This window comes from Lithobates pipiens, unplaced genomic scaffold (genome assembly GCF_037356315.1).
Source record: "Lithobates pipiens isolate NorthernLeopardFrog02 unplaced genomic scaffold, aLitPip1_a1.2 Scaffold_13, whole genome shotgun sequence".
Lineage (NCBI taxonomy): Eukaryota > Metazoa > Chordata > Amphibia > Anura > Ranidae > Lithobates > Lithobates pipiens.
In genome coordinates, this window is record NW_027507718.1 from 200,510,793 (window position 1) to 200,582,881 (window position 72,089).

General features: G+C 44.3%; 1 long non-coding RNA gene across 1 annotated transcript; it reads left to right on the forward strand.

Moving 5' to 3' along the window:
* Positions 1–6,525: 6,525 nt before the first annotated feature.
* LOC143974584 (uncharacterized) lies at positions 6,526–59,020 on the forward strand. Its single transcript, XR_013272246.1, has 4 exons — positions 6,526–6,605; positions 37,688–37,842; positions 39,953–40,059; positions 58,604–59,020. It is a non-coding gene; the product is annotated as an uncharacterized LOC143974584 (long non-coding RNA).
* Positions 59,021–72,089: the final 13,069 nt, after the last annotated feature.

The following is a 72,089-nucleotide window of genomic DNA, read 5'->3' on the forward strand; positions in this document are numbered from 1 at the left end:
GTGGTGGCGGTGCCCTAAACCAAAAATATTGTTGGATGCTAGCATCATCAAGATTGAGGAGGAATATGATAGTCAGCATAGGAGGTCTTCAAGGAATCCCAGATCCATAGCAAATTCAATCAGTTACATCACCATCAGGTGCTTGATAGCTGCTGATCCAAGACTGATTCATTTTTATGAATGTGAGCCTATCAACGGAGTCTGTGGACAGGCGCACTCTTTGATCCATTACAAAACCCTCCAGCAGCACTGAATGTGTGTTCAGAAAGCAGGCTGGATGCAGGGCAGGCCAGTAGCTCAATTGCATATTGAGCAAGTTCTTGCCAGTGGTCCATCCTCAAGACCCAGTAACCCAGTGGATGCTCTGTTGGAAAGGTCTCCAAGTCTGCTCTTGCCCCTAGATATTCCAGCACCATATAATGCAGACGCTGGTGATGGTTGCTTGAACAGATCAGACCTTGGCACTGAGGACTGAAAAATTGTTTAAAGGCATTGGTCAGCCGGCCACCTTCTCCACCACTCTTCCTCTGACTGAACGAAGCTTCAGCAACACGTTGTCCAGCACCAGGATACGGTAACCTCCCAGGGTCTGGAAATGTGTTATGCCGCGTACACACGAGCGGAATAACGCCCATGTTAATGTGCACAGAGTAAAAATTTTGAGAAATGTGTGGCTTCTTCTTTCAATGGTCAATACCAGTTTTGTAAGTAATGTTGTGTTTACAGCGACAATGGGGCTTATTTACTAAAGGAAAATCCACTTGGCACTACAAGTGCACTAGGAGAACCTAGGAGACAGCTAAAAAGAAAAACAAGCAATAAAGAAATTTTAAGATGTTAAAAGATAATTTTTTTTTGTTAATAAAAATTAGACATTGTCTGGCATTGCAATGGCCCCCCTACTCGTAAAATCATTAACATATTTCTCCCGAACTTCATAGGCCCATAAGAGGATTGGAAATAAGTGCGGCCTCAGGCCCAACTGAGGCAAGATGATTGTGTGAATTTTTATGCAAAAAGTTGTGCAATATGCAGCAGCATAAGATTATGTGGTTAAAAACCCTCCTCTCCAGGGTGAGGCTCCATTGGGGGAATGGCCTCATCAGGTGCTCGCCCAGACTGAAGGCTTCATCTGCAATAAAAACGAAGGGGAGTCCTTTCACGTTATCTGCATCAGGTGGCAATGCCAGGTCACCAGTCTGGAGATGCTGGTAAAACTCCATCTGGGTGAAGACTCCACCATCCGACCATTCTTCCCCACATCCACATAGAGGAACTCATAGTGTGCCGACACGACTGCCATTGACACTACTCTATTAAACCCCTTATAGTTATAATAGTAATAATAGTATAAAGAACCCGAATGGGGTGGTAGCACAATGTGGAAATGCTTCCCATCTATAGCTCCTCCACAGTTGGGAAAGTCTCAACGGTCAGCAAATTGACAGGCCATAGTCTGCCATTCCTGTGGCATTGAAGGAAACTGTGGAGTCAAACAAGAAGAAAAATATAAGTACTTTTGCACATAACATTGCAAACAGATTACACAAAAAACATTTTTGCACAACATCAGTACAACATTTATTTTAAGGAGTATTTAAAGACAAAAAAAATATAAGGCCCACTTATAAGATTCCTCACCCCCTCTGATGGCCCATTGATAAAATTGTATGGGGGGGGGGGGGGGTTTGAGGTGACTTTGGGAGCCAAAAAAAAGCCTCCAGCACTCTGCCTGAATTTAAGGACACATATAAGATTTGTCACATTTTAGGGGGTGTTTCAGGGAAAGCAGTACAATGGAGCTGACAATATACACTGTTAAGGGTATAGGCTATAGGTGAATATGGGCCCAGGATAGCATGCTGGGGAGGTCAGCAAAGGCAAATATGCATGTAGGCCGAAAAAGGAGCAACAAAAGCTTCCAGCATGCATGAGGATAAAGGGGGCATTCACAGCATATTCCAATCATGGTAATTAGGGAATGATGAAATAAATCTAATACATTAGCAAACCTTAAAGAGGAAGTAAACCCTGATGGGTTTACTTCCTCTTTGATTCCCTGCAAAGGTAAAGCATAATGGACTACTATGCATCGCATAGTAGTCCATTATGTGTCACTTACCTGACACAGGAGCCAGCGAAGTCACCGCTGTCCCCTTGTGTACGGAGCCTCCATCTTCTTGGTGGATCTTGCTGCTCCGGCGCTGTCATTTGACGGAGCCGCGATAACATCACTCCCTCGCGTGCGCACGGGAGCCACCACTCGTGGCATACCGCTGTGCCTGTATTTTGGCAAATATCTCCTAAACCATGTAGGTTTAGGAGATATTTCTTGGACCTACAGGTAAGCCTTAATCTAGGCTTACCTGTAGGTCAAAGTGGTTTGTAAGGGTTTACAACCACTTTAAATACATAGAATGTGATGTTAAAGGAGAAAACTTGCCTTAATTTAGTCCTTCTGCAGGATCTGAATGATGGCAGAACAGGTCTCTGGAATAATGATCCCCAGAGCCTGCAGGGAGATGCTTGTAGAGAACTTGAGGTCCTGGTCCTGGCTGCCTGGCTGCCCCTGGGATCGCTGTGAGGGCAGCGGTGCCTGAAAAAATAGGGCTGCGGGGACATGCAACTGCGTAGGCGCCAGTGCTGTTCCGCAGCTAGACATGCTCGGGAAAGCCCGTACACGCTCAGCAAATTTTGACAAAAGCGGGCATGTGTGCAGTGACACGATGGCACTGAGCAGAGCCATTTTTAAAAGTAAAGCAGTTACAGTGCTCAGTGAGGTCTCGTCTGGTGGTGTGTGCCTCTTCCTACGTCCCCCACAGCCTCTGACCTCGTGTCTGCCCCCCCACAGCCTCTGACCTCCTGTCTGCCCCCCCCACAGCCTCTGACCTCCTGTCTCCCCACCCCAGCAGCCTCTGACCTCCTGTCTCCCCACCCCCGCAGCCTCTGACCTCCTGTCTCCCCACCCCCGCAGCCTCTGACCTCCTGTCTCCCCACCCCCGCAGCCTCTGACCTCCTGTCTCCCCATCCCCGCAGCCTCTGACCTCCTGTCCCCTCACCCCACAGCCTCTGAGCTCCTTTTCATCCCCCCCACAGCCTCTGACCTCCCCTGTCGTCCCCTCCGCAGCCTCTGACCTCTCCTGTCATCCCCTCTGCAGCCTCTGACCTCTCCTGTCGTCCCCTCCGCAGCCTCTGACCTCCCCTGTTGTACCCTCCGCAGCCTCTGACCTCCCCTGTTGTCCCCTCCGCAGTCTCTGACCTCCCCTGTCATCCCCTCCGCAGCCTCTGACCTCCCCTGTCGTCCCCTCCGCAGCCTCTGACCTCCTGTCCCCTCACCCCACAGCCTCTGAGCTCCTTTTCATCCCCCCCACAGCCTCTGACCTCCCCTGTTGTCCCCTCCGCAGCCTCTGACCTCTCCTATCATCCCCTCTGCAGCCTCTGACCTCTCCTGTCGTCCTCTCCGCAGCCTCTGACCTCCCCTGTTGTACCCTCCGCAGCCTCTGACCTCCCCTGTTGTCCCCTCCGCAGTCTCTGACCTCCCCTGTCATCCCCTCCGCAGCCTCTGACCTCCCCTGTCGTCCCCTCCGCAGCCTCTGACCTCCCCTGTCGTCCCCTCCGCAGCCTCTGACCTCCCCTGTTGTCCCCTCCGCAGCCTCTGACCTCCCCTGACGTCCCCTCCTCAGCCTCTGACCTCCCCTGTTCTATCTGCAGTGTCTGACCTCCCTTGTACCATCTGCAGCCTCTGACCTCCCTTGTACCATCCGCAGCCTCTGACCTCCCCTATACCATCTGCAGCCTCTGACCTCTCCTGTACCATCCGCAGCCTCTGACCATCTCTTGTCTTATATCACATCTGCAGTCTGGAGAAGAGTCAAGATTGGGAGTGCCGCAGGGATGGGGGTCATGGGAGAAATCAGATATGTGTGGACTGTGGAGAGGAAACTATGGGATAAAATCAGAGCAACCGAGCTGGAGCCGACTGACTGAGCCCTGCAAAGTATACTTAAGTGGAGGTCAGTGAAAGCGCCACCAGGCCAGTGTGGGGGGGGGGGGGGGTCAATACAATATTGTAAGGGGGCACTGATATAAAAGTTTCCACCTTATATCAGTAAACCCCTTTACCTTAGTGTTTTCTTTCTGCGGGAGGTGGTCTCTGGTCACCAGAGTCTTCCCCACATTCCCAGAGTTCCCCTTTACATCATAATCTGCAGGATTCCACCTTACAGCGCAAGGGGGAACTCTGATGTAAAGGGCCATGCTGCAGACCCTAATGTAAGTTTGAACTCTGATGTAAAGGGGAATGCAGTGGACTCATATAAGTGGGGTCTCTGGTCACCAGTGTCCCCCTTTTATAAAAGAGTTCCCGCTAAGATCATGATCTGCAATGTTCCCCTTTATGTCAAAGTTCCCCCTTGCACTGTAAGGAGGAATCCTTCTGATATATGAGGGAACTCTGTGCTGGGTTATATTAATCTGACCTTCATGAAAATGAAGAAATATGGTTTTTGACTTTTATTTAACTTAAACGCATTGTTAATAGCTTTAGCTACATGTTTATAGCTTAAAGAGGAAGTAAACCCTCATGGGTTTACTTCCTCTTTGATTCCCTGCAAAGGTAAAGCATAATGGCATGGCATGCGCCGTAGACAGCGGTGGCTGTCTTCAGGTAAATATCTCCTAAATCGTATAGGTTTAGGAGATATTTCTTGGACCTACAGGTAAGCCTTAATCTAGGCTTACCTGTAGGTCAAAGTGGTTTGTAAGGGTTTACAACCACTTTAAATATTGATATTTGCACTGAAAACTGCCATTTTAGGCACTTTTTTTTAACTTTTGACTTTTTTTTTGTGTCAGTAAAAAATGTCATGATTTTTGCCATGATTTTTGCCAGTGAAAAATTGTGGCTGTTTGTATATTCCATGTCTCTCTTATCTATATATAATACACTCTTCAAATGTGCTTTAAAATGCATGGTTTTCCCTTTTGTGTACAAGAAAATGATAATGTTATGTGGTTGGGCTGGTATAAAAACGCTATGAGGCTGGTATGAAATTATTTCCAGGGCTGGTTTTTATTCCCAGTTTTACTCCCAGTCGCCAAGTACCGCAAAGTGATGACTAGCCTCTGCTCTGGAGTGATGGCTTGCCTCATGCAGATATCCTGCCTGCTGATATATAAGGGGTGAGCAAAGCTGACAGATGGTGAAAAACGGGGTCCATCACCCTGAGATAATTCCTAAAATCATCAGGATTGTTCTCCTAGATCTCAAGAGGCAAAGGCATGTGCGAGAATTTGTCATGCTGGAGTAACCAATTCTTGGTCCATGAACTCCTCCTCACCCTGTTCATGGACTGGGTTTGGGTCAAAGTATGAACCCCAACACCAAGCCCCCACACAGCACGAACTCTACGAGTACTTACCCGCACCATGGTTTCAAGACGGTCGGCTGGTCAGAACGAACTTAACAGAATGCACTGAAGAGCAGCAAGGCCTGTGAAGAACGATACAAACTTATGCTGCATGGCCTCCGTGATTCTGCAAAGCCTGGGAAAGGACCCTAGGATTCGTGGTATCAAGGAGAGGGATCATTACTGGCTGGCAACCCTTCTTGATACACGTTACAAGGGTAAAGTTGCAGAACTCATCCTGCCTTCGCAGAGGAAGCAGAGGATGAAACATCTTCAGGAGGCCTTGACCGGATTTCCCATCGGAATAAACTCTGAAGGTTTTTCTGACAGAGTTCCGCTGAAACTGTCTTGCATACACACGATCACACCAAAATCGTGAAGAAAATCTCGTCAAGAACGCGGTGATATACAGCATGTACGGTGGGACTAGAAAAAGGAAGTTTAATACCCAGTGCGCTACCCTTTGGGCTCCTTCTGCTTATCTCCTGTTTGTAGAAGTTTGGTGTGAGACAATTTGCGCTTTATTTAGATACTGTGTACACTGCCTGCACTGTATTAAAAACTGTACAATAGCTGCACTGTAGTGTATACTGTGTACACCACCAGAAATGTAGTAGAAACTGTACACACTGTATTACTGTGTACACCGCCTGCACTTTATTAGAAAATGTACACATTGTATTAGATAATGTGTACACCCCCAGAAGTATATTAGAAACTGTGCACACTGTATTAGATACTGTGTACACTGCCTGAAGTGTATACACTGTATTAGATACTGTTTCTCTACCAGAAAAGTATTAGAAACTGTACACACTGTATTAGATACTGTGTACACCACCAGAAAAGTAGTAGAAACTGTGCACACTGTATTAGATACTGTGTACTGTTATGTCTCCAGGATACCTTTCTCTCTCCTAAGGTTCAGAAAAGGGAATTCACCTTGTCATTTAATTTGTATATTGTGTTGTTGCATTATTAAGCTATAAATTATGTTTGTTCTAGGTTAGCTGTTACGCTTGTGCCACCTACTGGCCAAACATTAATATAGTTTATGAGGGAAATTATCCAGCCACTTAGGAAGTGATGTAAAATCATAATTTCCTCTTTAGTCAGGAAGTGATACAGCCACAGGGATGAACATATTCAATCATATGGCAGGAGACTAGATGCTATCTCTCCCCATCCATGGCGGAGGTAAGCAATATTAATTTCCCTCCTCCACAGGCTATCAGGGAAAGGAGTAATGCCGCGTACACACGACCAGACTTATGTCCTACAGACTTCCGAAGGAGTTCTGCCGGAGTTCTGCCGGAGTTCCGACAGAGTTCTGATGGACTTTTCGAATGAGCGGACTTGGCCACACACAATCACACCAAACTCCGACGGATTTGAACGTGATGACGTACGACTGGACTCGAATAAGGAAGTTGATAGCCAGTAGCCAATAGCTGCCCTAGCGTCGGTTTTAGTCCGTCGGAATAGCATACACACGAGCAAATTTTTCGGTAGGAACTGGGTCCGGCGGAGTTCCGTTGGAAAAATTTGAAGCATGTTCCATTTTCTAAAGTCTGTCAGACTTTTGCGAATCAAAAGTCCGTTGCAGCCCACACACGATCGAAAAGTCTGGCGGAATCATTCCGTCAGACTTTGGATGTTGAAAAGTCCGCTCGTGTGTACGGGGCTTTAGCCATTTTAGTTATTATTTTATATGATGTTTACTATTGTATGGTAATGTTTTATTATTCTTGTTGTTTTCAGTTTTACCGCATATCACATGTGCCATTCACGTGTATATTAAAATCTGCAACCTGCCAATAAAAAACATAGACAAGAAACAGCAGTCAATTATTGTGTGCGCAGAAAAAGGTTATCTGCCAGGATAGCTACCCATAGACTCCGGAGTACAGGGGGCAAGGCCTGGACATGTACACTGCCTGCACTGTATTAGAAACTGTACACACCATATTAGATTCTGTTTACTAAGAATGAGCCGAACACCCCCTGGTTCTGTTCGCACCAGAACATGTGAACAGGCAAAAAATTTGGATGAAAACCGTCATGGGACACGAACATGAAAAATCAAAAGTGCTAATTTTAAAGGCATATATGCCTTAGGGGACATATATCAATGCAAAAAAAAGTTTTTAAAACTGCAGTTTTTTTCGGGAGCAGTGATTTTAAAAATTCCTTACCTGTACATCCTATAAATGAGATAGAGGGAAGGAACCCCACTCTGGTGGTCTCAGTGGTATGTTGCCTGGCGTTTCACAAGCCTTAAAGCTTATTTGTATGCAGCAGCCTGCAGTTTCATTTCTGTGCACTTTCCTTCTCTTAATGGGTCGTCTGAGCCCTGTAGCCCCACAACACTTAGTTGTCTCCAGCAATGGCGTTCAGGTGCTTCCGTGCATGTGTGGATGGCAGTGTCATGGCCCAATACCTGTTGTTCCAATCTCCAAGATGGCGCCAGTTTACTCACCACGCAAGTGACGTTATCCCCTCCGCAACGGCGGCAGATTTAAAAAAGCTCCACATTCACTTATTCTGTCAGCAGTACATACATCTGCACCCGATCCTGCACTATTCCCTGCTAGTAGCCATCATCTACCTGCACCAGATTATATCTCTCTCCACTAGGTAAGCAGAACTCTGTGGTGATTCTCTTGGGTACTTTTGTCAGGAAGATCCTCCTCACGGACGTCCGAGCGGCGAAAGTCGCAGAAGATCTCTTGCCCAGTTCCAGGAGCGTTACCGCGATCGGCGGTGCGCGTGCGCGCGGGAGCGCGCACGCGGGTGCGCGCGCGGCCGTTTGACGCAAATTGGCGCCAATAGCGCTATTTAAACTGGATCCATGCCTCACTGCCTTGCTGCCTGATCAACAGCGTTCCTGTGCGTCCTGGTGATCCGTATTTGAATCTGAACCTGAACCTGTACCTGTATCTGTACCTGTACCCTGATCCGTATCGAACCCGGCTTGTTCCCGACTCTGCTGTTTGCTGCCTGCCCCCCGACTTTGGCTTGTACCCGACTACTCTTCTGGATTCCGTTTCTGTACCTGATCTGCCCGCCTGTGCCTGACCTGGACTGTTACACCATCCGTCAACTGTAAGTTGCTTGCTGTTGTACTACAGGACACCTCCCAGTCCTCCGCAATATCTGGCTGTCCTCCTTCAACAGTCTTCTGCCACTACCACCTGCTATCCAGTCAGGCACTTGTGCCCCTCTGTGCTCCTGAGCCCCTGTCACCACTACCAGGGTCTCTCGAGTCAGAGGTCTACGAGAGGCCACTCCCTGCACTCCGGGCTCTGCTTAAAGGTACGTGACAGTATCAGGCAGCCATGTCTGAGCCCACGCAGGGAGATTCGGCCATGGATGATTTATGCCGTCATCTTGCTGGACTTACCCAGGCTGTTAAATCTCTACAAGAAGGCTATTCTCGATTGGAAGAGCGTGTCCAGGTCTTATCTACCACAGGCCCTACCGTGTCGGGAACTTCTTCTGCGCCATCAGTGGTTATGTTACCCCCTGAACCCAAGGTCCCAACTCCGGAGAGGTTTTCGGGAAATCGCAGCAAGTATAGAGCTTTTCGCAATGCCTGTGAATTGTTTTTTGCACTTCATCCCAGAACTTTCTCTCTAGAATCCACTAAGGTGGGTTTTGTTATCTCCCTTCTACTGGGTGAGCCCCAGGCTTGGGCCCACCGCCTTTTGGAGCAAAAGGAAGCCTGCCTTAATAATCTGAATACATTTTTTCAAGCCATGGGTTTGCTCTATGAGGATCCTCAACAGGCGGCCACAGCGGAAGCAGCTTTATATTCTCTTCAGCAAGGCCGCAGAGCGGCAGAGGACTATGCGTCTGAATTTCGGCGCTGGAGTTCCGATACTACCTGGAACGATGCCGCTCTGCGATACCAGTTTCGCATGGGACTCTCTGAACCTCTAAAGGATGAATTGGCCCGGGTGGGTGTTCCAGCAACTCTTGAAGCCCTTATCAACCTCTCCATCCAGATAGACAGACGCTTGAGAGAACGGAGAACAGAACGCACTGCCGGGCCATCCCGACCAGTCTGGATGTTACCCCGTGTACCTAATCCCCCTGCACATCCTGCTGCTGACACGCCTGAACCCATGCAACTGGGCTTACTTAGACCAACGCTCACCACCGAGGAACGACAACGCCGGCAGCTCAACAATCTGTGTCTTTACTGTGGAGAACCCGGACATTACGTGAGATCCTGTCCTGCCAAATTCCGTAAGCATTCTTCTGTATCTTCTCCTGTTTTACCTGCTGTGCCTAGTAATGCTACTCACCTGGCTGTTCCCGTCTCTCTTCAGCTACCCGGAGGGAACATTCAAGTCCCCGCAATAGTTGATTCTGGAGCGTGCAGTGGATTTATGGACTTATCGTTTGCCCAAAAGTTCCAAGTGCCCTTACGGCCCAGGGCGAAAGGGTTGTCTGTACACCTTGCTGATGGGTCAGCTATCAAATCAGGACCAGTGACACAAGAGACATGTCCTTTGACTGCTACTATTTCCGGTAACCATCAGGAACAACTCTGCCTGGACATTATTGAATCTCCCCTTTTCCCTATCATACTGGGTATGCCCTGGCTTCGGGCACACAACCCGCAAATAGACTGGTCCACCGGAAACATTTTCTTTTTCTCCCCCTATTGTCGTCAACACTGCTTTCAAGAATCAACTAAGGTTTCACCCCATTTAATGTGTATGGAGACCGATGTTGAGACTCGCCAGCACGTTCCTGAGACCTACCATGACTTCCTGGACGTGTTCAGCAAGAAAGGGGCAGAAACACTTCCCCCTCATAGACCCTACGATTGCCCAATTGAGATCCTTCCCGGAGCCGAAATCCCTTTCGGGAGAATATTTCCCTTAACAGAAGTGGAATTGGAGACTCTCAGGACTTACATTGATGACAATCTGAAAAAGGGGTTCATACGTCCTTCTACGTCCCCAGCTGGGGCAGGAATCTTTTTTGTAGAAAAGAAGGACCATTCTCTCCGCCCTTGTGTTGACTACCGGGACTTAAATAAAGTTACAGTCAAGAACCGGTACCCACTGCCTTTGGTACCCGAATTATTCCAGCGCCTTGGATCAGCTAGTATCTTCACAAAATTGGATCTTCGCGGAGCCTATAATTTGGTCCGTATCCGAAGCGGGGACGAATGGAAGACTGCCTTCCGCACCCGCTTCGGACATTTTAAATATCTCGTAATGCCCTTTGGGCTATGTAACGCTCCTGCGACTTTCCAGCATTTTGTGAATGATATCTTTAGAAATTTTCTCGACCTGTTTGTTTTAGTATATCTGGACGACATCTTAATTTTCTCCCCCTCTCTACCAGCTCACAGGGAGCACGTTAAGAAGGTTCTCACTCGGCTTCGCCAACACGGCTTGTACGCAAAACCTGAGAAGTGCGAGTTTGAACGTCGCAGCATTCAGTTTTTGGGGCTGATTATTTCGGTGAATGGAATCAAGATGGATCCGCAAAAAGTTTCGGCCATCCTGGACTGGCCAGCCCCTACTGATAAAAGAGGAATTCAACGCTTTGTGGGGTTTGCGAATTTTTATCGAAAATTCATCAAGGGATTTTCTACAATCATCGCTCCAATCACCAGATTAACGAGACAAGGTATCAAGTTCCAGTGGACTCCGGAGGCACAGGCCGCATTTTCTTCCCTTAAAGAACAGTTTGTGTCAGCATCTGTCCTGAAGCATCCTAATTCTGCGCTACCCTACATCCTTGAGGTGGATGCATCCGAAGTTGCAGTGGGAGCAGTCCTTTCTCAGAGACAGGGCCCAAAGGCTTTATTGCACCCAGTGACGTTTTTCTCACGTAAATTGTCTGAAGCGGAAAAGAATTATGATGTCGGGGACAGGGAGTTACTCGCTATCAAAGCCGCACTTGAGGAATGGCGCTATCTCCTGGAGGGAGCAGCCCATCCCATTCTGGTATACACCGACCACAAGAACTTAGAGTATTTAAAGACTGCTAAGAGGCTGAAGCCGCGTCAGGCCAGATGGGCACTGTTCTTTACAAGATTTTCCTTCCACATAACCTATAGGCCCGGATCAAAGAACACCAAACCCGACGCGCTATCCCGGATGTTCAGCGAACCTGAAGTTCCTCAACCCACAGACACCATCCTTGCGCCCGGAAATTTCCTTATGCTCCAGGAAGATCTTCTATCCCAACTTAAGCAGGCTTCATCTTCAGCTCCACATCCCTCAAACACCACTTTACTCTCTAGCAATAACTTGTTATGGCATGAAAACAAGATCTACGTGCCCCAACAACTACGGGTTGCTGTTCTCAAGTCTTGCCACGACCACAAATTGGCCGGTCATTTTGGGGTACACAAGACCGCCGAACTTCTCCAACGCACCTTCTGGTGGCCTCAGCTGCTAAGAGACTGTAAACTTTATGTTGAATCTTGCATTACCTGTACCCAGAACAAGAGTAGCAAGACCAAAGCCTGGGGATTGCTGAAACCACTCCCCATCCCGGAAAGGCCTTGGAAAATGATTTCCATAGACTTTATTGTAGAATTACCACCGTCAGAAGGCTTCACCACTATCCTTGTGGTGGTCGACAGATTGTCCAAAATGGCTCACTTTCTGCCCATGAAGGGTACACCCTCTACCCCTGAGACCGCAAGGATCTTCATTAAGGAGATTGTAAGACTCCACGGTATACCTGCGAACATTGTTTCCGACCGAGGGGTACAATTTACATCAAAATTTTGGAGAGCTTTATGTAAGTCCTTGAAAATTGGTCTTTCATTCTCGTCTGCCTATCATCCCCAGACCAACGGCCAGACCGAACGAACGAACCAGACCCTTGAGCAATATTTGCGGTGTTATTCTTCTTTTTCGCAAAACGATTGGGTATCCCTTTTACCACTTGCCGAGTTTTCCTACAATAACTCTGTTCATTCTGCAACTAATCAATCTCCCTTCTTTGCGAACTATGGTTTTCACCCTCAGTTCCTGTCAGCCAATATCCCAGAATGCACGGTTCCAGCAGTTCAAGAAACTTTGGACTTTTTCTGCACCAATAACAAATTGCTTCAAGAAACGATGGCAAGAACTCAAGAACGCAACAAAGCAGTTTTTGACAGAAAGAGGAGAGGGGAGCTCGACCTAAAACCCGGAGATTTGGTTTGGTTATCTACTCTGAATCTAAAATTAACATGCCCATCTAGAAAACTGGGCCCAAAATTTGTGGGTCCTTTCCCAATTTCCAGGAAAATTAACAATGTGGCTTATGAGCTGAAATTACCAGAATCGATGCGTATTCACCCGGTGTTTCATGTGTCCCTTTTAAGACCTTCAATCCAGGATCCCTTCACCGATCGGAACGTGGGCCCTCCTGAACCTGTGCTTATTAATGGTGAAGAGGAGTTTGAAGTAGAAGCAATTTTGGATTGCAGAAAGAGACGCAACCAGGTACAGTATCTGGTGAAGTGGAAGGGGTATGGTCCAGAAGAGAACTCCTGGGAACCAGAGACTGGCATCCACGCCAAGAGGTTGGTTCTGGCATTTAAAAGATCTCACCCAGGTAAGATGTCCCAGTTGGGCATCCGGAGGCTGCCCATTGGGGGGGGGCAATGTCAGGAAGATCCTCCTCACGGACGTCCGAGCGGCGAAAGTCGCAGAAGATCTCTTGCCCAGTTCCAGGAGCGTTACCGCGATCGGCGGTGCGCGCGGGTGCGCGCGCGGGTGCGCGCGCGGCCGTTTGACGCAAATTGGCGCCAATAGCGCTATTTAAACTGGATCCATGCCTCACTGCCTTGCTGCCTGATCAACAGCGTTCCTGTGCGTCCTGGTGATCCGTATTTGAATCTGAACCTGAACCTGTACCTGTATCTGTACCTGTACCCTGATCCGTATCGAACCCGGCTTGTTCCCGACTCTGCTGTTTGCTGCCTGCCCCCCGACTTTGGCTTGTACCCGACTACTCTTCTGGATTCCGTTTCTGTACCTGATCTGCCCGCCTGTGCCTGACCTGGACTGTTACACCATCCGTCAACTGTAAGTTGCTTGCTGTTGTACTACAGGACACCTCCCAGTCCTCCGCAATATCTGGCTGTCCTCCTTCAACAGTCTTCTGCCACTACCACCTGCTATCCAGTCAGGCACTTGTGCCCCTCTGTGCTCCTGAGCCCCTGTCACCACTACCAGGGTCTCTCGAGTCAGAGGTCTACGAGAGGCCACTCCCTGCACTCCGGGCTCTGCTTAAAGGTACGTGACAACTTTCCTGCTACTTCTATCTGCATGTAACCACTTCATCCATCTGTTTTCAGGTGGAATTTTCTATCATTATTCATGGGGACAGCTGCCCTAGCAGACCATCCACAGCCTAATAGGTAAGGGGGTGGCGGATTAGTAAGTAGTGAAGAAAAGAGAGCCTGTCACTAATGCTGAGTCCACTGGACAATTCGACCGTGTGTGGGCTCCGGCCGACTTTTTCTTCCCAAAAGTCTGGGGGACTTTTCAAAGAAGACTTGATTCAAAATTGTCCGCCGGACTCGGTCTGTGTGCTAGTCTGCCGGACTTTCCAAATGAACGGACTTGCCCACACACGGACTAAAATCCATTCATTTTGAACGTGACTTCAGGTATGATGGGACTAGAGAATAAAGTCAATCTCGCCGCCTCCATCGCGAGATTGACACCTTAGCCCCGCCGGCTGGTATGGATTTTAAAGGGAAGCCCCTATGCCGAAAAAACGGCCAGGGGTCCCCCCAAAGTCCATACCAGACCCTTATCCATGCACACAGGCCGGCTAGGAAAGGGGGTGGGGACGAGCGAGCCCCCCCTCCTGAACCGTACCAGGCTGCATGCCCTCAACATGGGGGGTGGGTGCTTTGGGGAAGGGGGCCCCCACCCCAAAGTACCTTGTCCTCATGTTGATGAGGACAAGGGCCTCTACTCGACAACCCTGGTCGTTGGTTGTCGGGGTCTGTGGGCGGGGGGCTTATTGGAAACCGGGAGCCCCCTTTTAATAAGTGGGCCCCCAGATCCCGGCCCCCCACCCTATGTGAATGAGTATGGGATACATCGTATCCCTACCCATTCACCTGGGGGGAAAAGTGTTAATAAAAAAACACACAACACAGGTTTTTAAAGTAGTTTATTAGGCAGCTCCGGGGGTTTTCTTCTGCCTTCGGGGGTCTTCTTACCGGGCTCCACCGCTATCTTCTGCTCTTTTGCCGCTCTTTTGCTAGCGGAGGAGCCGACTTCGGGGTCTTCTTCCGACTTCAGGGGTCTTCGTTCGACTCTCCGGTTCTTCTCCCGGGCTCCTCCACTATCTTCTTTCAGCTCTTTTTCTAGCGTTGGCATGGTCTTCTCGAAAAGAAGAAGACCGGGCTCCTCCGCGAGCAGAAGATAGCAGAGGAGCCCGGCGAGAAGACCCCCGGATCTGCCTAATAAACTACTTTAAAAGCCTGTGTTGTGTGTTTTTTTTATTGACACTTTTTTCCCCCAGGTGAATGGGTAGCGGTACAATGTACTCCATACTCATTCACACAGGGTGGGGGGCAGTGATCTGGAGGCTCCCTTATTAAAGGGAGCTCCCAGATTCCGATAAGCCCCCCGCCCACAGACCCCAACAACCAACAGCCAGGGTTGTCGGGAAGAGGCCCTTGTCCTCATCAACATGGGGACAAGGTGCTTTGGGGTGGGGGGCCATAGGGCCCCCTTCCCCAAAATTATCCACCCCCCATGTTGAGGGCATGCAGCCTGGTATGGTTCGGGGCGGGGGGCGCTCGCTCGTCCCCACCCCCTTTCCTGACAGGCCGGGCTGCGTGCTCGGATAAGGGTCTGGTATGGAGTTTGGGGGGACCCCCACACCATTTTTCGGCGTAGGGGTTACCCTTAAAACCCATACCAGGCGATGGGGCTCGCAAGGTATCATTCTCACCTATGAAAGCGGCGACATTGACTTCTTTCTCTAGTCCCATCGTACCTGAAGTCACATTCAAAATGAACGGACTTTAGTCCATGTGTGGGCAAGTCTGTTCATTTGGAAAGTCCAGAAAAATCAGTTCGTGTGTGTTCGGAAAGTCCAGCGGTCCTCCGCTGCTCCGATTGTCCGCCAGACTAAGTCTGCCGGATAGTCTGATCGTGTGTACGTGGCATTTCTGAAAAAGACCAGTCTTAATAACAGGCTAGCTTTACTCACTTAAGGAGCCTAATGTAAGCCCGTTAGTATCTCCTCCAGTGGTAGACGCATCACTCTTGCGTTTGGCCAGGCACGTAACACTACTCATTGAGAATGCAGTAACATTCAGGGATGTGTTAGACCGAAAGACTGAGCTTGATTTAAAGAGAGCTTACCTGGCCGCAGGCGGCACCTGTAGACTAGCTGTGGCACTAACAGCAGTAGGGAGAGCCATCTCCAGCTTTCCACCATTGAGAAGCTAATTATAGAAAGGGCAGAGCAAGACAAAGTAATTACAGCCCTTCAGGAGCTTAGTCTCGCTGGAGATTTTTTTGCGGAAGCTTCAGTGGATACAATCAGATCCTCTACAAGAGCAATGTTAGCTTCAGTAATAGCCAGAAGAGCATTATGGCTGAAGCCCTGGGCAAAAGACCAACTGGTGTAAAATTTACATACGATGGAACTAACCTTCAAAACTGGACACAGCCATATCAAAAGTTACCGGTGGGAAATCAGGGCTTATCCCATCAGACAACAATCTTGGGACTCGTCTTCACCATTAATATCACAAGTCCTTGAATTCCTCCAGCCAGGCCTGGAAAAAGGCCTTGGATCAAGTACTCTAAGCCCTTGTACACACGGTCGGACATTCTGGCAACCAAATCCGTTGGATTTTGTCCGAAACTGTTGCATACACACGGTCGGACCCAGTTGTCGGAAAATCCGATCGTTCAGAATGTGATGACGTTATTTCGTTACGACGGGACTACGTTCACGCTAGTAGCCAATAGCTTTGGTGTAGGAATTTGATCTGAGCATGTGTGGCACTTTGTCCGATCAAAATTCTCTACACATGATCGGAGTATGTCCGATCAGACCAGTTTGGCGGAAAATATTTCCAACAAGTTGGAAAATTGGGTCCGACAGATATTCCGACGGAAAGAGTCCGATGCATAAAACACACAGTCGGATTATCCGACAAAACGATCCGATAGGACACATTCCGTCGGAATCTCCGATCGTGTGTACAAGGGCTAAAAGTCAAGTGTCAGCATTATTAGCTATGACAGAAGTTAAGTGGGTTCAAAACCCTCTAGTTATCCAATTCCAAAAGGCCTGCCTAAAGTTAAGACCCCCCAGGAAGCCTACCTTTCCAGCATGGGACCTTTCAATAGTGTTGGAAGCCTTGTCCAAAAAACCTTTCTTCCAATCAAAGACATCTCCCTATGGGACCTAACACTCCAAGTCACATTCCTTATTGCCATAACGTCAGCAAAAAGAGATCGGAGATACAAGCTTTACTGGCAAAAGAGCCCTTCTTTTACTTCTCCCCAGACAGGGTAGTCCTAAGACCTTCAGACCATTTCATCCCAAAGGTATCCTCCTCCTTCATTTTAACCAAGAGATACAATCAAATACCACAATTTTCCTACACTTCGCGCCGCCTAGCTAGATGTAAAAAAATTAACAAGCGCTCACATCTAAAACTGTATGTGTGCGTTTTCTGGAGGATGTGGAATTATGTTCCTATTTCACAGCTGTTTTAATTAGGTTCTATACGCTGATACAACCTTATCACTATTGTATAAAGAAAACTCTGAAAAAATGGTTCAACTCCTACAAAAGGTGAGTTAATCCATCAAGAAAGAGTTAAAAACAGCGCGTATTATTTCTAAATACAGACAGTAACAATAATAAGCATTCACATAGTTTAAAAATCTCCTCAAAATATTCAAACCAAAAAAATGCTAAATGATTTCCAAGCTCAATGTTTTATATTGTGTCCATTTAAACCAATGTCCAGCTGAAAATTAGTGCTTGGTAACGGAGATATCGATCTCACAATTATTCAACATAGTTCATTGGAAATTATATATAGTCTTATATTGCACTATTGCCCGACATGCACCTCCACACGTGCATACATGTAAAACACTGCCCGAGATTGTTGCCAGTGAAGAGATAGTCCCCCTTAGGTATTACTCTTACCAGACGTTGGCTGGTTTCTCGCAGTTAATAAAGAAATCCTCATAGGCGAAAGATGCAGGCGTCTTCCTTTCTTCCTTCATATACTCCTCCACTCAATCTCCGTCGAAGGTATAATTAGAAAGAAAAGTGCATATAGCGTAATTCCGTAAAACCAATGAATGCTTTATTAGATTTAAAAACCCACAAACATTGCACTCACAAACGTAAAGAGATTCCAAGCATAAATTCAATATGCAGATTGGCAGCTAGGGTCAGGTAGAGATAGCTAGGCTAAACGATGGTCCTACCGCCCTCAGCGACAGATCACTCAGCTGATATTCCTCGGCTTAGCGCTTCTCCCCTTCTTACTCCTGTCACTCCTGCTGTGTTCAACCTCATATGGTTCCACCCTGACGCGTTTCGTCTTACTGACATCATCTGAGGGTCCTCAGATGATGTCAGTAAGACGAAACGCGTCAGGGTGGAACCATATGAGGTTGAACACAGCAGGAGTGACAGGAGTAAGAAGGGGAGAAGCGCTAAGCCGAGGAATATCAGCTGAGTGATCTGTCGCTGAGGGCGGTAGGACCATCGTTTAGCCTAGCTATCTCTACCTGACCCTAGCTGCCAATCTGCATATTGAATTTATGCTTGGAATCTCTTTACGTTTGTGAGTGCAATGTTTGTGGGTTTTTAAATCTAATAAAGCATTCATTGGTTTTACGGAATTACGCTATATGCACTTTTCTTTCTAATTATACCTTCGACGGAGATTGAGTGGAGGAGTATATGAAGGAAGAAAGGAAGACGCCTGCATCTTTCGCCTATGAGGATTTCTTTATTAACTGCGAGAAACCAGCCAACGTCTGGTAAGAGTAATACCTAAGGGGGACTATCTCTTCACTGGCAACAATCTCGGGCAGTGTTTTACATGTATGCACGTGTGGAGGTGCATGTCGGGCAATAGTGCAATATAAGACTACCGTATATACTCGAGTATAAGCCGAGATTTTCAGCCTCTTTTTTGAGGCTGAAAGTGCCCCCCTCGGCTTATACTCGAGTCATCGCTGTCTGCCTGCTCGATCAGCGTATCGAGCAGACAGACAGCGGCCATTCTAACATTCAAACGCCGCGCCTCCGCCTCCGCCTTCGCCTGTGATAGGCGGAACACTGAATTTCCCAGCAGCCTGTGTTCCGCCTATCACGGGCATCGTCTCATCCTCGTACTACGGACGAGGATGAGACGATGCCCGTGATAGGCGGAACACAGGCTGCTGGGAAATTGAGTGTTCCGCCTATCACGGACATCCGATAGGCGGAACAGCAGTCAGTGGGAAATTGAGTGTTCCGCCTATCACCGACGGAGGCGCGGCTTTTGAATCCTAGAATGGCCGCCGACGAAGAGCTGAAGGACGGAGGCTCGGCTCGGGACGGGACGGGCCGGGCCGGGACGGGACGGGACGGGCCGGGACGGGACGCAGGCTGGACGGGACGCAGGCTGGACGGGACGCAGGCTGGACGGACACAGGCTGGACGGACACAGGCAGGCTGGACACAGGTAGGCTGCACGGACACACACACACACACACACACACACACACACACAGATGCATGGACACACACACACACACACACACACACACACACACGGATGCATGGACACACACACACACACACACGGATGCATGGACACACACACAGGGATGGATGGACCCACAGGGATGGACGGACACACAGGGATGGACAGGCATGTCTCACCCTCGGCTTATACACGAGTCAATAATTTTTTCCAGTTTTTTGGGGGTAAATTGGGGGCCTCGGCTTATATTCGGGTCGGCCTATACTCGAGTATATACGGTATATATAATTTCCAATGAACTATGTTGAATAATTGTGAGATCGATATCTCCGTTACCAAGCACTAATTTTCAGCTGGACATTGGTTTAAATGGACACAATATAAAACATTGAGCTTGGAAATCATTTAGCATTTTTTTGGTTTGAATATTTTGAGGAGATTTTTAAACTATGTGAATGCTTATTATTGTTACTGTCTGTATTTAGAAATAATACGCGCTGTTTTTAACTCTTTCTTGATGGATTAACTCACCTTTTGTAGGAGTTGAACCATTTTTTCAGAGTTTTCTTTATACATTAACCAAGAGATAAGCTTCCCAGCTCATCTCACAGAACAAGGTGACCCACATCCGTGGATGTGAGAGGCAACATCTCAGCATACCTCATGGCAATGCGCCCACTCAGGAAAACTGATAATCTTTAAGTCATTTCAAATGGCTTTAAAAGGGGAAAGCGGCATCCTCTCGCACCATTGCATCGTGGCTTGTGAAGGTCATCAAGAAAACCTATTTGTTTGCAACAGATGCAATTACCTGAGGGCTTGAGGGCTCACTTCACCAGGGCAGTGGCGATTTCTTGGGCAGCTTGCTGCAAGGTATCCTCGGAAACTATATGCAAAGCAGTTACCTGGTTGTCTAGGAACACATTTATGACACATTACAAGCTGGATTCCACACAGCTGACGACTGTGGATTTCGTGAGATTAATCATTTGAGCCAACACATCTAATCCTTGTTAAATAAATGTATTTTGCTCATACCCTCATGGTTTGCGAGTTATTCCCCAAAGTGTATGCTACCATGATGAGACAGGAAAATGGAAAATTGTATACTCACCTTTCCGCAATTTTCCTTTCCTGTCGCATCTTCATGGCAGCATACAGATGCCCACACGAATACTGCGGGAGGGTCCCTCTCTAAAATGTATAGCTATTCAGTTCTATCAGGTTATGGGGGGTGGAGTCGCAACCCAAAGTGTATGCTGCCATGAAGATGTGACAGGACAGGAAATATACGGAAAGGTGAGTATACAATTTTCTGTTCTCTAAAGGAAAAATGTCATTTAAAACTGATTGCGGCTGTAATAAATTGTCGGGTCTCGGCAATATAGATAAAACTCATTGAAGAAAATGGCATGGACCCCCCCAGTCCATTACCAGGCCCTTTGGGTCTGGTATGATTATTAAGGGAAACCCCGAACCAAAAGTTTTTATAAAAAATGCTTGGGGATCCCCCCAAAATCCATACCAGGCCCTTCAGGTCTGGTATGGAAATAAAGGGGAACACTGTCCCAAATAAAAAAAAAATGGCATGGGGCCCCCCTCAAAATCCATACTAGACCCTTCAGGTCTGGTATGGATTTTAAGGGGAACCCTGCATTAAAATTTAAAAAAAGTGTAGTGGCCCCCAAAATCCATACCAGGCCCTTGTCCAAGCATGAAATCTGGCAGGCTGCAGGAAAATATATATATAATATATATTGATACACCGCTTGAAGTGTATTATACTGTACACCACAGAATGCACTGATTGGTCAAAGGCACCCTGCCTTTGACCAATTATGGCTCTCTCAGCAGAGCGTGCTGGGATTGGCCAAAGCATGCAGGTCAGGTGCATGCATTGGCCAGTCATTATACAACAATGCACTGTGATTATGGGGCATTCCGCAGGGCTCAAATGCCCCAAAATGTTCTCTGTTCTGCATTATGGTGTGTTGAACTATTTCATTTTATATTACAATGTAATAATAAAAATAATTAGTTTCAATCATCCAGTCAACCATGGTGTCATGATGATTGAAGCACTGAAAAATCGGGCACGCCCAGGCCTAGGTCAGCACTTTGCAGGGGGGCAGCATGGAAAGAGTCCCTGCCAGCTTACGCTACACTGTAAGCCCTTGTACACACGGTCGGACATTCCGACAACCAAATCCGTCGGATAAATTCCGATGGATTTGGTCTGGAAGTGGTCCAGAAGTGGTGTTGCATACACACGGTTGGACTAAGTTATCGGAATTTCCGGTTGCCAAGAATACAGTGACGTAAGCCGCGTAAGACGGGACTAGAAAAGGGAAGTTCAGCACCACGTCCGGCACCCTTTGGGCTCCTACTGCTGATCTTGTGTTTATCACGTGTTAGTAGAAGTTTGGTTAGAGACAATTCACGCTTTTCAGATTTGTGCTTCAGATTATTACTGCTCTTCAGTTTGTGCTTGTCGGTGCGTATCTGCTTATATCAGTGCGTGTAGTCAGTTAGCATTTGTTGGTCATTGTGGACTATATCTTGGTATATAGTACGCTTTGATTTTCAGTGCTTATTGTCTGCTCGTTTCTGGTTTTCAGTTTGTTCTTTCAGGTCTTGCTGTTTATCGGTGCCTTTTGTTGTCCGTTCTGACCAGCCGACCATTTTCAAGCCATGTTTCGTGTATGTACTCGTCGTAGAGTTTGTGCTGTGTTGGAGCTTGGTGTTGGGCATTTAGCTTTGACACAAGCCCGGTCCATGAACAGGGCGAGTGTAATTGGTTGCTCCAGCGTGACCAGTTCTCGCACATGCCTTTGCTTTGTGAGATCTGGGAGAATAATCCTGATGATTTCAGGAATTATCTCTGGATGACGGACCCCGTTTTTCACAGTCTGCTGGCTTTACTGTCCCCTTATATCAGCAGGCAGGAGGTGGCCATGGAAAGTGGCAGCCAGGAGGAGGCAGGGGTAAGCGGCAGCCAAGAGGTGGGCAGGCATAGGAGCCTGACTGAATCCCAAGTCCCACCCCTCCGCCTTCCACACAAAAGGGCCAGAAAGGGAGGGAATGTGGAGGAGTCGGTTCTGAAGCTCATCGGGAGGCTTCAGCGGCCCTCAAAGCCATCCCCACATATCAAGAGGCCTTTGCTGCCTTGGCTGCCTGCAAACTCCAGCAAATGGAGGAGGGGCAACAACTCAGGTGTGAGAAGCTCATCATCCACACCCTCAACAAGGGGTTGTTGGGCCAAATCACACAAGCAACACACTTGTGTGATTTGGACCATGCTCCTCCTTCTCCTCCTCCTTCTGCCACACCTCCAGCACCACAGCCACAGCCTGGAAGGAAGCGTGGAAGGAAGACCAAATAGTGATGACCTGGGTTCAGTCTGGTCTGACAAAAGATGCAGCCTTTTGTAGGACCACAGCCTGGGGACATAGATGTCATCTGCTGCTGTTCCGGGTTTCTTGGACTTCAGGACCAGACTGCTCTCCCTCAGATATGTACTCCTCTGCCCACCAATTTTTGCGTTTAATTGGTTGATGTGTGCCCTGGGGGCCAAAGGCTTCGCTAATCTCCCCAGTTTCTCCAACGCTGCCTCCCTCTTTTATTTTGTTACTGACACCTAAATAAAGGTTTTTTTTTGGTTCAAGAAATACTTGCGTATGTGTTTTACTTCAAAAAGGCCAATTTATTTGTGAGTAGGCAGGTACATTTCAAAAATACAAAGTCAAATTAATAACAAGGGGTACCAACACCAAACAACCTCCTCTAGATTAAAAAAATAAATAAATAAAATAAAAAGATAATAATGGTGTTTGTGGTAAGTTGACACACAAATCACACCAAAAAAATTGGAAAAAAAAGGAGATGTTGATTTAAAAAAAACAACCACCAAGTTTAAAACCAAAAAAAATTAAATTATTGGGGAGATGTGACAAATTAAAATATTGTATTCATGAAATGAGGAAAAAGAATAAAGAAATAAGTTTGGGAGAAGTGTGTGTGAATATGAGCAGCAAAACAACTTCATTCTTGTAGCATTGTAAAGAAAAAGAGAATGCGCTGCATTAAAGAATTTTTAACATTGCAGCGTGATGAATGTGCTATATCGATTACGAGCGGTAGTTTTACCTGACTGAGCGCTTCCGTCTCAGAATTTATCCTGAGCATGCGTGGCACCTTGTCAGTCAGACTAGGCTACACACGATCGGAACTGACGCGCATCGGATCATGTTGTCGGAAAATTTTATAGCCAAGCCCACACACTGTCGGATTATCCGACAACACGGTCCGATTGGACATTCTCCATCGGAATATCTGACCGTGTGTACAAGGGCTTAGTCTTATGGGGTGGACTGGGCTGAGAGGCAAATTAGTCTAGAGCCCACATAAAGCGGCCATACTGCTTCCGGTATGTGGGCAGCCGGCCTTCCCCAACTGTGTGTGTGTGTGTGTGTGTGTGGGGGGGGGGGAGCGCTTATAATTTTGACTGTCCTCATCCTGGACCACAAACCTTCCTCACTGTGCCATGTTTTCTGCTGCACCATTGGCATTTGTGCTTAACCACTTAAGCCCCGGACCATTTTGCAGGCTAAAGACCAGAGCACTTTTTGCGATTTGGCACTGTGTCACTTTAACTGACAATTGCGTGGCCGTGCAACGTGGATCTCAAACAAAATTGACGTCTTTTTTTGAAAAAAATTTCAATTTTGAAAAAAAACACATTATTTTTAACTTTTTGCTATAATAAATATCCCCCAAAAATATATAAAAAAAAAATTTTCCCTCAGTTTAGGGCGATACGTATTCTTCAAAAAAAAAAACGCAATAAGCGTTTATTGATTGGTTTGCACAAAAGTTAAAGTGCCTACAAAATAGGGGATAGTTTTATGGCATTTTTATTATTTATTTTTTATTAGTAATGGCGACGATCAGTGACTTTTATCGTGACTGCGACATTATGGCAGACACGTTGGACAATTTAGACACATTTTTGGGACCATTGGCATTAATACAGCAATCAGTGCAATTAAAATTGCATTGATTACTGTAAAAATGTCACTGGCAGTGAAGGGGTTAACACTAGAGGGCAGGGGAAGGGTTAACGTGCACCCTATTTTGTGTTCTAACTGGGACTGTGCAGGGAAACTAACAGATCGTTGTCCATACTCTGTATGGACAAACGATCTGACAGTTGCCTGCTCAGAGAACCGGAAACTGTTTACACACACAGCTGCCGGTTCTCTGTGTGCCCCGAGCGATCACGGGAGCCTGGCGGCGATCGAGACCCCTGGGCACTTGCATCGGCTCGGGGAGCGACATAACATAAGGGGGATTTGTGCAGCTGAGCCATACTGCCACAGTGAAACTGTGGCGGCTGGTCGGCATGCGGTTAAAGTAGAACTATAGTTGACACAATTTTTATTTTATTTTTATTTTTGATAGAATAAGGGAGGGTGATAGCCCCTGTCAGTTTATTTTTTTACCATCCCTGTCCCATTGCAGAGATTTCCCTTCACTTCCTGCCCCATAGCCAAACAGGAAGTGAGAGGAAATCTATGCAAATTAAGGGAATCCATTTCCCCCACCCAGGCCTTCAGAGCTAGTGTCCCCACTCAAAAATGTCAGGGCGGGTCTTAAACAGTAAGGGGTGTGGCCTTGACAGGAAGGGGTGGGTCATAATTAAATTAGAGGATGCATGAGTTTAGTCAAGCCTAGGGCAGTACAAAACCTAAATACACTACTGCACGGAGCACTCAACAACCCCTTCCAGGAAACCGATTCCCATTACCAAAAAGGTTGGGGACCACTGATATGCAACTGGCCTTTAATCATGGAGTAAAAAGTCTCCTAAAACTCCTTATTTTTACTTTTTTAGTTTTGGCACTAGTCTGGTGGCACTTCCCCGAACTTCTGTTTAGGGAGTGCACATAAATCATGTTACTATTACAGCTGTCTATTCTACCACCTCACTGATAGCAACTCCCAACCTCTTTTCCAGCCTGGCTTTCACCTGCAGCATGCCACAGAAGCTTCCTTCTTAAAGTGGTTGTAAACCCTCCTCTACTACATTAGCTCATCTTAATCTATATAGCACAGGCAGCTAATCGCTGCCTGTGAAAATGCGCTCACAGTTTTAGTTTCAAACTATGAATCAAACTTCTATGTAGGGATGAGCTTCGTGTTCGAGTCGAACGTACGTTCGACTCGAACATTGGCTGTTCGTCCGTTCGGCGAATTCCGAACGTTTTGGCCGTTCGCGTCAAAATTCGAGTGACGCGCGCGCGGACCACAATGCACTGCGTTGGCGCAGTGCATTGCTGCCCGATGATTGGCCAAGCATGCACTGTGACCCCGCATGCTTGGCCAATCGCAGCGCCGGCAGCGAGGAGAGCCATGATTGGCCACAGGCATCCTGCCTGTGGCCAATCATAGCTCAGGCTGTGTAGTGCACGCCCCACACTATATAAGGCCGCCTTTAAGGCGGCCTCCTGTAGTGTGTTACTTTGCATCTGAAGCAGTGGGTGTTCTGTGTACCTTCAACACAGTACACATCAATCGTTTTTGGCTGATTTCCTATCTTGCTGCTGTGTAGTGGTTGTTGTCTGTGCCCTGACTGCAGTATACACCACTATATTCACCTCACCTATATAGCTAGTGATCTAGCTTTAACCACTTAACAACTGCCCATTGCCGATTAACGGCTTCAGGGCGGTTGTTTAACTCAGAGAGGCCGTTAATTAACGGCCTCCCAGAATTCTGCTCTCGCGTGCCCCGAGGTGTGCGCACTCGAGAGCATCCGTGACCGCCGGGTCCATAGGACCCGGCGCATCACGGTAAACGGCCGCTCATAGCGGCCGTTTACCACGTGATTGCTCCGTCAAATGACGGAGTGATCACTTGGAAACAAACCGGCGTCATGTTATGACGCCTGTTCCTCCCTCCCCTTTCTGTACCGATCGGTACAGCGGAGGGGAAAGAGATCGGTGTCAGCAGCGATGTGGGCTGCATCTGCAGTGCCCACATCGCTGCTCACCGAATTTAACCCCTCAATTCCCTGCCAATACTCTGCAATACCAGTGCATACTCTGCAGTACCCTGCCATTACTCTGCAGTACCCCGCCATTACTCTGCAGTACCCCGCCATTACTCTGCAGTGCAGTACCCCGCCATTACTCTGCAGTGCAGTACCCCGCCATTACTCTGCAGTGCAGTACCCTGCCATTACTCTGCAGTGCAGTACCCTGCCATTACTCTGCAGTACCCCGCCATTACTCTGCAGTACCCCGCCATTACTCTGCAGTACCCCGCCATTACTCTGCAGTACCCCGCCATTACTCTGCAGTGCAGTACCCCGCCATTACTCTGCAGTACCCCGCCATTACTCTGCAGTGCAGTACCCCGCCATTACTCTGCAGTACCCCGCCATTACTCTGCAGTACCCCGCCATTACTCTGCAGTGCAGTACCCCGCCATTACTCTGCAGTGCAGTACCCTGCCATTACTCTGCAGTACCCCCCATTACTCTGCAGTAACCCCCATTACTCTGCAGTACCCCCCAATACTCTGCAGTACCCGCCATTACTCTGCAGTACCCGCCATTACTCTGCAGTACCCTGCTATTACTCTGTAGTACCCCGGCAATACCCCGCCAATACTCTGTAATACCCTGCCATAAATTGCCATACCCAGCCATACTCAGAGATACCCAGCCATACTCGGTGATACCCTGAAATACCCAGCCATAGACGCCCCCCACCCCTCACCGCCCTCCGGTGCTTCTACCAACTCGCCAGTACGATCAAAGCCAGAATCTTTTTTTTATTTTTTATTTCAGGCTTCCCAGCCTAGAGGTGAGATGTGGGGTCATATTGACCCCCCAGATTTCACTGTAAAGAGGACCTGTCACCCCATATTCCTATTACAAGGGATGTTTACATTTCTTGTAATAGGAATAAAAGTGATCAAAAATATATTTTTGGGAAAAAAAATGTCAAACTAAAATAAATAAAGTAAAATGAACAATAAAAAAATAAAATAAAAATTAAAGCGCCCATGTCCCCATGTGCTCGCATGTGCCACACATGTGAGGTATCGCCGAGAATGTTAGAGCGAGAGCAATAATTCTAGTCCTAGACCTCCTCTGCAACTCAAAACATGTAACCAGTAAAAAAATATTTAAAGCGTTGCCTATGGGGATTTTTTAAGTAGCGTCGTTTGGCGCCATTCCACGGGCATGTGCAATTTTGAAGAGTGACATGTTTGATATCTATTTACTCAGCATAACTTCATCTTTCACTTTATGCAAACATTGGGCTAACAAGTGGTTAATAATAGAGCTTGCAGTCAGTAGTGTTAGGAGATAGTGCGTGCTGTCTGCGTGCTCTGTACCCAGTACATACCGCTATAATATAGGGCAGGCCCCTACTTTCAAACATCCAACTTACAAACATCTCCTACTTGCAAACGCAAGGAGACAGCAGCAAGTGAGATGAAAAAAGATGGACGACAAAACAAATTATACAGGGGTGATAACCCTTCCCTATGTTTTCCAAAAAGCTTAAAGATAGTTTTTTTGACTGGAGCTACACTTTAAAAATGTACCAGTTGAAAATGACAAACAGATTCAACTTAACACAACAAACCTACACAGTCCCTGTCTTGTTTGCACCGCCTGTATACTGCTGTTCTGAGTATATAGGGCCTGGGGGCCACACGCATTTCCTTTTTTTAATATGGGTACGGGGTTCCCCTTAATATGCGTACAAGACCCAAATAGGCTGGTAATGGGCAGGGAGGGCTACCCATGCCATGTTTCTCAATGATTTTCAACCATATTGCAGGAACCAGATATAACATTAAAACCGCAAGCAGTTTTAAATGGTGTTATTTCCGTTTAATGTCATTTTGTGCAGGGACTGTTCTAAACACGGGAAACACGTGGCACTTCACAGGCATACTACAGACACCCCGCAGGCACCATATTTAAAGGAATATTTCACTTTTTTTTTCACTTTAATCGTCATTAAAATCAGTGCTCCCGCCAAAACGGTAGTTTTTAAAACTTTTTTTTGCAGTGACCCATGTCCCCTGAGGCAGGAGGCAGGTCGCCAAACCCTTTTTAGGACACTATCTTGCATATTAGCCGTTAAAATTAGCACTTTCCAATTCGAACGTTCGAGTCCCATAGACTTCAATGGGGTTCTAACGTTCGTACCGAACGCGGGGGTCGTTCGCAAGTTCTGGTGCGAACCGAACCGGGGGGTGTTCGGCTCATCCCTACTTCTATGTGTTGTGACTAGGGATGAGCTTCGTGTTCGAGTCGAACGTACGTTCGACTCGAACATTGGCTGTTCGGGCGTTTGTAGAATTCCGAATGTTTGGGCCGTTCGCGTCAAAATTCGAGTGGCGCGCGCGGACCACAATGCACTGCGGTGGCGCAGTGCATTGCTGGCTCATGATTGGCCAAGCATGCACTGTGACCACGCATGCTTGGCCAATCGTAGCGCCAGCAGCGAGGAGAGCCATGATTGGCCACAGGCATCCTGCCTGTGGCCAATCATAGCTCAGGCTGTGTAGTGCACGCCCCACAATATATAAGGCCGCCTTTGAGGCGGCCTCGTGTAGTGTGTTAGCATCTGAAGCAGTGGGTGTTCTGTGTACCTTCAACACAGTACACACCGATCGTTTTTGGCTGATTTCCTATCTTGCTGCTGTGTAGTGGTTGTTGTCTGTGCCCTGACCGCAGTATACACCACTATATTCACCTCACCTATATAGCTAGTGATCTAGCTTTAACCACTTAACAATTGCCCATTGCCGATTAACGGCTTCAGGGCGGTTGTTTAACTCTGAGAGGCCGTTAATTAACGGCCTCCCAGAATTCTGCTCTCGCGCGCCCCCTGGGGCGCACACTCGAGAGCATCCGTGACCGCCGGGTCCACAGGACCGGGCGCATCAAGGATCACGGTAAACGGCCGCTCGCCGCGGCCGTTTACCACGTGATCGCTCCGTCAAATGACGGAGTGATCACTTGTAAACAAACCGGCGTCATGTTATGACGCCGGTTCCTCCCTCCCCTCTCTGTACCGATCGGTACAGCGGAGGGGAAAGAGATCGGTGTCAGCAGCGATGTGGGCTGCATCTGCAGTGCCCACATCGCTGCTCACCGAATTTAACCCCTCAATTCCCTGCCAATACTCTGCAATACCAGTGCATACTCTGCAGTACCCTGCCATTACTCTGCAGTACCCCGCCATTACTCTGCAGTACCCCGCCATTACTCTGCAGTACCCCGCCATTACTCTGCAGTGCAGTACCCCGCCATTACTCTGCAGTGCAGTACCCCGCCATTACTCTGCAGTGCAGTACCCTGCCATTACTCTGCAGTGCAGTACCCTGCCATTACTCTGCAGTACCCCGCCATTACTCTGCAGTACCCCGCCATTACTCTGCAGTACCCCGCCATTACTCTGCAGTGCAGTACCCCGCCATTACTCTGCAGTACCCCGCCATTACTCTGCAGTGCAGTACCCCGCCATTACTCTGCAGTACCCCGCCATTACTCTGCAGTACCCCGCCATTACTCTGCAGTGCAGTACCCCGCCATTACTCTGCAGTGCAGTACCCTGCCATTACTCTGCAGTACCCCCCATTACTCTGCAGTAACCCCCATTACTCTGCAGTACCCCCCAATACTCTGCAGTACCCGCCATTACTCTGCAGTACCCGCCATTACTCTGCAGTACCCTGCTATTACTCTGTAGTACCCCGGCAATACCCCGCCAATACTCTGTAATACCCTGCCATAAATTGCCATACCCAGCCATACTCAGAGATACCCAGCCATACTCGGTGATACCCTGAAATACCCAGCCATAGACGCCCCCCACCCCTCACCGCCCTCCGGTGCTTCTACCAACTCGCCAGTACGATCAAAGCCAGAATCTTTTTTTTATTTTTTATTTCAGGCTTCCCAGCCTAGAGGTGAGATGTGGGGTCATATTGACCCCCCAGATTTCACTGTAAAGAGGACCTGTCACCCCATATTCCTATTACAAGGGATGTTTACATTTCTTGTAATAGGAATAAAAGTGATCAAAAATATATTTTTGGGAAAAAAAATGTCAAACTAAAATAAATAAAGTAAAATGAACAATAAAAAAATAAAATAAAAATTAAAGCGCCCATGTCCCCATGTGCTCGCATGTGCCACACATGTGAGGTATCGCCGAGAATGTTAGAGCGAGAGCAATAATTCTAGTCCTAGACCTCCTCTGCAACTCAAAACATGTAACCAGTAAAAAAATATTTAAAGCGTTGCCTATGGGGATTTTTTAAGTAGCGTCGTTTGGCGCCATTCCACGGGCATGTGCAATTTTGAAGAGTGACATGTTTGATATCTATTTACTCAGCATAACTTCATCTTTCACTTTATGCAAACATTGGGCTAACAAGTGGTTAATAATAGAGCTTGCAGTCAGTAGTGTTAGGAGATAGTGCGTGCTGTCTGCGTGCTCTGTACCCAGTACATACCGCTATAATATAGGGCAGGCCCCTACTTTCAAACATCCAACTTACAAACATCTCCTACTTGCAAACGCAAGGAGACAGCAGCAAGTGAGATGAAAAAAGATGGACGACAAAACAAATTATACAGGGGTGATAACCCTTCCCTATGTTTTCCAAAAAGCTTAAAGATAGTTTTTTTGACTGGAGCTACACTTTAAAAATGTACCAGTTGAAAATGACAAACAGATTCAACTTAACACAACAAACCTACACAGTCCCTGTCTTGTTTGCACCGCCTGTATACTGCTGTTCTGAGTATATAGGGCCTGGGGGCCACACGCATTTCCTTTTTTTAATATGGGTACGGGGTTCCCCTTAATATGCGTACAAGACCCAAATAGGCTGGTAATGGGCAGGGAGGGCTACCCATGCCATGTTTCTCAATGATTTTCAACCATATTGCAGGAACCAGATATAACATTAAAACCGCAAGCAGTTTTAAATGGTGTTATTTCCGTTTAATGTCATTTTGTGCAGGGACTGTTCTAAACACGGGAAACACGTGGCACTTCACAGGCATACTACAGACACCCCGCAGGCACCATATTTAAAGGAATATTTCACTTTTTTTTTCACTTTAATCGTCATTAAAATCAGTGCTCCCGCCAAAACGGTAGTTTTTAAAACTTTTTTTTGCAGTGACCCATGTCCCCTGAGGCAGGAGGCAGGTCGCCAAACCCTTTTTAGGACACTATCTTGCATATTAGCCGTTAAAATTAGCACTTTCCAATTCGAACGTTCGAGTCCCATAGACTTCAATGGGGTTCTAACGTTCGTACCGAACGCGGGGGTCGTTCGCAAGTTCTGGTGCGAACCGAACCGGGGGGTGTTCGGCTCATCCCTACTTCTATGTGTTGTGACTAGGGATGAGCTTCGTGTTCGAGTCGAACGTACGTTCGACTCGAACATTGGCTGTTCGGGCGTTTGTCGAATTCCGAATGTTTGGGCCGTTCGTGTCAAAATTCGAGTGGCGCGCGCGGACCACAATGCACTGCGGTGGCGCAGTGCATTGCTGGCTCATGATTGGCCAAGCATGCACTGTGACCACGCATGCTTGGCCAATCGTAGCGCCAGCAGCGAGGAGAGCCATGATTGGCCACAGGCATCCTGCCTGTGGCCAATCATAGCTCAGGCTGTGTAGTGCACGCCCCACAATATATAAGGCCGCCTTTGAGGCGGCCTCGTGTAGTGTGTTAGCATCTGAAGCAGTGGGTGTTCTGTGTACCTTCAACACAGTACACACCGATCGTTTTTGGCTGATTTCCTATCTTGCTGCTGTGTAGTGGTTGTTGTCTGTGCCCTGACCGCAGTATACACCACTATATTCACCTCACCTATATAGCTAGTGATCTAGCTTTAACCACTTAACAATTGCCCATTGCCGATTAACGGCTTCAGGGCGGTTGTTTAACTCTGAGAGGCCGTTAATTAACGGCCTCCCAGAATTCTGCTCTCGCGCGCCCCCTGGGGCGCACACTCGAGAGCATCCGTGACCGCCGGGTCCACAGGACCGGGCGCATCAAGGATCACGGTAAACGGCCGCTCGCCGCGGCCGTTTACCACGTGATCGCTCCGTCAAATGACGGAGTGATCACTTGTAAACAAACCGGCGTCATGTTATGACGCCGGTTCCTCCCTCCCCTCTCTGTACCGATCGGTACAGCGGAGGGGAAAGAGATCGGTGTCAGCAGCGATGTGGGCTGCATCTGCAGTGCCCACATCGCTGCTCACCGAATTTAACCCCTCAATTCCCTGCCAATACTCTGCAATACCAGTGCATACTCTGCAGTACCCTGCCATTACTCTGCAGTACCCCGCCATTACTCTGCAGTACCCCGCCATTACTCTGCAGTACCCCGCCATTACTCTGCAGTGCAGTACCCTGCCATTACTCTGCAGTACCCTGCCATTACTCTGCAGTACCCGCCATTACTCTGCAGTACCCCCCCATTACTCTGCAGTACCCCGCCATTACTCTGCAATACCCCGCCATTACTCTGCAGTACCCCGCCATTACTCTGCAGTACCCCGCCATTACTCTGTAGTACCCTGCCATTACTCTGCAGTACCCGCCATTACTCTGCAGTACCCCCAATACTCTGCAGTACCCTGCCATTACTCTGCAGTACCCCCCAATACTCTGCAATACCCTGCCATTACTCTGCAGTACCCTGCCATAAATTGCCATACCCAGCCATACTCGGAGATACCCAGCCATACTCTGTGATACCCTGCAATACCCAGCCATAGACGCCCCCCCACCCCTCACCCCCCTCCGGTGCTTCTACCAACTCGCCAGTACGATCAAAGCCAGAATCTTATTTTTTTTTATTTTATTTTTTTATTTCAGGCTTCCCAGCCTAGAGGTGAGATGTGGGGTCATATTGACCCCCAGATTTCACTGTAAAGAGGACCTGTCACCCCATATTCCTATTACAAGGGATGTTTACATTCCTTGTAATAGGAATAAAAGTGATCAAAAATATATTTTTGGGGAAAAAAATGTCAAACTAAAATAAATAAAGTAAAATGAACAATAAAAAAAAAATTTTTTTTAAAGCGCCCATGTCCCCATGTGCTCGCATGCAGAAGCGAACGCATGCGTAAGCCCCGCCCACATATGAAAACAGTGTTCAAACCACACATGTGAGGTATCGCCGAGAACGTTAGAGCGAGAGCAATAATTCTAGTCCTAGACCTCCTCTGCAACTCAAAACATGTAACCAGTAAAAAAAAATGTAAGCGTCGCCTATGGGGATTTTTTAAGTAGCGACGTTTGGCGCCATTCCACGGGCATGTGCAATTTTGAAGAGTGACATGTTTGATATCTATTTACTCAGCATAACTTCATCTTTCACTTTATGCAAACATTGGGCTAACTTTACTGTTTTTTTTGTTTGTTTTTTAAGCACAAAACCTGTTTTTTCCCCCAAAAAAACGCGTTTGAAAAATTGCTGTGCAAATACCGTGTGAGATAAAAATTTGCAACGACCACCATTGTATTCTCCAGGGTCTTTTGGCATGCATATGCTGTGTGTGTGAAATAACCTGATAATATGACAATTTTGTGGAAAAAAAAAAAAAAAGGAAATAGGCCGTCAGTACTTCAGGTGTGATCAATTTTCAGATATTGGCACCATAGCTTGTGGACTCTATAACTTTCACAAAGACCAAATAATATCCACCAATTTGTACTTATTTTTACCAAAGATATGTAGTAGTATGAATTTTGGCCAAAATTTATGAAGAAAAAATTACTAATCTGCTAAATTTTATAACAGAAACGAAGAAAAATTCATTTTTTCGCAGAATTTTCGGTCTTTTTTCTTTTATAGCACAAAAAATAAAAAACTGAGAGGTGATTAAATACCACCAAAAGAAAGCTCTATTTGTGTGAAAAAAGGACAAACATTTCCTATAGGTCCAGTGTTGCATGACTGAGTAATTGTCATTCAAAATGTGAGGGCACCGAAAGCTGAAAATTGGTCTGGTTATTAAGGGTGTTTAAGTGCCCAGTGGTCAAGTGGTTAATAATAGAGCTTGCAGTCAGTAGTGTTAGGAGATAGTGCGTGCTGTCTGCATGCTCTGTACCCAGTACATACCGCTATAATATAGGGCAGGCCCCTACTTTCAAACATCCAACTTACAAACATCTACTTGCAAACGCAAGGAGACAGCAGCAAGTGAGATGAAAAAAGATGGACGACAAAACAAATTATACAGGGGTGATAACCCTTCCCTATGTTTTCCAAAAAGCTTAAAAATAGTTTTTTTGACTGGAGCTACACTTTAAAAATGTACCGGTTGAAAATTACAAACAGATTCAACTTAACACAACAAACCTACACAGTCCCTATCTTGTTTGCACCGCCTGTATACTGCTGTTCTGAGTATATAGGGCCTGGGGGCCACATGCATTTCCTTTTTTTAATATGGGTACGGGGTTCCCCTTAATATGCGTACAAGACCCAAATAGGCTGGTAATGGGCAGGGAGGGCTACCTATGCCATTTTTCTCAATGATTTTCAACCATATTGCAGGAACCAGATATAACATTAAAACCGCAAGCAGTTTTAAATGGTGTTATTTCCGTTTAATGTCATTTGGTGCAGGGACTGTTCTAAACACGGGAAACACATGGCACTTCACAGGCATACTACAGACACCCCCCAGGCACCATATTTTAAGGAATATTTCACCTTTTTTTTTCACTTTAATCGTCATTAAAATCAGTGCTCCCGCCAAAACGGCAGTTTTTAAAACTTTTTTTTGCAGTGACCCATGTCCCCTGAGGCAGGAGGCAGGTCCCCAAACCCTTTTTAGGACACTATCTTGCATATTAGCCGTTAAAATTAGCACTTTCCATTTCGAACGTTCGAGTCCCATAGACTTCAATGGGGTTCGAACGTTCGTAACGAACGCGGGGGTCGTTCGCAAGTTCTGGTGCGAACCGAACCGGGGGGTGTTCGGCTCATCCCTAGTTGTGACGTGTCCCATGCTTGCGCACTGTGTATATCCTTTAATGGCACACAATGTGTGCAGTTTCTGTCTCCTCTGCTTGCCGGGTCTTTAGCTGACAATAATAATGGCACAGAGGGAAGTCTCGCGATGCTAGTTATTTGCCGTCCTCATTGTGTTCGCTCTGTTGCGGTAGTAACAGCAACCAAGATAGAGGTTTGGTTCTGATGCTTCGGCACATGCACGGGATTTCCACATGGAAACGAACTAAGGGCAGAAATGACGTCCACAAAAGCTTCAACATACAGGATGATGAATGGCGAGGGTGATACCCGGAAGAGCCTAAGAAATAAAACTGATAAATACTGTATTTAAAAAGTTTGTTTACGACAAATTTAAATATGTATGGCTTAGCAATGTTTAACACCATTTATATATTAAAAAAAAAAATTAGATGAGTCACTAACAACTTACTAACTACTAAAATCAATAGCTACTACTCTGTACTCATACTATTAGAACTTTCTGCTGACTTTGATACAGTTGATCATCCACTCCTCCTCAAAAAACCCAATTTCCATTGCCTCTGAGATTCTCTCTTTTGCTATTTTCTGGTTCTTCTCCTACCTCTCTCAGTACGTGTTGTACAGAAGGTTATAACTGTGGGGGATGAGCTCATGGAAGTGATAAAAGTTCAGTTAGTTGGAAGCGTGCTAGGCTTCCCTGAAGAGATACGTTTAGAAGGATCGCCTAAAGTCAGCCAGAGTAAGAGATAAACCGATTGAGGTAGAGAGTTCCAGAGGATGAGAGAGGTTTTTGAGAAGTCCTGGAGATTAGCATGGAAGAAGGAAACAAAAGAGCTTGAGAGCAGGAGGTCTTGGGAGGAGCGGAGAGAACGGTTTGGGTAATATTGGTTGAGATTGGTGATGTAGCTCGGGGCAGAGCTGTCGATGACTTTGTAAGTTGTTGTTAGTATTTTGAATTTAATTCACTGGGCAATCAGAAGCCAGTGGAGGGATTGGCAGAGAGGGGTGACAGACATCATTCATGATAAACTTGTGGGCAGGGCCTAATTGCCAGGTGTACGTGGAGCCTTTTGCTCTCTCACAATCTTTTTCTTCCTCCGGACTTTCCAGTGTACACACTTGGCCAAGACAAGGGGGAGCCACGTTCATAAGTTGTCTCCACTGAAGCTTTATCACCAATCCTTGTTTCCACAACAACCCAAAATGTTCAAAATCCAATTGTCACAGGGACAGAAAGTTAGGTGAAATCTTCTGAACAGGGGCACATACAGCAAAACAAATATTACAGTGGTGTTTACCATTCCCTATGCTATCGAAAAAAATTAAAAATTTTTTGGCCTGGGGCCACACATAAAAAGTGTACCTGTTCTGACCTACAATTAAATTCAACTTAAGAACAAACCTACAGACCTTATCTTGTTTGTAACCCGGGGACTGCCTGTAATGGTTTTCTGCATGGAGTGATAAGAGGTTGAAGACAAGGACATTGTGAAGCTGATGAAGTTGTGATCAGACCTCTCCTCATTCTTCAGCTCTGTGACCCGATCGCGGGATCGGGTCCATTGGTCCCGTGGCCACGGTCTTGCAGCACAGGACCGGGTCGGGAGTGCGCCGGCGCGCTCCAGACCCACAGCTGGGCACTTAAAGAATCACTAGGTCAAGGGTATTACCATTGGAGCCTCCACTCAGTGAATAAACAAACATAGTATCTCAATATGAAGTTGCATCGTTATGCCATTGTTATTAATTGAATTTGCTGACTGCCATGTCAATGGATATCTTAACATACAAAATTCCTAGGCCTGTATGCTTTTAAGAAATTAAGAGATCTGTCTATGTAAAAAAAATTCACAGTACTAAAAATAATAAGTTCACACATGCACCATGAATAAGTGACATATTATTTTTTATATGATCGTCTGCTCCATCTAGTGGCTATGATACGGTACTTTGTATTTATTGAGGTATTTCAGGAAATTAACGCATTATGGCCACTAGATGGTGCTGATTATAGTAAGCAATTATATTACTAACAACACAGGGATCATCTGTGGTGCCTGTGCATATGCTTAAGACATCTACACTGTGAAACTTTTTATGCCTTGACCCCTAAGACTGTGATCACTAAATGCTCCCAACAAAATCAGTAAATCGTTACTTAAGTTACAGCACAATGCATAAACAATGCAGTGATATGCACTATAAAGGTAAATGATACATAAAGCAGCATTCATTAATATCTAATGTATGACATAAAACCTCATTCAGAAGGGGTCCTTTAAAATGAGTTTTAGACACATTTCTACATAGCGACGTGACTAAATTGGCTAACATGGACAAAGCTCGGTATTTGCCAAATTACTTAAATCATTTCCATTTCTAACTGTCAAGACATCTTTACTTCAGTTCTGTTTACTAGCTTGAAAACTTTAATGTTGAATTCTGTTTTGAGCCTCTTTTAATTAAACATTTGCCAGGATGAATCCACTTTGGCGATAGGAAGACTTGACCCTTGGATAACCCCTAGAATGCCAGAAATGAAATACAAAATCTGTCAGAATGATTGAAAGAGATGCTTTAGAGCTGCAGCAGACTATGAGGATGAAAGAGAAAATGTACCAGAGGCCTCAGGGTAAAACATCTCAGACTACAGATTCTTTATTTAATGCAAGTCGGGGGACTAGAGAAATGATGCTCTGCCTAGCAAATGAGGGAACTACTGCTGATCATTACCCAACTACTAAATAATTAGACAGTCAGAAGTAGGTTATTGTATGGATATTCCTTATGTCTATGTTGCAAAAGCATACATTATTTAATGATGTTTCGAAATATAAGAAACGTTGAAAAAATATTAGCAAGCAAAAAAGTAAAAACAAAAAAACACTCACAATGAAAAGTTATATTTTTGTATCTTTTATGTAAGTCACAAAGAACTCGGAAGCTAAGCATTAACAATAGGATAGCTAAGATTGCTATACCTCCCCATATGTGAGCAATATTTTTGTTGACTGAAATTGACATATTTGCCAGTAAAAGTAAAAGTTTCCAAGAACACATTAAAACATCTGCTTCACAGGCCCTGGCACAGGAGTGGAGTTTGATTCTCTCCCCCCATTGATCTGCACTTTGGATTATAAGGAAGTGTTCCTGGGCACGCTCCTCTGCTAACCAGACCAGTAATACATGCTTCAGTACATTGTCATCCATGGAAACATTTGTGTTCTGGCACGGTTTGCACTAGTACTGTAGTAAACCTTTCTGAACCACAAGTGAACGGTGCGGGGACCTCCTCTTCCAAATGACCCCCGGGTACAGTACACTTTCCAATCCAGGGTTCAGTTCAAAGTGGCAGTATGAGTGCAACCTTAAGCTGCAGCAAAGAGGCTCCTATCATAAGGAGGGACCTTTGGGGGCTTTCCCAAACCCCTCCTGGATGGTTATCTAAGCCCTGCTGTGAACGGATTAAAAAGCATGCTCAAAGACCCCTTTGACACAGAGGCAGTTTTCAGGCATAATGGCACCTGTAAAAACTGCCTCCCATTCACTTCAATGTCTGTTTTTACACTGGGGTGGTGCGCTTGCAGGACGGTAAAAATAAGTCCTGCAAGCAGAATTTTTGGGGCAGGTTTGGGGCGCTATAAATAGGGCTCCAAAAATTCCCCTGCCCATTGAAATGAATAGGCAGCGTTTCCAAAGCACCTTAAAAGCGTTTTGAAAGCACTGCAAAATGAGTCTTTCTTCCTTTTTTTTTTTAAGGTCACATGACCTTAAAGTGAAAGTAAACTCCCCTATCATTTTCAGCCAAGGAATCTACCATCTTTGCCTCCGTTTAATCTTCAACTGCTATGGTGCTGCACATGTGATTCGTTATGACACCAGCCATTGGATGGTTTGATAGTTTGGCTGAGAGCACAGCCAATGTGCCTTTTTTTTAACTGTTTAAATCTATGGATTTACTTCCACTTTAAGAAAACCAGCCAACTAGCACATGAAAAGCTCTGTAAAGCGATGCTAAAATGCCACTAAAGCACTGCAAAAATGACCATTGCTTTAGCGGCTCTTCAGTGTGAAAGTAGCCTTAGGTAATTAAAGAAGATCTTAAATATTAGGTTTCCTTAAAGCTGAACTGCAGGTATAATTTTTATTCCATAGTTACATTGGTCTAGCTTGGATCAATGTATTATATCTCAGATCGTTATAGAAGTTTATAATCATTCAGGGCTACTACAGTGATATCCAACTTCTGGATCCCGTGCTGTGTGGCTTCACTTCTGCATAGGAACCACAGAATGCCCTGTATTTATTTTAAATTTTCTACTAAATGCAAGGCATTCTCTGGATGAGGTGGAGAGAAGGGATGGTGACATCATGATCTCCACCTTCTCCATTTAAAGAAATTTAAAATGTATTCATTGAAAAAAATACAAGGCATTCTGGGAATGAAAGCAGTACCAGACAAGCGCCCTCCTGTGGTTGCTATGCAGAAGGGAAGCTGCTCAGCACAGGACTTGGATAATGGTTGCTTTCACTGTAGTATCACCAACTACCGTAGTGAATTGCAGCTTCCAAAGAAAATCCCTGGTATTGCCAGCGATGGAGTCACTCTCCTTGTCTCCGTGTGACAATACTGGTGCTTGATTATTGGCCCAGCACTGTTATATGGGGGAAAACCGAGTTCTCAGCCTTGTAGAAACTCAGACTATAGTGATGTGACACTTTTGTTGTCTCCCCTCTCATAGATAAATGGAACAGAAAAGGGAGAGCAGCAATAAAGCAAAGCTGCTAGGAAAAGCACAGGATCTAGCTGGAGCTATGTTGAATGATTCTGGACAGAGCTATATAACAGGTACATCAGGGTAAATCTTTAAGTTTTTATTACAAAAAATATTCCTTCTAGGTTGATAAATTATGACAATCTGATAAGCAGCTGGACTATGCAAGAAAACAACACAAAAATGTAGTTCTCTATACAACCTGTAGATGTCCTCAGCATACTGATTTCATAGCTAACAATGTGCATCAATATAATTTGTAAATGTTTTATTATTTTTATATAATATTTATAAAGTGCCAACAATTTCACAGCACTGTAAAATGTCTAGATATTTTACAAAGATTAAAGGACTGTGCTGCTTGGGCAAGTTTCAGTTGCATTTGGTAATCACCAACAGTACATCACAGAAATGTATGCAGTCTTTTGCTACATAAATAAAGTTCCAATAGTGTCTGTTCTTAATGTTCTAAATGTGTTGGCTATAAGTAAAATTTGATTCTGTTGTATTATTTAAATCTGTTGTAATAACAACTTTATTGTTCACAGTTAAAGTGTTTGTTAACCTAAAAAAACAAACAAAAAAAAAAACAGATCCTGTTTCCTTAAAGAGGAAGTAAACCTGATGCGTTTACTTCCTCTGTCTCCCTGCAAAGGTAAAGCATAATGGGCTACTATGCAGTAGCCCTTTATGTGTCACTTACCTGACACAGGAGCCAGCGATGTCACCACTGTCCCCTGTAGCATGGAGCATCCATCTTCTTCCAGGTATTGCTCTGGCCACTCACAGCGCCGGAGCAGCGATGACGTCATTCCCGCGCATGCACACAGGAGTCACCACTAACAGCATATCACCGTTAGCAGTGGCATACTCGGGGAGCCTGCACGCCGTTATCTACAGAGCATGCGCCGCAGACAGCGGTGCCTGTTTTTTTGTAAATATCTCCGAAAAACCGTGTAGGTTTAGGAGATATTTCTTGGACCTACAGGTAAGCCTTAATCTAGGCATACCTGTAGGGCAAAGTGGTTTATAAGGGTTTACAACCACTTTAAAGCATGTTATACACAGTGCTTGTGCTATGTAATTTGTGTACCCTCTATCACCTAAAAAGCCTGACCACAGTATATCATGGCTGCTGAGTCTTGACACCGTGGTCACTTTACGTGTCTCCATCATCTGGAGCCCTGCTCTGTCCTTCTCTGTCCTCATCTCCCCCCACCCTCCCTGCCTGTCTACTCTGTGTCAGTGCCTTCCCCCTCCCGTCCTGCTACAGTGCAGCTATAGTACAGTTTCTACTACTTTTTTGGTGGTGTATACAATATCTAATACATTGTGTACAATGTCTACTACACTTCTGGTGGTGTACACAGTAAAAAATATAGTGCAGCCATAGTACAGTTGCTAATACAGTGCAGGCGGTGTACACAGTATCTAATAGAGTGTGTACAGTTTTTACTACACTTCTGGTGGTGTACACAGTATACAATACAGTGCAGCCATAGTACAGTTTCTACTACTTTTCTGGTGGTGTACACAGTATCTAATACAGTGTGTACAGTTTCTACTATACTTCTGGTGGCGTACACAGTATCTAACACAGTGTAGTGTGGTGTTGCAAAACAAAATATATATCATGTCCGGAAAGCCACCAAGGAGAGGCAGACAGATGCTCATATGCCACTAAAAGAGGGCAAGCAGCCTCTGTGTCTACAGTCAACAGTACTGGTCATGGACATGGTGCATCCTTTGCAGGTGGCTGTTGGGCATGCTTGTCCTTTTTTTCTGCTGATAGCCGTGTTATTGAGCCACAACATGCAGTTGGTGGAGTGGATAACTAAGCCCTCTTCATCCTCCTGATTAGGGATGAGCCGAACATCCTCTGGTTCAGTTCACAGCAGAACATATGAACAGGCAAAAAATTTGTTCGAACACAGTTAAAGTCTATGGGACACGAACATGAATAATTAAAAGTGCTAATTTTAAAGGCTTATATGCAAGTTATTGTCATAAAAAGTGTTGGGGACCTGGGTTCTGCCCCAGGGGACATGTATCAATGCAAAAAGTTAAAAAGGGAAGTACCCGTGCCTCAAAGTGGGGCAGGGTCACCCGGGAACATCACGGTGTGGCCCCGCCTTCAGTTATAAAAGAACTGTCAAAGCGAAGATGCATCATAAAGCAGGAGCCTCCCATGGAGGCGGGTCGGTCGCGTGTTTTTTTTTTTTTTTGGTCCGTTGGCGGAGAAAGAGAAGAAGAAGATGACTTTGTGGGACAAAGTTTTTTTTTTATTTTTTTTATTTTTAAATTTTTTTTTAAATTTTTTTTTAATAAAGGACTTTTCCCAAGCTGTGTCATATACCATTTTCACACTTTTTTTGTGAAATGGTAGGGGTACGTTTGTACCCCGTTACCATTTCACACGGGGGGAGGCTGGGATCTGGGGGTCCCCTTGTTTCCAGATTCTGATAAGCCCCCCGCCCACAGACCCCCACAACCACCGGGTAAAGGTGGATGAGGCCCTTGTCCCCATCAACATGGGGGCAGGGTGTTTTGGGGGGCTACCCCAAAGCACCCTCCCCATGTTGAGGGCATGTGGCCTGCTACAGTTTGAGGGGCGCTCTTTCATCCCCCTCTTTTCATGTGGCCTGCCAGGTTGGGTGCTCAGATAAGGGTCTAGCATGGATTTTTGGGGGGGACCCCATGCCATTTGTTTTTAATTTTGGCGCGGGGTTCCCCTTAATATCCATACCAGACCTGAAGGGCCTGGTATAGAATTTGGGGAGACCCCACACAATTTTTTTTATTTTGGTTCGAGGTTCCCCTTAATATTCATACCAGACCCAAAGGGCCTGGTAATGGACTATGGGGGAATCCCATGCCGCTTTTTTCAATGACTTTTATGTTTATTGCTGGGACCAACAATTCATTATAGCCACGAGTACTTTAAAATATCTTTTTTTTTCTTTTAGAAGTGTCATTTTGTGCAGGGACTGTTGTAAACACGGTAAACATGCGCCAACTTACAGGCATACTATAGACACCCCCAGGTATGAAATTTAAAGGAATATTTCACTTTTATTGTTTCACTTTAAGCATTATTAAAATCACTGTTTCTGAAAAAACTGATGTTTTTAAAACTTTTGTTTGCATTGATACATGTCCCCTGGGGCAGGACCCAGGTCCCCAAACACTTTTTATGACAATACCATGCATATAAGCCTTAAAAATTAGCACTTTGATTTCTCCCATAGACTTTTAAAGGTTGGTCCGTGGCTTTTGAATTTGCCACGAACACCCCAAATTGTTCACTATTCGGCGAAAAGGTGAACACCTGATGAACATCAGGCTCATCCCTACTCCTCATCCTCTGTCACCCAGGCTCAGAGTAGTTTGCCTTCAAACGCAGCTGCCAAAGTGGCCTTCCACCAGATCCTTGCCCACAGTCACTCCTGCCTTAGTCCCACCATCATGTACGGAGGAGTCCCCAGTATTATTCGACCACAGTGTCAGATACATGCTGCTGGAGGATGCGCAGAGATTTGAAGGCTCCGATGTTGGTTCCCAGGTTGAGGAAGGGAGTAACATGAGCCTAGAGAGAGGGGTTGCCAAAGAAGGACAAGAAACTGGCAATCATGTTCCACCAGCTGCAGCATACTGCCAAGTTTGCTGCAGTGACAAGGAGGGAGGGGATGATGAGGTCACTGACTATACTCGGGTGCCTGAGAGAAGAGGAGGAGGAGGAAGCACAACTCCAATGAGGCAGGATGTCCTCTAGGGGGCAGCTTAAGGGCAGCCACCCTATTGCATCACACTGCAGAACTCTGCAGGTGCAGGGTGCTGCTGACTCCCTGCTGACTTTTAAAAGTTCCTTGGTGTGGGCCTTTTTCGACACGTGTGCAGCAGATCGCACCATTGCTGTTTGCAATCTATGTCTGAAGCGGATCAAGCGTGGCCAGAACAGCAGCTGCTTGGGCACCACGTGCTTGACCAGACATATGATGACCTGCCATGCAGTCCGTTGGCAACGGCATTTGAAAGACCCACATCAAAGAAAAAGGCCGACTTCTCCTTGCTCCTCATCTGGGATCTCCACCCCACTATACCTCCAGTCCTCTCAAAAACCTGCACTGAGAGGAATGAAGGTTTAGCAATAGGTATCCCGAATACTTGCAGCCAATCTGCTAGCAGTACACCACAATCTGATTTTAGCAGGCAAATTTCCCTATCCCAGTTACTGAACTGTAAAAAGAAATTCGGTCCCAGCCATCCACATGCTCAACGTCTAAATGCTAGCTTGGCCAAATTGCTAGCACTGCAACTGCTGCCTTTTCAGCTGGTAGACTCTGCCCCCTTTCGTGACTTTGTAGAATGTGCTTTACCACAGTGGCAGGAAGGCCATTTTGGCTCTCTACTGGAATGTGGAAGGCAATGTTTTGGCCTCATTGGAAAGGGTGGTCAGCAGTAAGGTGCATATTACCGCTGACTCATGGTCCATTAAGTATGGGCAGGGACGTTACCTTTCCTTCACGGTGCACTCGGTAACTCTGCTGGCAGCTGGAAAGGATGCAGGACAGGGTTCAGTATTGTTGGAGCTTGTTCCGCCACCATTCTGTCAGCTCTGCAGGGGCAGGCTTGGAGGTGGTTGAAGCCACACCAGCTTCAGCCAGGAATGGTTGTATGCGACAATGGCATCAACCTTCTCTCTGCCCTCTGACAGGGACACTTGCCCCATGTTCCATGTTTGGCACACGTTCTGAATTTGGTGGTGCAGCTGTTCTTGAGCAGGTACCCGGGCTTACAGGATCTCCTGAGGCAGGCCAGAAAAGTCTGTGGTCATTTCTGCCGGTCATACAATGCCAGTGCTCAGCTGGCTGACATTCAAAGGGAATGCAACCTGCCCAGCAATCGCCTCATTTGTGACATGCCCACCAGGTGGAACTCAACGTTGGCAATGCTGCAGTGACTGTACACGCAGCAGAGAGCCATCAATGAGTACCTGTGTCAGCATGGCACCAGGTCAGGGTCAGGGGAGCTTGGCCCCAAAGGGCCTGGTAATGGACTGGGGGAGGGAACCCATGCCATTTTTTTCAATGATTTTCATCTATATTGCCGGGACCCGACAAAACAGTAGTAGTTTAAAATTAAATTTTTTCCTTTAGCAATGTCATTTTGCTGTGATATTGTTCTAAACACGGAAAATGCACTCATTTTTATTGTATCACTTTGAGCATTATTAAAATCACTGCTACCGAAAAAACGGCCGTTTTTAAAACTTTTTTTTGTATTGATAGATGTCCTCTGGGGCAAGACCCCGGATCTCCAAACACTTTTTATGACAATAACTTGCATATAAGCCTTTAAAATTAGCACTTTTGATTTTTCACGTTTGTGTTTTATAGACTTTAACGGTGTTTGCGTGTTCAAACTAATTTTTTGTCTGTTCTCATGTTCTGCTGCGAACCAAACCGGGAGGTGTTCAGCTCATACCTATTGAGCATCTGTGAGGCATCCTCAAATGGAAGGTGGAGGAGCTGAAGGTCTCTAACATTCTTCCTCGTGATGTCGACATGGAGGAGTGAAAGAGGACTCCAGTGGCAACCTGTGAAGCTCAAGTGAACTCCATGCCCAAGAGGGTTAAGGTAGTGCTGGAAATTAATGGTGGCCACACAAAATATTGACACTTTGAGCCCAATTTGGACATTTTCAGTTAGGGCGTGTACTCACTTTTGTTGCCAGCGGTTTAGACAGTAATGGCTGTGTGTTGAGTTATTTTGAGGGGACAGCAAGCTGTACACTCACTACTTTCATTGTAGGAAAGTGTAATTTCTTCAGTGTTGTCACATGAAAAGATATAATAAAATATTTACAAAAATGTGAGGGGAATACTCACTTTTGTGAGATACTGTAACAAACCCCACCCCACCTCAGACTATCCAGAAAAACATTCTATGAGACAAACTCCTATAATGCTCCAGCAGTCTGAAAAGGTGGAATCTTAATAGATATCTTAAGGGGCATTGTTGATAAATATTTCTGTTCCAAGTTAAGGAGCCTCTCCAACCTAGTCTACAGGAGGGCCACCATATTCCCACTGACCATTAACTTGTACAATATTAATATTAGCTCTTTCCATCCATTCCAGAAGGGAAGCTTTATTGTCCTTATTCAGAGAAGTAATCCAATCCACACACTCATTAAGTGGTTGTCCATCATTAGAGAATGATTTGCTCTCTTCATGGGCCATAATCAGTGGGTAGAAGGCTTGCCCCAAGACCTCTCCAAAAGCCCCTGTTCTGGTTGGGTCTGTTACAGATATATAACTATACTATAACTGTGACTAAATACCCTATAGTTCAGGCCAATAAATTCCAGGGTCCCCTTGTTCTCTGGGAACTTATTGGCATTGCATGACAACAGGATGTTGTGAATGTTTTGTGGCCATTACAATATGGCCAGGAGCTATCCTGTTCCCTTGTTTTTTTTTTTTAGAATGTGACATATCATACTTGGAAATCTGTCTCAAATCAGTCATGCTGACAAGACTGCAATTATCTGTAAACAATGCTGAACCATGTACTGTATGCACCTTCCACACAGTTTAAATACCCCTTAAAGAACAGCTCTTGGCCAGTCCTCTTAGAGCACTGGTCCGTACACGTGTATGTGTCAATAAACACCTTTAAGCCCCATACACACTATCAGATTCTGCTGATTTATTTCCTTCAGATTTACCAAAACCATATAATATGAGGTCAAACCTTAGGAGTTTTAATGTGTATGCAATCAGACAGGCCCTTGCACTACACGGTTTTGATAAATCTGAAGACAAAAATCATCAGAAAATCTGATAGTGAGTATGGGGCTTAATTCATCGTAAGAATGAGTGGTCTGACTAAATTCCACAACAATATGAAGCATTCTTCCTCTCACTAATACCAGTGATGCGGCATCATTCTTTCCACTGACATCAACAATGGGGCACTATTCTTTGCACTGACACCAACAATGAGGCAATATTCCTTCCACAGACACCAACAATGGAGCACAATTCTTCCCGCTGATATAAACAGTTGGGCACTATTCCTCCCACTGACACCAACAATGATATACAGGTGTCATATTTTTTTAATCCCACTGACCATCAAGCCTGATACGTTACCCACTACCACTAATTCTTGGGCATTTTCTAATCTTATATCTATATTGTTTTTTATATGGCCCTGTTATATTTTTGCTTGTCTGTTGTGAAAAAACCCCTGGTGGATCACCAATGAACATAGTGGCATTACTGTACCCTCTTCTTATGTGAATATTATTAAATAATAACTTAGCTCTTTAGGGACCCATGTGCGATTATAATACTAGTATACCTGTGCCTTAGACTCTTCTACTACTCCATTATACACCTGTGAGTGAAAAGTTGTTGGCACAGGTATACTAGTATTTGTTGATTGTTTATTGTACTTTGATTTTTTTGCTATTGTATATTCTTGGACCTGGGTATACCCCAACGTTCCTGTTTTGTGCTTTAATTTTACATATACTTCAACAAAAAGAAATTTAAAAAAAGCAATCACTTAGTTTTAACAAGCTAGAATATTGATATTTAAGGATTCTTTACAGGGGTGAACATAAGTGTATCAACCCAACATTTAGTAGGTACCTATAGGGTGGCAGAGTATCCTATCAGCAGGAATTCTTCTATTCCACCACACCCAGATCTGCACAGTGAACAGTGTATCTAATAATAATGATCCAACACAGATCAGATCTGTACACTGCTCAGTTTATTGTTCCAGGTATAGCATATTTATCCCCTTAGCGCCGACCATATGCACATGTGTGGCCTCGGCTTGAAGGGGTTATCCTGGGTAATGCCTGCAGCTGCAGGCATCAACCTGGTAAATTTTTTTAGAGCAGACGGTCGGCTCTATATAGGTAACAACCGATGCGGCTAAAAGCTGCTTGGCTGTTATCCTAAAGGCCCCTGATCCCTCCATAAAGAGTACTTGTTCACCACCTATTACTGTCACAAGAGATGTTTACATTCCTTGTGACAGCAATAAAAGTGATCAGATTTTTAATTTTTTTTTAAAGTGACAATGTAAAAAAAAATGTTTAATTCATGAAAGTGTCTTTTGCCAAAAAAAAAGCATTTGAAAGACCGCTGCGTGAATACCGTGTGACATAAAATATTGCAATGATCACCATTTTATTCTCTAGGGTCTCTGCTAAATATAAATATAATATAAATATATATATATATATATATATATATATATAATGTGTGTGTGTGTGTGTGTGTGTGTGTGTGTGTGTGTGTGTGTGTGTATGTATGTATGTATATATATATATATATATATATATATATATATAAAAAATATTTGGGGGTTCTAAGCATTTTCTAGCAAAAAATATACGTATTTTAATTTGTAAGCAACAAATGTCAGAAATAGGCTTAGACATAAAAGAGTTATAGTATACAATCAAGATATAGCCCACCCATGGTTCATTACCAATTCAAGCCAAACTAAACACCTTCCTTATGTACATACATTTATTCATAGCATATTCTTGCCTGACATTGTACAGCCAGTTTTTATAACAGTTTTTATAACAGATCACAGGCTCTCACATCACTTTGACCCAGACGCTAGTTTTGTGGTTAGCACAGACTAAAACAAGACTTCCTTTTTCTCTATAGAAACATATCTCTTACTTCTAGCTTCAGAGCAATAATACATTTAAAGGAGCAATAGCACAAAGCAGTGAAACTATTAGGGGGGCTATTTACATTATTCTTTCACGTATATACATATAAATAGCTGGTGTGTATCTGATAACCTTTGTACAAAGATGATATCATCATGGCCATGGCTTGATTTTCTATTCTTTGCTGCAATGATATAATAACATATGCACATTGTGTATTGGGAGGCATTCAGATATTTTCACTCATAGTGGGGGTCACCAGAAGCTTGCCTGAAGCCCAGCATTTTTTAACTAAGTGATGAACGATGTTAGCCATCTCGTCTTAATAACTATACCTCTAAGGATGAAAATACGTAAATTATCATTGGAGACTTGTGTTTAAAGGCCATTTTATTCCTATTTTTACTGCCTAGTGTGTTCTGACACATACCTGCAGGTCAGGTGTTTTAACACCTCACTGGTAAATAGCTGTTTTGGTCAGTGACTTATTAAGATATGAAGCTAGGCAGTGGATAATCTTAGAACATGCATTAGCAAAAACATCCTACAAGTCAGCTCCTATATTTCTATCTTGTCAGGTTCCCTTTAAGGCTTATTGTGATGGATTGTGTTAGTTATAGTTTGCTGCTACATTGCAGATTAGCTTGAATTCACTATATGTGCTCTGAGCACATCCACTATAATTTACCAATATAAAATGAAAAGAAATTGAAGATGTTACTGCAAATGTGCTCATGTTGTGTAGTATGATAGACACAAAATTTCATGCTAGACGTAATTGCATGGTGTGACCACAAGATGGTGCTTTAAGAACTTCAGAATTTTCTCATTTCTAATAAAGCAATTTCAAACCTCCATCTAAAGTCTGCGTAATAAAAGAATGTCTCTAAAGAAAATACAAAGTTATGTGTCATAATTGGGTAAAAAAATCTCAAAATTTATGTACGCTACATATGCTCCATTTAGTAGCATCAGCAAACTAAAGAGCTTATAATGAAAGTTTAATGCTATATATGATGATTTAAGCGATTGAAAAAACACTTTAATGTAATGCAATTTAATGTGTTTGTGCTCTATAATACTAGGAATAATCTAGTATTGAAACACAGTGCTTCGGAGAATACGGAAAATAAAGTCAAGAAAGATTTCATGGAATGATAATGATACTTGAGTCAAACATAACAATTGTTAGTCAATCCCTATTGTGCCATAGCTGGTGGTGGTACAGCAGCATAGGTCACATTCATCAAAAACGACATCAGGACCCAGGTGAAAATGGGTCTGCAATGTAACCATCTGTTAGCATATTTCCAACCACCCATGAGACCTAATCTTTTATCTGAATCCTTATCATGTCTGTTCTGTCTACCTATGAATAAAAGTGATTACAAAGAGTACAAGAGCACACAGCATCCTTTCAAGCCTCAGTCACTACATACAGTAGAACACTGTGCCAACTGAATCTGGAGAGTCGAGCCTATAATGAGGTGGTTTTGCACACGCAGCTACCAACCAGTGTATCCAGAGCAGAGACGCTTCTTGCCACTACCATGTAGAGCAGATCCAAGGATCCCTTCAGCTGCCTACTTGGACTTCCAAAACATCCAAAAGTCCATACAAATTTCTTCACAACTGCTGTAAATGGTGAAACATAATGCAAACTTGAAAGTTGTGAGTGCAACAGACCCCCACTGTGCACATAGAGGCAGCTTACCTGATCCTCATGCACTGAGCGGTCAAATGAGCTTACAATGTTGGGATAGTGTAAAACTGCCAGATAATCTTTATTACAAAACAAATTAAGTCACTCACATTGCACCAATATATAAAAACATCTGAACGAGAATACCGGGATCCCGCTCCATACAATGGTATCGGACGGCCAGTATCCTAGATGGCATGCATACATTCTTGCTCTGCTCAACATGTTTTGTCATAAGTGACATCATCTACATATATAAAGTTTACGTGTATAAAAGGGTAACCTACTCTGCTGAATATTGTAGTAAGTAACACATCCTCTCTCATTTCAGTACTATGCAGTCAGAAACAATGCATAATACATAGAGCCTGCAGCTTCCTTCAGAGGCTGGGAGCCTGAGCATCTACAGGTCAACTTATCTGCCCACATTACTGATACAGGGATTACCTTCTTTTCTTTCAACACATAAACACAGGGACTGATTTTCCCAAGTCACTTTCCACCTTCTAGGAAGTGTGTGAACCAGCACACTCAATCTGCCCCATCAGACACTGCTAAGGACCAGAGGCCAATCCCTTCTTTAAACCCATCTAAGAAGGATGAGCTACAACCTGTTAAAGGGGTTAACAAAATTAAATTAAATTAACTACCGGTAAATTAGAATGTTTTTCAACATTAATAGGGATGTACATCCTCCTAGAACAATAACAGCGTTCCACTAGAGAATTGCAGTCCTCATACATCTCTTATCCACTTCCCGCCGAGCGTACACAGATGTGCGTACTCTGCTTTTGTTTTTTTTAGAGCGGCCGATCAGCTATTCAGGAATAACAACCGATGCAGCTAAAAGCCGTTCAGCTGTTATCCCAGAGGAGCAGGAGGGGACGCCTCTTTATGGGCCGCCCGTCCCAGCTTCTGGCGGCTACTGACAGACTGGAATGAAGCCGGAAACGGCTTCATTCCAGTCTCGATGTAAACACGGAAGCAACGCCACTTCCTGTTTACTCAGCTGCCAATGGCTCCAGATTTTAAAAAATATACAGTATTCAGATACACCGTTTTCGGTGATCTCAATACTTTGAAGTGCACAGGTGGGGTTTGGGGTCCCTCCAGAAAGAGTACCTGTCACCACTTATTAAAGTCACAAGAGATGTTCAAATTCAACAATTTAATAATATAAAAATAAAAATAAAAATCTCCGCAAGTTTGAAATAAGGTAAGGAAGTCGTGCCCGCATATGTAAATGTTCAAATCACACATGTGAGGTATTGCCGCGATCTTCAGAGCGAGGGCAATAATTCTAGCATTAGACCTCCTCTGGTAACCGTAAAAAAAAATAAAGCGCTGCCTATGGAGATTTTTAGGTACCAAAGTTTGTCGCCATTCCACGAGTGCATGCAATTATAAAGCGTGACATCTATAGTATCTATGCCGAGTATATAGATAGGTATCTATATACTCGGCATAACACCATCTTTCACATTATACAAAAAATGGGATAACTATACTTTTTTTTTTTTTTTTTTTTTTTAATTCATGAAAGTTTGCCAAAAAGTTGCATTTAAAACATCGCTGTACAAATACCATGTGACATAAAATATTGCAACAATCGCCATTTTATTCTCTAGATTCTCTGCTAATATAGTATAGTAGCACTGTGCTCCTTATTTTGAGGAACTTAACTCTTTACCCTCTGCCCCAGCTGAGGGAAACCCACTCTCATGAAGTCCAAAGTCCAGGTCTCTTACATCTTTGGCCTCAAGCTTTGTATCTGCTCAAAAAAGAGTTCTTTCTCAATTAGTTCTGCACTCTGACTAAAACCACTGGCTCATCCCACACTTGCTATACTGAATCTTCAACAACTAGGGTGGAACCATCCCTTAAATTGTGCTACATTCATGTCCACAGACATTCTATTCATGAAGTAGACATATGGGGAAGTAGACCTCTACTTCTCTGAGAATTAGACATTGAAAGGATTGCTATTGGCATGGTACCTTTGTCAGAAAATACTAAATAAAATATGTAATTTTCCTGAAGGGTTCTTTATACCTATTATTTCTGAAGTCACAAATATTTTTTGGTCAAAGGTAAGCACAAAACGTGAAAAAATACTATTTCTGACTTAACGCTAACATATTTTTCTCATTGTGTTCTAAATATATTCCAAATGTGTCAAAGGAAGGGGATTTTGTTAGGGATTATAGCGGTGCCACATGCAAAGAAGTACAATTTTTACTTAAAAAATAAAAATTTTATTACAACGATACATTACAGAAAATTGGGTAAATAAAAGGAGGAGCAGAGTGTGTGTGTGTATATATACAGTATATATATATATATATATATATATATATATATATATATATATTGCCCTCTACTTTTAGGTAGGTGCTTAGTGGTGTTTTTTGACAGTATAGGAGTTACACTTGGGCTCAGGGATACCTCCTCTGCTTGTAGATTTTGCTGAAAAGAGAGGATGGACTGAGACCTAAGTAGCAGGAAACCCATGTGAGAGGATTGACCAATGGTTCATTTCTATGGTCAATATCTAATGAAGTGGTCACTGATGCATATCACATCCCTACATGTTTCACCAAACAATGGCTTCCTCAGGGGATTGTATGGTCACCAGTGTCAACACTGGCTCTAATGATAATTGAATACATAAACACAATGTCAATAATCAAAGACATAAACATGGCAGTCACAGATCACAAATCATGCATCATGGTTCAAGGCCCTCCCACCCTACAAATCCCAACCAAGTTATCAAGGGGAGCCCAATAGGAAGCACACACCTGGACCAATCCAGCAATCTCAACAAAGGGGGGTTCTGTGTGGCCGCAGGGGCCCATACAGGGGCTAGGCTATATCAAAGATGAATCAAGAAAATTAAATAATAAGTATTATTAGACATAGCAAAGTCCAATATAAGGGGCTAACATAGCCTCAATAGTATTTACATAAGCTCTGCTTATAAGAAGGTATAGGTACAGGGGCGCCAAGAAGTAAAAATGCAGGTTGAGGATGTAAACCCAGCAAAAAACCTTTATTAAAAAAGATGCAGAGCAATTCAAATCTACTAATGGATATAAAAGAAAGTTTCACAGAGATAACAAATAATAACAGGGGGGTTTAACCGCTTGAGATCCGCGCTATAGCCGAATGACGGCTACAGCGCGGACCTGCTTTGCTGGGACTACGTTTATTGACGTTGTCCCGTGCACGAGCGGCCTGCGCGCCCCCTGAGGGGCACGCGCGGCACGCTCTGTGATCAGCAAGTCTATGAGACTCGCCTGATCATGGATCGGAGCAAGGGGTCGATCCCGACCCCTTACCACGTGATCAGCTGTCAGTCAATGACAGCTGATCGTGTGACACAACAGAGCCAGTAATCGGCTATCTTTCCTCTTCGCGCTGATAGCGCGTGGAGAAAAAATAAAAGCTGATCAGCGGCGACCGTGATCGGGACATCAGCTTATCAGTGCCCACCTGCCCCCTGCCAGTGCCACCCAAATAATAAAAAAGTGCCCCCCATCAGTGCCCATAGTGCCACCCATCAGTGCCCACAGTGCCACCCATCAGTGCCCACAGTGCCACCCATTAGTGCCCACAGTGCCACCCATCAGTGCCCACAGTGCCACCTATCAATGCCCACAATCTGCCTCAACAACAGTGCTGCACCCCAGTGCCACATATCTGTGCCCATCAGTGTCATCTACCAGTGCCCATCAGTCCCATCTATCAGTGGTACCTATCAGTGCCCCTTAGTGCCACCCATCAGTGACACCCATCAGTGCCATCTTATCTGTGCCCATCTTTGCCCATCAGTGCCACCTTATCTGTGCCCATCAGTACTGCCTTATCTGTGCCTATCGGTGCCACCTTACCTGTGCCTATTAGTGCCACCTTAATTGTGCCTATCAGTGCCCACCAGTGCAGCCTATCAGTGCCCACCAGTGCAGCCTATCAGTGCCCACCAGTGCTGCCTCATCAGCGCATTTCAATGAAGGAGAAAAATTACCTGTTTGCAAAATTTTATAACAAACTATTAAACATGATTTTTTTTTTGCATCTTTTTTTGTTTGTTTAGCAAAAAATAAAACTCCCAGCTGTAATTAAATACCACCAAAAGCAAGCTCTATTTGTGGGGAAAAAATGATAACAATTTCATTTGGGTACAGTGTTGTATGGCCGCGCAATTGTCATTCAAAGTGCATCAGTGCTGAAAGCTGAAAATTGGTCTGGGACTGAGGGGGGTTTAAGTGCCCAGTAAGCAAGTGGTTAAAAAATAAAAAGATAAATAAATAGAAATAAATATAAAAAAGGATAGAAATGGAAGATAAATAAAGAAAGAACCTAGATATGACCAGGGTGTATTAGTGCCTGCAAAGGCATTTTGCAAATGACAGACATAACTTAGCATAAAGGAGGGGGGATGTTGGAAGGGGACTAATCCCTAAAGGTTAAATTTTTTATAGGTACAATGACCATCAAGGATAGACTTATATGTGGGAAATCTAAACAGTGAAATAGTGGCAGATCTATTAAAGAGAGTCAGTCGAGCAACACACATATTTGCACATACAGTTGTGGTCATAAGTTTACATACCCTGGCAGAATTTATGATGTATTGGCCATTTTTCTGAGAATATGAATGATAACACCAAAACATTTCTTTCACTCATGGTTAGTGTTTGGCTGAAGCCATTTATTATCAATCAACTGTGTTTACTCTTTTTAAATCATAATGGCATAATTGGGTAGTTTCTGCTGCCATTATGTTTTAATAAGAGTAAATACAGTTGAGCCAAGATGGTAAAAGGCAAAGGGGGTATATGATATGGGGAGGGGAGAGGGAGTAATAAGTAAGGGGCATAACTATAGGTCCATAAATTGCAAGATAATGCAGGTTCAATGCACATAATGTTAAATAGAGCATACACAGGTACAATATTGCATTATAGAAAGGATTTAAAACGTATACATTCATTCAACCCTGGATATCTTGTGGCATCCAAGTTATGGATCCAACCAGTTTCTAACTGCAATAGGGTACAATCGATGACTCTGCCCCTGACATGTAAGGGTACATGTTCAAGGGCGGTAAACATGATCATGTTAGGATCAAAGTCATGTTAAAATCCAACATGTCTGCTGATAGCAGTAGTCATGAGGCATTTAAATATGGGGGTAGTGTGGTCCTATGTGCTTAAAAAAGGGGTGCTTAATCTTACCCACATAAAAACATCCGCATAGACATTTAGCTAGATATAAAACACCAACTGTGTGGCAGGTAACTCTGTATTTAATGGCATGGATTTGGCCGTTTGGAAGAATAGTCTACTGACCATTGGAAATAAAGCAACATACGTCACATCTTCCTCAGGCAAAGGTGCCGGTATGGGATGGATGGTCACGAGCCTCAATGGAATAGTGACTCTTGACCAAGTGATCCCTGAGAGAAGGTGCTCGTCGGTAAATGATCCCGGGGTAGGGTTTGATAAATTTGGTTAATAGATGCCTCAATTGGATATGTTGCCTAGAGTATTGGGTAATAATTCTGACTGACTGGTCCTGAACCTGAGGCTTTGCGGAGAAGATAAGACCCTTTTTTTTTGGTTTACAGGCTTTATGGTAAGCTTTTTTCAGGAGGGTGTGACTGTACCCCCTGTTCCTTAACCTGGTATAGAGATCCTTAGCAGCCCTATGGAAGTTGCCTTCCAGGGTATAGTGTCTTCTTAATCTAATATATTGACTGTAAGGAGCTGCTATGGGGTCTTGGTGGAATTGTTTGCTGTCAACAAGACTGTACAGATTGGTGTTTTATTTTATTTTAATAAAACAGTTGAACGATTTTACACTATTACAGCGTCTTGTTCCTTCCATACCCTGTCTATGGTATCTGGTGTGGACGGTCTGGAGACATGCAGTGGCGGTCAGTTCCCATAGGAGTGTATCTCTGCCTGCAATACCCCATAGATGGTTATGACTATTGCTCAATTGACCTCGATAGAGAGTCAATAGGATCTGGTAAGCGCCCCTATTATCAGAGGTGGAGGTTTTCACAGAAGGAGTTCATATCACTGTTGGTGTTGGATGAGTTTTAAAGAAGATTTCTTCACTAACTTTTCACTTGTTCACGTGGACTTTATTTATATAATATTTTAGTGTTATGTTTCACTGAATGTTTATTTAGTTAATTTTTGTATTGCACAAGGGTGGCTTTGTTTTTCTTGTATATGCATTGACATAAATAAAAACTTCTGTGTGCAGCAACCCCCTCAACACCCCTAATATTTATCTGAACCCAATCTCAATCCAGCGATGTTGCACAAGAATCTTGGCTGTCAGGGACTCTCCCTCCTCATTGGCTGAGACAGCAGCGGGGGCCATTGGCTCCCACTGCTAATCAGTGAGCCAAAGAGGAGAGAGAGGGAGTGGGGCAGAGCCGCAGATCAATGTCTGAATGGACACACAGAGCAGCGGTTCGGCTCGGGTGCCACCATAGGAAGCTGCTTGCTGTGGGGGCACACGGCAGGAGGAGGGAGCCAGGAGCACCGGTGAGGGACCCAAGAAGAGGAGGATCTGGGCTGCTTTGTGCAAAACCATTGCACAGAGCAGGTAAGTATAACATGTTTAAAAAAAAAAAAACAACAAAAAAAAAACAAGACTTGTCACTTAAAGTGAAAAGTGTTCCTTTTCTCGCTGCTGGTCTCCTCTTTGAAGGACTAGCTCGTCTGGGGGACTATCAGATGTTTCACGAGTCCAAAAATAGTTTGCTTTCACTGACTGCATCAGGATCATTAGCTGGAGTTATGGGTTACAGGTTTTACAGCTCTGGAAAACTCATGCCAGCCAAAATTATCGCTGGTGCCAGCTTGCTAATGCTGGGAAGACTGGGGCTTAAAATGTTTGAGAAGCCTCATGATCCTTGATGGAAACAGCCTAAGCACTTAAATATATATAACCCATATATCGGACAAACCATTCACTCTTCATGTTCTTGTTTAATATGTCTCATTCTTAGTAAAATTAAATTAAGCTTTTACTTAAAAAAAATAAATAAATAAAAAAAGTGAAAATTGCAAGTGAAATCCCCTTTGAAAGTAAAAATGCTCCTATACTTACTTTAGCAAATAAACCTCTTAGTAAAGGCAAACAGGGCATTTAACCGAAGTCCAGAGCAAAGATCTATATAATTCAGGTGACCATGGATAACAATGCTGGATAACAATACCTGCAGGTAAAATAGACAGTGTTAACTATTTTTGCAGCTTTAACAGCATTCCTCTACAAAAGTCCTACCCATAGTTCTTTTATTGCTTTAACAGCATTCAATTTAGTTCCTACCATGCAAGATGGCTATTTCTCTTGGTTTTATTCTTGTCTACTATATAGTACAGTAACCCAGATGCAATGCAGGGAACGCTAAACAGAGCACTTTTGTGCTTACTAAGTAGTTATAGATACTTGACATCAATAGACTGCCAGGCGGTGAAGAAGACCTAATTGTGATGTACTACATAATAAGTGTGCATTTATTTGGGAGTTTATCATATTATGTGAACGTGGGAGGGAGATGTCTGCATGGTTGTGCAGACAGAATGGAAAGATAAGAAATTGTAATGTAAGTAATCAATGCAGGAAAATGGTGGGAGGAAATACACATACGTGGATGATAAACAAATAAAGGAAAATAAGGGATAGTTAAAGTGAAAACATTTAGTAAAAATTGTTCAGCTGAAAATCTCTGGCAAAAGTAAGATCTAGAGATGGGTCATGTTAGGAATCCATTTCGCCTAGTTCCCTACCTGGGGCTTTGATCCCTGAACCTTGTGCTAGACTCCTACAGCCAGAGTGCTTTCTGATATGAACACATATTCAAATAGTCTTAATTGTAATATATCTAAATTAAGCTAACCAATAGTGACTTTGTAACAAAGGGACAAATAAATGCTGGAGTTTTTTAGTGATGACCTAAAGTGCACCTGGGCCTTGATTATGAACATTAAAATACAGCTTAACAAGCAGTTAAAGGGCTACAAACTACCACTGACCACTTTACCTGTGTGTGAAGTAATTCCTTCTCAAAGATCCTCAAAAACTCTAAGGTATTTGTTTTATTCTTTTTTTTCTTGCCAAGTAGTTTTTCTTTGAAAAGAGCAAAGTTCTTAACATTTTTCACGTTTTTGGTCTTACAGAGAGATAAAAGAACGGAAAACATACAACAGACCAGAACAAAGTGGCTTAAAGCACAGGAAGATGCCTCTATATCGCCATTGAATTTTAGCATGCAGAGATATCATGTAAAAACCTCAGTCACAGCCAGGAGTTACAATATGTCTTCCTTCCCAAATTTATCATGGGCAGCAACAAAATCATCAAATAACAATAAAAACTCTGTGCCACAGGCAAAGCAAAAACAAAAAAACAAAAAAGGGAACACAGATGAATGTGATTATGGCTGTTGTTGTCTTCAAAATGTGTCTAACTTCCACATTTGTGAACCCTATAAATGTGTATATAGACTGTACTGCCAAAAATGTGAATCAAGATTACTAAACAGTTTACTACATATCAAAGTGCAAAATAATAAATAAATGATCTGCACCAAAAAATGTAACTAATGTCCAATGTATTAATAAGTCCCATTCAAATGATAGTTGCTTAAATAGCAAAAGGTAAGTGAACAGGTGCTGGTGCCATTAGTAACAGATAAACACGTGACCACTTCCAGGTGCTCCAGATGACCCGACATGTATGTACACTCACCAAAATGGATGGATCTTCTATTGCTAGATAAGTCTCACTTCACTTTTTTTGGTTGGACCCACGGTGTATCTTGTCACCAACTTGACCACTCACATGTACCAGGATGCAATTCCTTGCAATGCCATACACATATTTGTGCATTGCTATTTACTTTTGTCCTGTGACAATATACTTGCTTTACTTACAACTAGGTAGCACTTATTTTCTGATACCCTAAGATAGTGGGTTGTAGGATGCTAATTCTTGTGTTCACATACAATAGGTGTTTGCAGCATCCCATTATTTAGCCAGGTGTTTGGGAGGATAAAGCTGTTCACAGAGTCGTGGCAAAGAACCTGTTATACCAAGTGGCTCCTCTGGAGGTAAGCACTACAAAAGTTTTTAATCAAAATCACAATATCTGTAGGATGCCTAAAATCTGACTTGCATTTATTAGTCGATGTACAGAACACCTCCAGATTGCCATACTGCATTGAATTTTACATAAAATTATAGTGCTGCAGATTAAAATGTAAAGGTATTTTTTTTTATAACATTGATTTACAATATGGCTTGTGTAGCAATTGTATATGCCCTAATATTTTTTTATTCGCAATTTTTTCCCACAAATATGGAGCTAACCTTTTAAGTGGTAGTAAAGTCAGTTCTGCCACTTTTACCTACAGGTAAGCTTATTATAAAGCTTACCTGTAGGTAAAATGAATATCTCCTAAATATTCTATTCCAATGAATAGCAGTTGGCGACATCATCGGCATATACACACTGCACTCTCAATGGATGGCATGCCATTCATTGAGAGAACTGTGCCACAGCCGTGCTCCGCATACAAAATAGTTGAGATTTTGGTGTTGTTTCTGAACTTTAACCACTTGCCTACCAGGCACGGACACCCCCTTCCTGCCCAGGCCATTTTTCAGCTTTCAGCACTGTCGCACTTTGAATGACAATTGCGCGGTCATGCTACACTGTACCCAAACAATTTTTTATCATTTTCTTCACACAAATAGATCTTTCTTTTGATGGTATTTAATCACTGCTGTTTTTTTTTTATTTTTTACAAAAAAAAAGACCAGACATTTTGGAGAAAAAAAGGGTTTTTACTTTTTTCTGTCAGTAAATTTTGTAACAAATTTTTCGCTTTCACTGATGTGCGTTGATGAGGCAGCACCGATGGGTGCTGATAGGCTGAACTGGTAGGCATTGATGAGGTGGCACTTATGGGCACTGATGAGGCAGCACTTATGGGCACTGATTAGGTGGCACTGATGAGGAGGCACTAATAGGCCACACTTATGGGCACTGATAGGTGGCACTGATGAGCACTGTTAGGTGGCACTGGTGGTCACTGATAGCCGGCACTGATGGGCACTAATAGGTGGCACTGGTGGGCACTGATAGGCAGCAGTGGCAGGCACTGATAGGTGGCACTGGTGGGCACGGATAGGCGGCATGGATAGGCGATACAGGTGGGCACTGATGGGCATTGATGGGTGGCACTGATGAGCGACAATGATGGGCATTGATAGACAGCAGTGATGGGCAGCACTGATAGGTGGCACTGATTGCCAGCACTGACTGGCATGTCTAATGGGCACTGATTTGTGGTGGTCACTAATTGCTGTCACTGGTGGGCACTAAATGCTGCCATTGGTGGGCATTTATTGTCCTAGCAACACAGCACGGCCAAGATCGCCTCGCTGCGTGCCCCCACGGGCGGCGCGAGAGCGGCTGTTCTGGTCCGCCGTCATATGATGGCATCCCAGAACAGACAAAGACAGGGGTTCTAAGGCTTTCCCATTTGCTCAAAAAAAAATAAAAAAAATAATAATTCTGGACTTATACTTTAAAGTCCAGTGAGGACTTATGGTCATCTATACCTTATATGTCCTGAAAACATTAGTTCCCTAGCTGTCCTGCCGAGGCAATGGGTCAGATTTACTAAAGCCTATGTGCGAGCCCTGGCAACCAAATCATATCTTCACAGTATTTACTATGCACCCATAGAGTTGATTTACTAAAACTGGAGAGTGCAAAATCTGGTGCAACTTTGCATAAAATCAGCTTCCAGGTTTTATTGTTAAATCTTAATTTAACAAGCTGAAGTTAGAAGCTAATTGGCTGCCATGCACAGCTGCACCAGATTGTGAGTGCTTAAGTTTTAGTAATTCCCCCTACAAATGTGGGTGGATGCACATATAGACATGTATATGCCGAATTTGTGTTGTGGTGTGCCAATTGTCTACATTTATGCTGGTTAAGCTGTGGCCTACCTTAAATAAAAATGTGATTTATCTGTAATGTTTTTTGGGCTATCTGTTAAGGAAAAACAAAAAAAGCCTTGGTGCTTTCTGTTCTTGGGGTCTTACAATGTACATATTATATGCCCTCTATGGCCACGGCAAGTTTGCACTTTAATATACTGCTCCTTTTTTTTACAGGAAGGAGCAGAGAGCCAATCCAGACAGAGCTACAGGGGCAAAACTTCTTGTAGTCCTCAACACCAGCGGTCTCATGGCAATTCCTAGGGGCAGATCTACACCGTCCAGCATGCCCAACAGTAAAGGGGAGTGAAGAAAAGGAAAGGACAGCAGGAGGCTGCCTAGGAGTTGGCAGGGACCACGAGGCAAGGAAAAGACCGGATGGAGGGGAGAGGGGCTGCCTTCCAGGGTTGGTGCTTCTCACCACAGCTCCACAGTCAGCCACAGACATCCTGCCAGAGGAGGATCCCAGGTGCATCTCCAGGCGCATCTGCACAGACTGCATGAAGAGTTCCAGTTGTTGGGAAACCAGCCGGACAACCCAACGCCTACACAGTTTGAACTGGATGGACTATAGTCTTTATTGAACCTTCCCTACTATGTAACCTGAAGAGCCTGTCTCAGGACATCTTCTCTTTGGGCCTCCTGACACAAGATTGGTGAGCGGCACTTGTCCAATCTTCCACAAGCTATAACACTGCATGCAGACACCGTATTGTTTTCTCACCTCACCTACTAGGAGAATCTGTGTTAGAGTATCCACTCTGCTTACCTGGATACTGCCAGAACACTGCACATCACTACTGCCTGCCAACCCATCTCCGAATATGCTTTGTTCACTCTGCTAAACAAGACACAAAGTGCACCAACAAAGAGCTATCTGAAGACACAAGGCCTTCTTTCTTTCTAAAACTACAACCCATTTCCTCTCAAGGGATTGGTCCTACTGGTGCCTTAATGGACCCATATTTATCCTCAGGACTCCAGTATTGGGCGACAATACATATTCAAATGCTATATTGGTTAAGTCAGTTGCATTGGACTAAGTACTGTGTTTGAACGTTTTTTTGGGGACTGCGGTGTTGAGGTACAGAAGCGAGTGGTCTGCCATAAAAAGGGTCTTTCCCCTGCCCTCCTCCTGCCTCACCAATAGAGCTCAATTAAAGTGAAGTTGTTGATTCTGTGTAAAGTATTCATATTCACATTAAAATCAGTTACCATTTTAGTGGTTATCTGTGCTTTCAGTGTTCTTTACCTTAAAGGAGAAGTCCAACCTGAGCTCATTAGGCTGGACTTCTCTTATGGGTCACAGGAGTGCAATTTGTTTTTCACTCCTGTGACCCATTTTCAGTAGAGAGCTGTCTGATGTCCGCTCGCTGCTGATGTCACCAGGATCAGTCCAGTTCGGAAGTCTGGATACGCCAGGTGCCTGGACTGATAGGCATCTTAGCCTCTCAGCGAGCCACTGAGAGGGTAAGACGGCCACTCCCCACCCATCCATGGCTCAGTGCTTCAGTGAGCATGGAGAAGCAGAGCAGGAGAGATGCTGATTGACAGGCAGCAGCTCTCAGCTCGGGGAGGTGACAGAACCGAGCCCTCTGCGGTGTTCAGTGGCTCGGTACTCAGTAAAGAGGTGGCGGGGGACAGATGCAGCATCGGTTCGAAGCTGCATCCACCTAGGTAAGTATGAATATGGGATAAAAAAAAAATCCCATACTTCTCTTTTAAAGTATCCCCTGGAAGAAGCCAGATTACAGTGTTGAATTTCCTTGATCTTAATCTTTTAATCAGTAGGAATCAAATTAGTTATTTGGGGTATATTTAACTAGTACTTCATCGTATGGTTACTTTTTTATTCTATGCCAAGAGAGTCTTTCAGTAAAAATACTTTTTGGTTCAATATCGCCTGTGTCTATTTACTATTGTGTGTGCAGTAACACTGATCACTAGGTGTGCCAGAGGGGTTGAGACTGTTCTTGGGGTTGAGAGCCAGAGTACAGAACTAAATATACTCAAGCGACTCCTTCGGGGGTGGCACTACACACAAAAGTAGCATTGTTTGGATTCCAACATGCACAGAAACCTGGGAAACATTGTAACCATTTAAAGCCAATGTACCATCAGCTGGGTGAGTTTAGGACCTGCATTTCCTGCATACTGGACATCCACACAGGGGCGGACTGACCATTCAGCCACTCGGGCACTGCCCGAGGGCCCCAGGCCACTAGGGGGCCCCATCAAGGTTGCCAGCCTCAGTAAAACCAGGGATGGTATGTAAAAATCTGTGTTTTTTTTTTACATCTGTCTCTGAAATGTCCCTTACCGACATTCTTTTGGTCTAAAAATCTTGAGATTATAGGTACCCCACCTCTCCAGTACCTTCTCAGCCAATATAAACATGTCTGTGTATACCATGTGATAGTGTGTGTGTATACTATGTTGCCCCATAATCTCTGATTGCCTGGGGGCCCCATAATCTCCTATTGCCCCGGTGCCCCATGAGTTGTCAGTCAGCCCCTGCATCCACATGCTCTTGCGAGATTGCAAACAAGTATTACATCGCAATTTATCCCTTACTTGTTAATATGCCCAATTATTATTATTATTTTTTAGTCACTGCAAATCAGATTTTTTACATCAAGGCAGACAGTCATGCAAGTAATATTTCCAGAGGTAGGTGAACAAGAGCCACTTTTGTATTTTGGAGCTTTGCTTATCTTTGTTCCTCATTTTTAATCACCCACTTTGAAAAAGATAAAAATATTTAAATGCTACAATACTAACTTCATTTTCATTTTAACTACTCTGCAAACACAGGGTAAAGATTATCCACATTTGCAACCAGAAAGAGTGAATCTTTAAAAATTCTTGAGTGACACATAGTCAATCATCAGTAATGTGCAGCAGTATGTCGGCACTTCATCTCTCAGGTGACATTATAAACATCACTTTAGGACAGCTATTAGAAATTGAAGTGAGAAATGAATATAATTTAAAATAAAAAGAAATCAATTCTATTTTCTACAGTGCTATATGTCATATGGCCATTTAATTTTCCCTGAATACAGTGAATAAAAAAAAAAAAGAAGGAAAACTTACATAGCTATTGGGAAGTGGCCTCTATTAACTGATGATCCCTCAGGCATTCCTCACTATTAAAATAATGTAACCTTAGCAACATTTTCCTGCTGTACAATTAGAGACTGGCTGGCCCCAGATGCCTGCCTGAAACCAATGTGGCACAGACATGTCTCACAAAATAATATCCATCTTTTCATATGATATAGAGGATTGAAATGCAAATAGATTTTTCCATGACCCAGGTGACAGACCATTTCTTCTTGTTGCTGGGTGATTGTGCTGACGGTATAATAAGATTCTAAACCATTTTATCCCAGCAATTGCATTTTTAATTGCTTAATACTATACCAGCTAAACAACTATTCTAAGTCAATTAGGATAAAGAGAGTGCTATCAAAGCAAATTAACTAAATGGACACATACGCATTTTTAAAAATGTTAATTGAGCAATGAAAACTATTGATAACGTTTTATTTTTTCATCCAAACTCACACTTTGTAAAGGAAGACATAATACTCTATTGACAAAGCTTTAACACAAGGAGAAGGCTCTTTACAATGGCCATTAACTGGAATTTAAAAATTTAATTGAACTGAAAATAACTGTCACTTTTTTTTAAAAATCCTTATCCTTGTGTGTTTGCTTTGTGACCTGAGACTTTTGCAGGTTACAATGTCTTAAAGGGACACTAGATGATATTTTTTATTCTCCAGAAATAATCCATAAATATCCACTACCTAATGGCCCTATAATCTATTTTTCATGAAATTGTATCTTACTGTCTTCTTCACATCCTAAAATGTCCTCTGTGAGCTCCCGAACATCTTCTTCCCCTTCTTACTTCCATTTGTTTGGATAAAACAGTGCATGTAGGTTGGAGTCAAGTTAGTCATGTAAACGCAGTGAGGCCACCACGCCATACAAGGGGAGGACGGGCTCTCGCAACTGCTGGCCGGCTTTGATGTTATTTTAATTGATGCGATCGATACGAGTATTTTTGTAAGTGTGCTACTTTCTTTTATTATTAAAATGTTTAAAGCAGTTTCACACTATGGGCAGTCTTTTTTCTCTTTGAGCAACTAATGGAGTTTTGGAACCTGGGGAGCATTTGAGCACCGTTTTCATTGCAAGGTCCAGATCCAGTGTGCAGTTTAATTGATGAAAACATACTTCAGGCCACCAATGGTTCTGTTTATATGCTTACTACGCTTCGCCATCTGGTAAGCGCATTACTATTCTGGTGGTCGGGCATGTCTTTTCACCTTTCACAGTATATATGAAGACACCGTGGTGTTTCAGTCTGGACTATTGATTTCTATTTCTTCACTTTGACAATTATATGTGAAGTCATTGAGGTGCATAAATCAGGACTTTTTCTTTGTTTTTTACAAACATAATTTCTTCTGCTATGTGAATGTTTCCATTATATTGTTATTATCTGCAAATGATGAATAGTAGTTATGGATGTTTAGATGGGGTTTGAACCGGTAGAATATTTTAGCCATTTCTAGTGTGATGATTAATGGTTATTTTATTTTATTTTATTTTATTTGTGAATCAATTGGCGCAGCTCTTTAACCACTTCCCAACCGGCGCACACTGATGTACGGCAGAATGGCACGGGCAGGCATATTGGCGTACAGATACGTCCAATCTTAAATGCCGCCCTGCCATCGCGAGTGCGCCGCCTGTTGGGACCCCCGTGAGTCCGGTCGTGGGTCCCGCGGACTCGATTGCAGCGGGCATACCCGCGATCGTCTCACAGGGCGCCTGAATTGGGAGATGCTGTTGTAAACAGCATCTCCCCGTTTTGCTTAGCAACAAGTGACGCTGATCACTGCTCCATGTGATTGGAGCAGAGATCAGTGTTCACTAAAAGAAAGCCCAACCCCCCACAGTTAGTAACACACCCCTAGGAACACTTAACCCCTACACTGCCACCCACTGGTTAACCCCTTCACTGCCAGTGTCATTTACACAGGAATCACTGCATTTGTATAGCATGGCAATGGATTGCTGTATAAATGGCAATGGTCCCCAAAATGTGTCAAAAATGTCCGATGTGTCGGCCATAATGTCGCAGTCACAATAAAAATCGCTGATCGCCGCCATTACTGGTAAAAAAAAAAAATTATTAATAAAAATGTCATAAAACTATCCCCTATTTTGTAAACGCTATAACTTTTGCGCAAACCAATCAATAATCGCTTACTGAGATTTTTTTTTACCAAAAATATGTAGAATAATACGTATCGGCCTAAATTGAGGGAAAAATTTTTTTTTTTAATATATTTTTGGGGGATATTTATTATAACAAAAAGTAAAAAATATGCGTTTTTTTCAAAATTGTCGCTCTATTTTTGTTTATAGCGCAAAAAATAAATAAAAAACCGCAGGGGTGATCAAATACCACCAAGAGAAAGCTCTATTTGTGGGAAAAAAAGGACGTCAATTTTGTTTGGGAGCCATGTCACATGACCGCACAATTGTCAGTTAAAGCGACGCAGTGCCGAATCGCAAAAAGTGGTCTGGTCTTTGGCCAGCAAAATGGTCCGGGCTGAAGTGGTTAAGCTGTTTTGTCCATTGCTTGTATGTGTATCCCGCCAGAGCTGCTGCCTATCAAGGGTAATTTTTTGGCCAATTAATTGATTTAGCAACTAATCAGTTAACTTAGAATTTTGTCTAGCGTGGTTTATTTTTTTTTTATTTTTTCTAAGTCATGTAAACTGCTCTTCATAATACACATCCTATACTACTTTTCCTCCCTCCTCCTCGGCTGCCAATTAGGAGTCTTCTCTTTTTAGCCGATCAGAAAACGGGTCTCACACCCACTTCTGACTGGCTAATTCTGTTATTTAATTCAGATGATTTGTAAGCGGATAAGTAAGCTATTGTCAGACAAAAGGTATGGGAAGCTGGATGCTGTCATTGGAAGCATGTACCAATGCCAAAATTAAAATACATAGAAATTAAACAGTATCTCTCCTTGAACAGAATTGTCAACCCTAACAATTTCAATGCACACTGTAAAAATGTCTGCCATGAGCCCACGTTTTATTAGAAAAGGGACTGGATTGTAGTATCTGTACTTTCAAATTATTGGCTGTAGTGATTTTGATGGCCAGGAGCAAAGACTATGAAAATGTTTGGGCTGAAAGTTCACAGGGCCACAAACTTTGCAAATCACAGGGATTTGCCAGCAACCCATGGTACTAGTGGCAAATCCAAACCATGTCCCTAATTGTAATGCATTTGTACTTCTGCTAGTAGCAGGCTGTCTTACAAAATGAAAAGATTTAATGCTTTTTTTCCATAGTTGTAACTGCATATGAACACAGTTAGGCCTGGTTCACCTATACAGTTTTATTTGATCCGTTTCTGCAGTGCTTTTTGCATTTTTGCACACATGTTTTTGGTGTGTTTCCATGCATATTTTTATGTGTTTTGCTTTTTTATGCTTTTTTTGTGCCAATTTGTTGTTGGGCAGTTATAAAATTAAAAACGCATCAAAAACACATAAAAAATGCACTACATGCTTTTCTGCAGCATCTGCATTGAAGTCCATTGAACTAATAATGCACAGTTTTGTGTTTAAAAAAGTCTCTCACCCTTTTCAAAAAATGCAGCGGGCGAAAAAAGCATGGAACGTGAATGTGTCCCATAGGAAACCATGTTAATGTGGGAGTAAACTCCCTTTGTTGATTTTTAACTTTAGGTAAGCCTATAATAAGGTTTACCTATAGGTACTGTAAATATTTCCTACAGTCAGTAATGTCAGACTGGATTCCAGATAATTTACAAATATCTTTCCTGTCAGTTTAAGAGACAAATACATCAATGACAAAGTAGCCTCTGCCAGGGCTGGACTGGGACAAAAATTTGGCCCTAGACTTCATCCAGACCAGCCCACTTTACTCCAAACACCTGATGTTGGCACTTCAATCACCCTGACACCATATCAACCATGGTACCGCGATGATTGAAGCGCATTATTTCTACATTGTAATATAGAATGAAATAGTTCAACTCATGATAATGCAGAATCAGTGGTAGCCCTGAGTGTGTCACTTGCCACGTTGCCTGCCACCAGGTGCAGCTTGTCATTTATGACCAGATGCAGTGCAACACTTGCCACTAGGGATGAGCTGAACACCCCCCGGTTCGGTTCGCACCAGAACTTTCGAACGGACCCCAAATTCGTACGAACCTTAGAACCCCATTGAAGTCTATGGGACTCGAACGTTCGAAATTAAAAGTGCTAATTTTAACGGCTAATATGCAAGATACTGTCCTAAAAAGGGTTTGGGGACCTGGCTCCTGCCCCAGGGGATATGGGTTAATGCCTAAAATGTTTTTAAAAATGGCCGTTTTGGCGGGAGCACTGATTTTAATGACGATTAAAGTGAAAAAAAAAAGTGAAATATTCCTTTAACCACTTCCCACCCGGCCAATGCATATATACGGCCGGGTGGGAGCTGTCTACTCCTGATAGGACGTTCAGGAACGTCCTTCAGGAGTAGCGGGATCGCGCGCGCGCGTGCCCGCGCAGCGGCGCGATCCCAATGTGCTCGTGTCACCCGGACACGGCACATCTCAGATCGGCAGGAGGGCTCTGTGATTGGCCCTCCTGATCACATGACGGCTGTGTCCAATCACGGCCGTCATGTGATGTAAACAAACAGCCGGTTGCTAGGCAATCGGCTCTCCTCTCCTCACACGGAAGTCACCGCTGAGGAGAGGAGAGCAGAACGCTGCAGCCGGCTGATGATCAGTGAGTATGGGCTGCTTTTTACAGCTTTTTACTCACTGATCATCAGTGTAGTGTAAACACACAACACACGACACAGTAAAAACACAGTCCCCACATATCTCCCCAAAACACACATGTCCCCAAAACATACATGTCCCCAAATAATAAAAACACATGTCCCTAATAATAAAAACATGTCCCCCACATATGTTCCACTAAAATCACATGTCCCAATGATTATCTGCACACATATGTACGTGATCACCTGCACACATATGTACATGATCATTTGCGTACATATGTCCGTGATCACACAAACCAATTATTATACAGTTAACGGAATTTTTTTTACCAAGAACATGTAGCAGAATACATTTTGGCTTAAATTTATGACAAAATTTGATTTTATTGGATTTCTTTTCAAATAGAAAAAATAAAATATTGTTTTTTTTCCAAATTTCCGCTATTTTTGCGCTTATATCGCAAAAAAAAAAACGGAGTCGTGAATAAATAACACCAAAATAAAGCTCTATTTGTGCGAACAAAATGATAACAATTTCATTTGGGTATAGTGTAGCATGACCGCGCAATTGTCACTGAAAGCGCTAGAGCGCTGAAAGCTGAAAATTGGGCTGGGAAGGAAGGGGGTGAAAGTGCCCTGTATTGTAGTGGTTAAATATGGTGCCTGGGGGGTGTCTGTAGTATGCCTGTGAAGTGCCACGTGTTTCCCGTGTTTAGAACAGTCCCTGCACAAAATGACATTAAACGGAAATAACACCATTTAAAACTGCTTGCGGTTTTAATGTTATATCTGGTTCCTGCAATATGGTTGAAAATCATTGAGAAAAATGGCATGGGTAGCCCTCCCTGCCCATTACCAGCCCCTTTGGGTCTTGTACGCATAGTAAGGGGAACCCAGTACCCATATTAAAAAAAGGAAATGCGTGTGGCCCCCAGGCCCTATATACTCAGAACAGCAGTATACAGGCGGTGCAAACAAGACAGGGACTGTGTAGGTTTGTTGTGTTAAGTTGAATCTGTTTGTAATTTTCAACTGGTACATTTTTAAAGTGTAGCTCCAGTCAAAAAAACTATTTTTAAGCTTTTTAGAAAACATAGGGAAGGGTTATCACCCCTGTATAATTTGTTTTGTCGTCCATCTTTTTTCATCTCACTTGCTGTTGTCTCCTTCCGTTTGCAAGTAGGAGATGTTTGTAAGTTGGATGTTTGAAAGTAGGGGCCTGCCCTATATGCTCTGCAGAAATGGCGGAACAAGGTGTTGGTTTTGCCACAACATTGTAAGCCCTCAAAGTGACTCTTGGTGGGCGCTGGAGCGCCCTGCTGTGAACGATTATATCAAGAATTGTAATTACATGCCATTGTTGAACAGTGGTAGAAAAATTGACCTTTGGTGGTTGTGGTGCTGGTGCCACAACACTATAAGTCCTCACAGTTACTCTGGGTGGCCACAGGAACGGGCCCTCCTGTGAAATATTATATCAAGAATTGTAATTACAAATTGGGCCTTAGGCACTGGTGCTGGTGCCACGACACTGCAACCTCTTCCATATACTCTTGTTTTATTGCAGGAATTAGCCCTGCTGCAAAGCATTGCATCAAAAATTGTAATTAAACGCCCCTGTTAAACAGGGGCAGAAAAATTGGGCTGATGGCATCACCCAGAGCCAGAAATGTTCTTCCAACATATCAGCGGAGGAGGAAGAGGATAGACAATCAACATAACAGGACAGTCACTCAGCATCAGCATAGGCAGTCTTGAAGGGATGTGATATTTCAAAAAAAAATATTCGGTTACATAAGCTTCAGGTGCTTGGTAGCTGTGGGTGATCCAAGACTGATTCATCTTGATGAAGGTCAGTCGATCAACTGATTCAGTGGACAGGCGCACCCTGTGATCGGTAACAAAGCCACCAGCAGCACTGAAGGTACGTTCCGAAAGAACGCTGGATGCAGGACAGGCCAGTAGCTCAATTGCATACTGTGCAAGCTCTGGCCAGTGATCCATCCTCAAGACCCAGTAAGCCAGAGGATTTTCGGTGGGAAAGGTGTCCAAGTCTGACCTTGCCCCTAGGTATTCCTGCACCATGTAAATCAGACGCTGGCGATGGTTGCTGGAACCGATCATACCTTGGGGCTGCGGACTAAAAAATTGTCTGAAAGCATCAGTCAGACGGCCACCTTCTCCACCGCTCCTTCTGACCGATGCCTCAGCAACACGTTGTCCAGGACCAGGAGTTTGTAACCTCCCAGTCTCTGGGAACGCGTTGCACAGACCTTTCTGCAAGGCGTCCCGGAGATGTCTCATCCTCTGCTCCCTCTGCGATGGCAAGATAAGGTCGGCAACCTTACCCTTGTACCGTGGATCAAGGAGAGTGACCAGCCAGTAATAGTCCCGCTCCTTGATCCGAAGAATACGAGGATCCTTCCGCAGGCTTTGCAGGATCAGGGAGGCCATGCAGTGTAGGTTAGCTGAGGCATTCGGTCCGGAGTCCTCTGGGTCACTAAGGGCAACATGATCCGCAGCTACCTCCTCCCAGCCACGTACAAGTCCACGTGTTTCTTGGGACTGTAAATCATCCCTACAAGACTGCTGCTGCTGATGCTGAGTGCCAACCTCCACCTCCATGCTGACACAATCATCCTCCTCCTCCTCTTCCTCCTCCTCATCCTCTTCCTGTGTGCAGGAACACTGTCTGGATAAAGGAGGCCTTGAGAGGCAAGGAAGTCCTCCTTTTCCTGCCTCTGTTCTGCCTCAAGTGCCCTGTCCATTATTCCACGCAGCGTATGCTCCAAGAGGTGCACAA